The 61,065-nt window shown below is 35.4% G+C and overlaps 1 protein-coding gene across 4 annotated transcripts; it reads left to right on the top strand.

Moving 5' to 3' along the window:
• Positions 1 to 548: 548 nt before the first annotated feature.
• On the top strand, positions 549 to 27,759 carry LOC129270823 (ELAV-like protein 3). Of its 4 annotated transcripts, none has more exons than XM_054908153.2 (6): positions 549 to 746; positions 10,061 to 10,164; positions 17,984 to 18,137; positions 19,987 to 20,266; positions 22,704 to 22,766; positions 24,261 to 27,759. In XM_054908153.2, exons 1-6 carry the CDS (start codon positions 554 to 556, stop codon positions 24,586 to 24,588), a joined length of 1,122 nt encoding a protein of 373 aa, XP_054764128.1. In that variant the 5' UTR covers positions 549 to 553; the 3' UTR covers positions 24,589 to 27,759. The 4 variants fall into 4 exon arrangements, with proteins under 4 accessions (XP_054764128.1, XP_063962846.1, XP_054764130.1 ...); XM_064106776.1 differs by having other exon boundaries at positions 17,984 to 18,146; XM_054908155.2 differs by lacking the exon at positions 22,704 to 22,766.
• The last annotated feature ends 33,306 nt before the right edge of the window (positions 27,760 to 61,065 follow it).

Here is a 61,065-nt window from a genome sequence, read left to right as displayed (position 1 = left end):
CTTTTTCAATGTATTGTAATGTTTAGTAACTTATTTTTCAAAAAACTTGTTAATTTTGTTGGGTTCCCATATATTTAATGTGGAAATCCTGTCAGTAGTAAAGTTTTCATGTCCAACATTTACTTGGTAATGATATCATTCGGATGCGAAAAAGTATGATTTTTTTAAAACAACAAATAAATGAATTGAATCGCCCACGTTTAGGATTGCAGTTGCTTAGTTTTGCATTATTGATTGTTGACTTGATAAATTAATTCAGTTAATCAGCATCTGAGGTTCGTTTCATAAAGGATTTATGAATATGGTAACTATGCCATTACAGTGTCATGACAAAAGTGCTCATCAGCCAATCAAAATCAAGTTTTCCATATTATTTACAATTAAGGCAATTTTTTACCATTATTGTGGATCTTTATAAACCAGCCCCCCCCCCCCCACCCAGATCTTGTTTTTGCCCTTTTTCTTGATTTCCCTTTGTGATTGTAACCTGCATACAAAACCCCACATTGTTGCAATTCTGTTCTCTTTTTTCTTCGTAATTCTTACAGACAACATGGAGTCCCAGACTGTCCAGCCGGCCATGCAAAACGGTGGACTTATGAAGCCAGCCCCTTTGGACGAGGACAGCAAGACAAACCTCATCGTCAACTATCTACCACAGAACATGGCCCAGGATGAGATGAAAGCACTCTTTGTCAAGTTTGGAGAGATAGAATCGTGCAAATTGGTCAGAGACAAGCTCACAGGTGAGTTTTTATAAACACGGATGTCAATTCTCTTCATCACACTCACGATATTCTCGTTTGATTTAAAAAAAAAAACATTTGCAGTTAGGTCATTATCAACTTTTCTTGAATGACCTCTCCCATTTTTCATTATGATGAACACTAACACTTGAGTAATAAAGAAGTTGCACAAGCTTTTCTGACATAGCATCCCATGGTATTCAAATTCTAAGAAAGAAAGCAATGGCAAAGGCAGCCAGGGCCCCGTCGTAAAAAGAGTTACGATTGATCCAATCGATCGTAACTATGGAAATCCATCAGTGTCATAATTTTTTCTACAGGAAATTTGCACAATGTCCTTTGTAAACAAAGAGAAGCACAGTGAATTTTCAAGAAGACAATTAATGCATGAATATACATCATAGCTGGAAAATATATTGAACAAACATGCATAATAGATGTTGATGTTGCTGGCCATCCATAGTTGCGATTGATTGGACCAATCGCAACTCTTTGTAAGACGGGCCCCAGGCGTCTGTTTCATAAAGATTTACAACTATGGTAACTTTTGCCATTATGACAACTACATGTACATGTATGATCAAGCTCAGTAGCCAGTCACAATTTAGGTTTTCATGGTTACGATGGCAAAATTAAAATAGTTGTGAAGCAGGCCCCAGGTATAAAATAGGTCAGTGATCAAATTTGGAAATCATTTACTGTATTTTCCGCTTTTGGCATGTTGACTATAATCTGGGCTACTGACAATCCCAATGGTAAAGGACACTTTGTTAATCTACAGTGGATGTGATGAAAATATTAAAAAATAAATGTGAATAATCACCAAATCATTAATACTTTTCTTCTGATTTACCCTTTTCTGCTCATGCACAGTTACAACTGCGAAAATGATTGTTAAAAACTTAAAATAGTTATTGAACAAGTATCACGTTACAAAATTCAAATCATTGTATTAAAGATGTGTCACATGAGCCCCCCCCCCCCTTGCATAACAGTTACTTGAGTTAACTTGACATATCAATGGTAACTACCAAGGTAAAAAAAATACCCAACAGTCGATCAAAATCAAGGATTCCATACAGGTTACCATTGGATCATCAATAATTGAACTTATTGAAGACCTTCGGGTTATAGTTATTTACTTAAATCTGTTACCATTCCTGGCATCCATGTGACTCTCCTTATCCTATCATTTGTTTATGTTTCATTGTGCCGAATAAATAATGATAAGAGTAACTTTTATGCAACTTGGCTGTCCACAAATTTAGCCAACATGTGCCAACAAATATGGCAAGCCTTTCTATCATTTAATGCCATTTCTTGGTTATCAATTGAAATTTTGAGAAATCATATTGTATTAAAATATGACAATTTTATTACTTAATCAAGAAATAGGATTTGAAAATTAAAATGGCTTTCCTTATACACAATACATGAACATTCTAGAGATGCCTTGTTTAATGACCTTTTTTTTTTTTTACATTTTGGCCTAAGTTCAAAGATAATCTTTTTAAATTTAGACAGTCTAGACTGTATAGTGCTGTGTAAAGTTTAGGTGAAAAATTTTACAAATCTTAATTGGCTCGTTTACTAATGATTGCATATCTCTTCCTAGGAAATTAATGCAATAACAAGGTATTTCTTAACCTGTTAGCAAAATACTCTGAATCAAGTTGGCATACATTAGTGTTTGCTATGTCTGCATGCTTTTAGGTATTAAATCTTAAAGGTATGCATAATATTTCTGTGAATATAATGGTCTTTTGTTAAAAGTCATTTGACCCTTGTGCTTGATTCAAAAGGTATTTTGAAAAACACTCATCAATTACTATGTGATTCAAAGTGATGGATGTTTCTTTCTTTGAAACCTACATGCACCATGCGTCACACCTGCTATACGTAGCAATAGCTAGACAATACTTGGAATTTGGTTTGCATACAAATTGTTGCTATGTCTGGCACTCCTCTGGCAGGTTTTCAGGTCATCAAGAATAACCTTTGTTTGAAACTATGCATAAGATTTAAATTCAGAGTATCACTTGTTTTCATATTCACTCATTCTCCAGGTTTAAAATGGTTTGGAAAACAAAAGACTTTGCAACCAACAATCTTTGGGCAGGGAAAAATGTCAGGGTTTGGTAGATCAAACTTCTTTGTCAAGAAAAGAAAAAAATGTTGGAATGGGCAATATTTGTTTATAGACTTGTGTATTATAATAGACCAGTTCCTAGTTACTTCATGGACAATTTTGGTCAAATGACCTTTCATTTCTGTAGAATGTACACTTAACAAACTGTGAAATATCAGTCGTTCGTGGATGCATTGTTATTTTTTGTGGATGTAAATGAAAAACACAATTCAAAAGAATATATGAATAATCAAGACATCAAAGTTGGTGCTTATCTCATTAATACCTTGGTCACATTTGCTCTACGGCGGCCGTACGGCGAGTCTAAAACAGCCGTTTTATTAATTTTAATTTAAACCACCTACATGTATATGTAGTTGGACAAAAAAATGTTAAAACGGCTGTTTTCGACTCGCCGTACGGCCGCCGTAGAGCAAATGTGACCAAGGTATTAATTTTAAACCACCGTGTCACTAATAGTACCAATGAACTTCCTCTGATCATGCGCAGAGTGGAACTACGAACTGGCTTGTTGATATCACAAGATTTGTGGCCGTTTGAAAATCAAAATATTTCTCAACTCATAGTTGGATGAATGTTACATAGTTTTTTTAACTTGTAACTTTTACAAGGTCAAGCATTTTTTTTTTTGGGGGGTGTTAGTTTTGATATTTTAATTGAATGTTTGGTCATTTGCTTAACGGCTGTTATCTCAGTCGGTCATATCTCACATCCTTATGAGATCAATAAACAAGGAAGTTTCTTTAAAGTTCCTCTTTTCCTTCCTTCTAAAGTTGAATATAAATTAACCTTTAGGATATAAGACATAATGCAATTTTCAGGAGGGAAGAAAGCAGAGACCATTATGGAGATTGATCATAAATTCTCAGATTCTGCCATTCCATCATTTTTGAGTACGTGAGAAATGCACCGAAAAAAACCTGCTCCAACTTTCTCTCTTGTTTATTCCAAGTTGCCATGGTTTATAAGAGTCTCATTAGAAATCATGACAACGTGTGCCGCCGGCAATTTTCATCTTTTTGCGTCGTTGCTTGCTTTGGCTAGCTGGCTGCCTGCTACACACGACGACTTGTAATCTGTGACGGCCATCACCTACCTAGTGTGTGTAGTGTTGTTTGGTTGATGAACGAGGCATGCCAGCCTCTATGTCACGGTTCATAGGCAAGGCTCTACAGGAGATCACCATTTCACATCTGATGCACACTCCAATTAGATTAGCTCAGATACTTTGAATGACCTGCACAACCTTGGGAGCCAAAAGCAACCAGGGATCGATCTAGCAAAATCTTTGAAATTAACGAGTGTAACTGCTCGAATATCAATTTTATTCCCATCTCGATTTCCTCCCCATCTCGTGTTTTGGTAGGGGAAAAAATCCACACATAGAATCGATTGGATTCTCGGTGACCCGAAAAGCAGCTTTCCTTTGTATAAAACGTCATCCTGTCTTCTAATAAAAGAAAAAATGGAATATAGTTTATCATGAACTCATACTATAAACCTTGCATTAAAAAGAAATCTTTAACAGAACGGTTTTACTATGTGAATTCAATGAATGCAAATTTATTTATTGGTATCTTCATATGCAAATTATATATAATTGCTAAGGCAGATGTATTTGATCGAGAAGAAAGGGATGGTTTGATATTTAAAACAAATCCCATGAAAGTTTTAATGCATATAGCAGGCAAAAGCCATCAGAGCGATCAGCCCCTTTGAAGTGAATTATTAAATCTTATTTGGGAAGAAGACTGGGAAGGAAGTAATTTTACAGTGTGGGACCATCTTATTTTCTCCCTATTCAGTATTCATGACGAGGTCTAATCATTAAACTTAATGATCCTTCTTTGTGTGGATAGATTGAAATTATGCATGAGAAGAGGGGCAATGGATGTGCATGTAGGTGATCAATGCACATATTTGAAAGCCTGGGGTGCATAAATGCAGCGTGAGTGTCCATGTATATCATGCGTGCAGGGATTAAGCCGGAAAGCGAGTGCTTCTGTCTGAATCTAATGAATCCACGCGGCCAAAAAGGCATTTCTCTTCATGGTCTCTCTGTACTTGACTCCTCTTTTCATTTACTCTGACATCCGTATCTCTCCGTGTCATTCATTTCACAAATTTAGGAGCTGGCTCTTTTTCCATTTTGTACATTGTCAATTACATGATTTATGAAAATGCTCCAGCCCAGACCCGATGTTAGCTTTAGCTGCAGGAATGCTTGTACTCTTTCCATTCATAGGCATCTTCATTAGAAGCCAAATTGTTGGTGGTATATAAAAGTACATGCTGTAAAAGACACTGAAATATTTCATTGTATTATTTCAGGTTTCCTTATTTTAAGATATACATGTAGGCTTGTGCTAAGTACCCCTATAAGTTTTTATTCAAATTGAAACTTAACATTGCATCATATGCAAATGAATACCTTAGTGCAAGACAGTTTTTTAAACTAAAATTGAAATTATAAATAAAGAGCTGGATTTTAAAATAAACATGTGCAGACCAGGTGATGGCTATTCTAAAAATTGTAAATGTTACACTTTTGAAAATTTAGAAATTATTCAACAAAACATAATTGTAATTGTTATATTTTTGATAATACAGTACATGTGAGGTACATGTAGTAGCTGCATTTGACATATACATGTAAATGTAATCATAGCGTGACATTAATTGGTTTTTCCAACCATCGTCCCATAAACTAAAGCTTAATAATGATCATCAAACAATTCTGCATTGACTACTTTGTACATTCACTTGTAAATATCAAGCATACGATCAATCACTTTTCTTTGTTTTAACTGGGCCGAGGCAGTTGTTTTCTGCAGAAATGCACCAGGAAGTTAAAAAGGGAGATGAGGAAATAATAATTGCAGAAATTGGACCTAAAACGCTGGCACACTTGAGGAGTAAAACTGTCAATATTCCCCGGTTCAGATGGAATCGATCTCTGAATAGCTGCATCCCTCACGAGGATTTCTCCACCTGACAATCATTCTTATTTCCCTTTTTAAACATTTCACATTTAGGTCTATGTAAATCGGTGATCCAATCATAAGTGGATGCCACCTGCTGTATATGAAATTGCTTCTTATCTGATTGTAAAAAGATCATTTGATTACAGTTGAAGCTAGGTCAGTCAGGGCATATACACTGTACAGACCTTTTCAGACAAACGGCTACGTTGATCGTCCGACATGTAGGTTATATACGTATGTGGCAGTGGCGGTGATGGACGGTGATCATATATGTGTGTAGGTGTGTATACATACAGAAGATGGACGTTGCAAACGTACCTGTAAAACCATCATGTTTATACCTGTGTGATTGCATTGTAAATCATTTCTTGTTGAACGTTCATTCCTCATAAACAAACCTAGCAGACAATTGCTAGTTATCAGCAGAGATTAAACTAACACATCCCGACCCCTATTTTCTGTTGTATTCATTGGTCGCTCACCATGGACGACTTTCCTGTCAAAAACCCATTATCATAATTGATCTCCAAATAGAGTGCATGTATTCTTTATTGTAATGTACGTTTTGCATTCATTGCCACTGAGGAGAGTGTATATATTTATAACCTCGACTTCATGACCTTCTGCTAGTGGACTACCAGGGACTGGACGCTCTCCCGTTAATTAAAAAGGCAACTAAATTTTGCCAAGGCAAGCCTTGTTATACTGCAATATACTTATTTACCCAGCAAACAGAATTGCAATGACAATTACCACTACACATTAACTATGATTCGCCATCGAAAGCTCAATTAATCTACAAATAAACCTTTGGCCAGTGCTTGTGAATCAAATTAAATTTTCATGTTAATAATTTAACTTCTAAACCTAAATCATACTGAAAATTTTCTACATAGAATTCATGTGACTTTTCTGTAAATGAAAAACATTTCCCTAGCAAACTCCATTAAGAAATTAATCTTCAATTGATTTGCACTTAACCATATTACTAACACAATAATTAATTTTTTACAAGTTTCATATGGATATTATTTTCCATGGTACCAATTTAATTTATCGCATCCTCTGTAATTAGTCATAAAAATATGAGAAGTTAATTCCACTTCCTATTAAAAATTCATTCAAATGAGAACAGAAAATCAAAGTTGAAATATTAATGAAAGACTCCACACAAAGAGCGTTATAAATAAAAGCCTATATTACAATGCGCTGAACATGTATAATCAATGGGTCGTGTGTTTTCAAAAGCATTCGGGTCGTCCGGAGAGAGAAAAAATGGTGCAGCGGAGAGGAGGCTTATATTACAGAAGGCAGTGTCTTCTGCAAGTATTCCTTCCATACATATATACTTGCCGTGGGATGGCAGAGGCAAATGCAATGCTCCGTGCATAACTGATGCAGATGTAACTGTCTACCTATATTCTGTGGTTATCTCTCTTTTTCCAAATCTTGCTTTTAACATGATTGATGTTGGGCTTTGGCCAGGGGGAAAGGGGAAGCGAGGGAGAGCAAAAGAGAAAAAAAAGGGTGAAGTTCAAGGAAATATTGAAGAAGAAAGAGGAATGGGAGTGAGAGGACGAGGAGATAATGGCAAAGTGCAAGCATTACCGCATTAGAAAGCACAGATGTCACATTTCTGATGTAAATCGTTGTCTGTCGGTGGGACATCCCTTCTCTACTCCTCCTGGCCAAACTGTATTATGTGTGTGACTATACCTATACAACCTGTAGTGAATTAGAATTGACAATATCTAGAACATTGTTTTAGGGAGCACGCATGTAGTCCTCTATTCACCTCTACTTTAGATAGCGATGTAGTGTTAGAATTTGAATTTGGATTGTTTTGATGTGCTAACTGAAGGTGCATGTATTAGAAAGTTAAACATTTCACAACCGTTGCAATTTACATCTTTTGATTCAATTTGGAAATGCTAGTACATGTGGGGTTAATTTCTTCACACATCCATGTATTGGGTCTTGTTTGAGATGTATACTGAAAGGGTGTACATGGTGCAAGAAATTTATTGATCAGTTTTAAAAGCACTTGCAAATTAACAAGTGATAGCTAACATTTTATATTAACTACACTTGTCATTTAACTTTCAATTAAGGAGCAGACCAGCAATCGGTAGAAAGTGTGCAATTAATTCTAAGATTTATGATTAATCAGGGGACCTGGAATTCGCTTACAATCGATAGGAAGCGCTTTTTCAATGTCTGCTTTGTTAATGTAAACCTATACATGATTCTACGATGACTTTCGATATGACATCAACAAAGACTGATGATGTTGACATTCTTTATAATATATGCACTGAAATTCCTGATTATCTTCATTGGGAATTATTGCAAGTTCATAAGCAGCATTAATTTCGTCAAGCTAAAGCAAGCTAATGCATGGATGATACTGTCTTAACCGGAATATCATGACGCAAATAAGGGCATGCCATAATTTCATTTAGGGCGAGACAGACCTGAACTTCTGCCACCCATGTGCAGTGTAGGAATTACTGGCGCGCATATGGTTTTCCAATCTTTCCGGGCATGGGTGGTAATTGTGTCGTCTTTCAATGGCAATTCCATTGAAGAAAAAAATTGCGTTAAGTGATAAACAGTTATGATTGCTAGCTAGAAGGAAATAGACATGTGTGATTGTGGGTAGAGGGGAGGGGGGCGGTCTTTATTCAAAATAAGAATAATATTTGTTCCTTAATCCATGTGTTTACTACTCAAGCAGGTCAATTTTCAGTAAACAAGTTTGCTATGCACTCTAACCAGCCCATGACAATTAACATGTACAACCACTCTGTACTTGCAGATACATTTTGTAAGGTCAATTGCATTCAAGTAAAGTTTCACCAAAATCTAAATTGAGGTTTATTGTTATGGATGTACAGTGCATAATATTTTTATAATAATTTATTATAGCCTTTACCTGTGCATATATGATTTCCAAATTTGTTTGATAAGAAACTTCATGTACCATCAAGGATTACACAGCTTGACATGCAATCTATTTAGGCAATACTACATACATTGTATGATCATATTAGCCATCCACATTTAACAGTGGATACATGTAGGACATTTAACAGTGGATAGGACAGCATGTAAATCCATGCATTATAAAGACTATTAGACTTTACATGTAGCATCGATTTAGTGTTCCCTTTTATCTTTCACTTATGGCTTAATTTTCACCCCTATCTGAACAGGATATCCATGTCAGGCACTTTTAAACCTTCAATAGAGATTATTAAGACTGAGATATTGTAGAATAGGATGGTAGCTAGGTCTGGGCTTCATTGGAGGGTGTACTGGGACGCAGGTTGTTACCGATTAGCCACTTCCTTCCTTGACGCGTGTGTGGATGCTTGATAATGATCAGACAGTGAGAAAGACGGAGAGTAAGAGAGGGAGGGAGGGAGAAAATGGAGAGAAGTGAAATAAAAAATATAAAAGTAGGTGAAATAATAGGAAAAAATAGACAATTGTATACAGTTTGTAAAATTTGATACGATGTCTTAACACATGTACGTTGTGAATGTAGTTCTATGAAATGGTGTTTTCACACGTACATTGTCCATTTCCCAGAATATTTTATTTTTATTCTAATCACTTTCCTCAGAGCAGTTTGCACTCATATCTAGAGTTTTAAACCCATTGTTCACTTGATGATAAGATACCAGTGTAAAAATCTGAATCTATCCTTTTTCTGATCGTTGTGCCGCAAAAAGGTTATGAATGCACAAACTTACATGTATGTAAACCAATGTTTCATTTTTTGTTGTTGATAGAGTCTTGTGCAGTCATTGGGAGATACATACTGTACTTTAAGATTTGTTGATTATAATATCTTGTACATGTACATAACTCGTTCAATCATTTCCTGCTTTTAACTCTGATTTGCACATAACTTTATACATGTACATGTATGTATCACAATTTGTCTAGACTTTGAAACATCCTGTAATACCCATAATGGTACGGCATGGTATGATGGAATATGACATGTGAACCTATACTTAACATATTATTCTTTTGAAAACTAACAAACGCATTTTGAGACGACTTTCATTTTCATATTTGATATATAATTTGATCTTTTAAGTAGACCTTTTTAGCCCTATTTATTTATTATTTCTTTTCTTTTTCTTTGCATTTTATTTTGCATTTTACAGGCCAATCTCTTGGGTATGGGTTTGTGAATTATCTCAAACCCGCTGAAGCCCTAAAAGCCCTCAACACTCTAAATGGATTGCGTCTTCAATGTAAGACGATTAAGGTACAGCAAATTTCATATCATTTATTTGTTTGGTTTTGTCTTGCATGTCTGTGTATATTTTGTCTCGACCTATTATTTTTATGTATAATTTTGTTCAGTAACTTTTTACCTTCCAACAGCGTCAACTTTATTTCTTGTGCCTTTGAAGAAAAAAAAGTTCCAAAAAACATGGTTTTGAAATGTTCTTCTGCAATGGTGTGTAGTGTGGTCATGCTTGTAAAGATTTTATGCTTGCAGAATTGTATGTATTTGCTTTAACCAGTATGGTGTCTCAATAAGCTTTTTCTAACTTATGCATGACTTCAGGCACAACTGAAACATGTTCCTAGGTGCCAAGTCAGCTCCTCAGGGATATAATCATTTAGCACAGGAATATGCCACCAGGGTCCCGTAACACAAAGGTTAGCGATTAATCGTACGCTTGATTTTTACGATTGATTGTACATTGTAGTCTATGCAATCGATTGTAGAAAAATGTTCTACGATCATTGCTAAGCTTTGTGTTACGGGCCCCAGTTATGTGCAAAGTCATGCATAATTTACAAACACCTTTGGACACCACCCGGATTCTTCTAAAAATCTTGATCCTTATTAAGGGTTCTGTAATTAAGACTGCTTGGCAAAACTTTAATTCATGTAAATATTTATGCTGTAAAAGATTCAAAGTTGGTTACTGACCATTTGACTTTTGTTTTCTTAAACCAACTGAAAAGAGGGAAGTCTGCGTTCAATGGTCTACAGATATCTTAAAGTAATGTCCAATAACCCTTTCTTCATCATTCTGGGAGAATACTAAACCCCTGAATTCTAAATTTCCAGTCTTACTTTACATGCGTAAAACCAGTATAAAGAGTAAATGAAGAGGATAACTAGAACAAGCTTATGTTAAATTTCCCCTTCTAGACACCCATATCCTTTTAATTTGATCCAAGTATTAAAGACAGTGGACGGGGCACAAGCTTGAAGCATTGGGAGGTTAGGGGAGGTATATGATAAAATGTCTGAAAAAGTTGTATTACTCACCAAACCACATGGGAAGCAGCACTAGATTTAATTTCCTGCAGTCTCTCCAAATCTCTATTTCTTGAAATTTGCTTCAAGAACTTTCAGTTTCTTTGTGCTTATTGGTATGAAAGTAAATTCTCTCTTTATATCAAAGTCCTCACATGCAAGCATAAAATGAATTCAGAAAAGAAAGTGTTGTTGGATATTGGGATTACTAAAATGAGTATATTACAAACAATAAAATAAATGTGCTTAATACACATTGTTTCTAAGCTGTAGATATAGAAATTAAAGTTGAAGAGTTCAATTATAAGACTGCTATGAAATAAGGGACGGGGTTACAACAAAGCAACAAACAAACAAAACATCAAAGTGTTCTCCAAGATGTACCCCTATCCTCCAAAATCTATCTTTCTATACATTTAGAAATTGACTCCTTTACAAACAGGTACAATGATTATTTAAAAAAACTTCATTTAAAAAAGGACAATTGAAAGTTTGTCAATTAGTTTTCAAAAAGATGGATGAAGAACAAATATTTACAGATTTAAGGAACTACCAAATGGAATTCACTGTCGTTTTTGCTAATTTTAAAAAGAAAACCAACCCCTCCCCCCCAAAAAAAAATGCATTATAGCCTTTAAGCACTTGTTTTGTTGGATTGTTGCAAAACCCTTTTTTTCTCAGATGAGAAATATGTCAAAGACTTAAACTTTAGCCTGGAAATATATCATGAACCTTCTCTTAAAAACTGTACACATTTGTGAACATGTATATCTGAGTATGTTCATCTACCTTGACTACCTTGAGCCGTACAAAATGAAAGTGTGGACTGCATGTCCATCACATGATTGTAGTACTTCCCATAGGAGATAGGATATATATTCTCAGCAGTGTTGACTTCATGTTGCTAATTGCCTTCATTTATCTCCACAATCAAATGAGGAAGACTCCATTTATTCACAATGCAAATGGCATACATGGTGGAAGTCCCTATAGAGGCTGTGTGATCAAGTTCCTTAAACATACCAGCCAATATCTTATCTCTACACACAACGGTACTTATTTTAATATTTGTGAGGGTAAGAATGACTTCTTAAAATGGAAGATATGATGTGGGGGTGGGGTAGAGGGAAAGGGTTGGTGGTAAAGGTGATAAAAAAAGGTATTCTTAGAAGGTATGGGAGATCAGAGCCCCGAGCCCCGTCTTGCAAAGAGTTACGATCCAATCAATTGTAACTCTATGGAAATCTATCAGTGTCATAATTTTTTCTACATAAAATTTTCAAAATGTCCTTTGTAAACAAAGCAAACACACCAAATTGTCGAGAAAACAATGAATTAATGTAATTTACGTCATATCTAGAAAACATTTTGAATATTCATGCATTTTAGATGTTGACTTTGCTGGCCGTCCATAGTTGTGATTGATTGGATCAATCACAACTCTTTGTAAGACGGCCCAGAGGTCCATATCCTTCACTATAATCTGTTAAGTCTCTCCTGAAAATGATGGGTCATTGACTAAATGAGCACTTTGTTCATGGATTAATTGTGATACTTGGTATCCAGTTTGCATACATTATTAGTAGTTGCTATGTCTGGCAGGCTTTCAGGTTGTCAAGAGGAACCGATGTTTAAAAAGTTTGTATAAAAAATGAATATATTAGCCTGGGAAACATCTATTAAAGGGAAGGAATCAAGTCTATGTTGTTAGTCTGGAGGGGGCTAATAGGGGAAAACCTTACTCTGGTGGTAACTGCAGGAAGGGGGAGGGGGGTGGACAACAATTGGTAGGCCAGGGAGGAGTGAAGATATTGGATGAGCGATGTCTGCAGTGGGGTGGAAACCTTAATTGGAAGGGGGGCTGGGGGACGACTGGTGGTGTAGGAGGGGGTGGAGAACTCAATTGGAATGGGAGAAGACCGGGGGTGCAAGGGGGGGAGTAGAGAACTTAATTGGAATGGGAGAAGACCGGTGGTGCAGCTGTTTAGGTTTCTTGTCTACTCCCTATGGGTGATGACTGAGCATTTCTTTCCTAGTGTAATCCTAGATAAGGAGACACCGTGGCTACAAGTCTGAATAAAAATAGAAAATAAAAAGAAAAATATTGAGCAGACATGAGATTCACAAGGTGTTTTTGTTCGACACGCATAATGTTCTAAACTGTTGATGATGTAGGATTATTTGCATGCGTATTTGAAGAATATGCATGTATGTACACTCATTAAACAAAGTTATTTGAAAATTATATATAAAAAATTGTTCCATCAAGAACTTCTCATGATAAAGCTCATAGTTATTGCGTTAGAATAGCAAATGGTATTTTCACATGAAAACGGCCTATATATAGGCCCTGTGTTATACATATGTTAGTGACCTAGCTCAGGATAATGCCCTCATAAGTCTTCAAAAGCCAGATTATTTAGCTTTGATATGGAATTAAGTCCTAAAAGCAAAACCAGTCTGCATTCACAATTCAACTTTGGAAATATCAGGGTACCCCTTTGCTTTCATTTCCGACAAATATATCCCAAATACAACTCTTGCATCTATGTATTGCAGTAGAGGGAGAAGGAAGTAGATATATATTCATACCCTTGTCTTGCACATTGATCTTTACTCAAATTACTTTTCTGTTTATTCCATTAAGTGTAATATGTAGGAGACAAAGTTACATTTAAAAATCTGCTTTTGTTCCTCAAAATGGCAACGATCATTAATATTTGCTTCATTTTAATACATAGTGTGAAAAAATTAAATATGTCGAGTTAGAATGAACGATAACGTGTAATTTCATGAAAAATTACAAATTTAGAATGTGTAGTGATCACCTTTAATTATAATGATAATAATACATGTATAGGCATTTATATGGTGCTATCTATCTAGAAATATTCTATTCCAAGGCGCACAAGAAAACAAAGGAATAAGAGTTAGGATGATTGTTATTGCTAAAGAACAGATATTGTTGTACTACATTACACAATATACACTGGAATAGGTCTATTTTTTCAGTATATTTGTCTTTCTATATCTAATGATAATTCCCTGTGTGACTGCTTGCATTCAGAACAAAGAAAATCTGCTCAAGTGATTCCTTTAATATACCTCAATTTCACTCACAAAATCACTCTTTGGAGACAGGATTAATCCCCCTTTACCCTATGCATTGATTCACTCTCCCCTACCACCACTTGAATGAGTGCAGTATTCAAAGAAACCTTGATTTGGCATAAGAAGCTTGCCTGCCTGCATCAGTAGTGTTTTAGCATCTTCATGAGATAAAGCAGTAATTGGATAGCAAATCCTCCTAGCTGGGGCACAATAAATATGCTTTGACTTCAACCATGAATAAACTATGACCTCAGCTTACCCAGTCTCTTGTTGCTCTGTGTGTAGAGGTAGAGAGTATGTATCCACCATGACTGTTTATTTCAGGCTTGCTGTATATATATATATATATATCAATATGAAAAGGAAGGAAACAGACTGTCTTCCTGTACATGTAGATAGTGAGTGTGGTTTCTGTGTACATTATTCACCAGCTCCACGACTAGATTACTAGGGTTTATCATAAAGGAAATTGTGCTTTGTGTTTTTTTTTCTCTCTGAGTAATATCCTCTCCATCATGAAGGTGTGCATTGCCTCTATGGCATGAGGGTGAACTTTCAGAATACCTGCGAATTGTTTGTTTTATATATATCCCACTGGGAAGTGCTCTGAAATTTACCCAGAAAACAAATTATTGCCCCCCTCCGAATTACTCAGTATTAGTCAAAATATATGCATCAACTGTCTTTCATGACAATTATTATTCTACCCATACATGTATACTGGAGTCTCCACTCTCTGGACATTTACACATGAAGGTTATGCATACATAATATCAAATTCAATATCTCAAGTCTGTGTGTATAAAAATATAGTCTACAAGTGGGTGATATTTTCATCTTTCATATTTTTCAGTCAATAACACTTCCTTGTATTTTAGTATATACACTTACTGTGGAATAACGGGTTTTGAATTTAATTTTCATTATTGATTTCACAGCCTTTGGTGACCGAAAGAAAGGCAATCACACTAAACATAGCTTTATCCACAAATTATTATGATTTGATACATATACTGCAATATCTTGGTGGTGAATACAATGCTTTCCGACATCATATAAACATGGGGATTTAAGTGGTCACACAGACAGACTCGGCCAGCTATTATTTCAAGAAACAAATGGTCTTGAGAGGAACAAAGAAATTATCAAAATTGGAGTTGAATACCTCCAACATCCTTGGTATTAATTGAACCCATCTGGTAGATGAAATCTCTCATCACTTAGAGAGAGGCAATTTATTTTTCACTCCTCCACCCCTTAACCCAAGTGTTGTGTGTAGAGAATGAGAGAATTCAGTTTGGCCGTGCATTTAAAGTGGATGGAGAGGACGAACCAAGGCTGCATCTAGAGAGCTCCGAAAGAGCAATATGCATGGGATTTAGGGGAGGCAGGGTTGACTGTGATACGTGTTGATGTATTGGAATTGAGGGCAGGACGAATGCCTCTTTCTTTTCTTTTCTTTTCTTCCCCTCCGTCTGCTTGCATCTGTTCAAATAAACTGTCACTCCGAACCGACCCTTTCAATCAACTCTGCTACATAGACTAGGGATTTACCTCAAAGCTGAACAAGTTGACTTGCGATTATTAGTGCATTTTTTTTGTTTCACAATCAATCATCGGGGGGGGGGGATAAAATTTCATTATTCTCACTGTTGATTACCATTTCTAATCGCCCCACCTTTTCATCCCCCCCCCTCAAATGCTCCCATCTGTATATAGAGTAATTTTGTCCCTTTTTCCTGTAGAGGAGTTAAGACTAAAGAGTTGGTATAAAAGCACACTTTGAATTGGGAAACATCTTCATGATAAATAATGAAAAAAAAGTATAAATAAACATGTTTTTCTGTACACATGTTTGTGCATAAATAGTGTTAATTATTAAAGTAGCAAGCTTTGAAACCCTTTTTGAAGTGACATAGATAACGAAACACCTTGCCTCTGCCTGAAAATGTTTTAACCTAAAATATGGAATCATTACAAGATTGAGAACCTAGCCCCATCCCAGCTTAAATAGAAAAAAGCACATCCCTTCCCCCATGGATTGACACAATATTTGTGCCAATCAAAATATCTAAAGCATTTTTGCTAATATGGATCATATGTTTCACCACACATGATGCTATTCCTTGTGGGTCTTTGATTGTAAAGGAAACAATTATCCTATCAGGAAACTGCTTATTACTTGATGACTTTGCACAAACAAATTATAATTCGTCTTGGTGCACCAACCTGTAATACATAGATAACGGTCATTCCAACAGTCCCAATGCACAGAAGTGGCGGTCCATTAGTTTTGATTTGAACTTGTTATACATGTATGTATGTCTGTACTATAGCATTGCAGTGTGAAGACCAAATACTGTATGATAAACATTTTGTACAAATATATTTAAAGATAAATTCCAGTTTTGGTAACGATCTAAAAATGACGTTTTACAGAATCTAATATAATGACCACCCAAGTGTCTGTTTGTATGAATAAAAAATATGTGCCAAAGGATTCTGGAAGAAATTGTGTAATTGCTGAGAAATAAGCAAAATAAGCGCGGATTCGGTCACTTCCGTCGGGTCTTTATTTTAGCAATAATAATACACTGTCCCACGTGTGCCTATCTGTGTTGGTGATCTTCAGTGTGAACACTTTTCAGCGTAGATTTCAAGATTTCACAAAGTTCAGTTTATGTAACTGTACCAGATCTGGATCCTTGATGATATACTGACAATTAAGCCTTGTTTTACAGACTTTCTCATGAAATCAGTGTTTACTGCAAATACTGGAATTTCTCTTTAACTCTTACTGATTGCTGATGTGTGTTTGAAATATGTTCAGGGAATCAATTTTGGTTTATACCAAATCTGATAGGTGTTTCTGGTCATGAGAGAGAAGCTATAAACTAAATTATGTACAGTCTTATGTAAAAGTCGCTACACAAGACATTTTTGTGTGTACAGATGTAGCAGTATATCCAATATGTAGAGCAAATACCTGGAATGTTATTCCCTGAAAGACCAAATACTGTATGATTTATGATCCTGCCAACACCATTTTGTACAAGTATATAAATATATTTAACTCTTACTATAAATGTGTTTAATGTTTATCACTATTCCCTGATCTTGTCTGTAAAATACCTCAGTATCAGCGAATTACAGTAAAGGTCGTTTCGTAATTGTCTCCTTTTTATGGGACTAGGTGTCTGTTTTTATTTTATAGTATGTTTGATCACAATGATAGTAATTGAACAAAAAATTGATATGTCTAATGTTTACTTTTCTCTATTTACTACACTGCCTATAAAATAGTGAGTTATGTACCAGAAGTCATTAGTATTAAATGATTTGTTTGCTTTTCTCTATTCAATGTATCTGTTACCTTATGTCAGCTTTTCTTTCATTAACAATGATACAAAAATTCATTGGTATTTGATATCTAAATGTTTACCTTTCTCTATTGTAAATGTACTAAAAGTCAATAGTAACAAAAATCCAATAGTATTTGATATCTAATGTTTACTATGCTCTATTGTAAATGTACTAAAAGTCAATAGTAAAAAAAAAATCAATAGTATTTGATATCTAATGTTTGCTAATTCTGTTTATTACACATCACTTTATCAAAATGATCGTTCATGTACTAAAAGTCGATAGTATTAAATATCTAATGTTTGCTTCTCTCTTTTGATTGGACTATTTTCAGGTGTCTTTTGCCCGTCCGTCTAGCCAAGCGATCAAAGATGCCAACCTGTACATCAGTGGAATTCCAAAGCACTACGGCCAGTGTGACTTGGACAATCTCTTTAACGCATTCGGTCGTATCATCTGCTCTAGACTCCTTCTCGACCACGAATGCGGTGAGTCCGGTAATAGAAAAACAAATATTTCTCTTTTCAGTAGAATAGTTGCATTTAAACTATATATAATTTTGAAGGGAAAAAATAATAACCAAGAAATATAAAGCCCTGTCTTTCACACAGTTGCCATCAATTCAGATCAATCGCATCTTAATTTTGACATCAAATGAGTATCCTACTCGGTGAACAGCCTGGGGTTGAGATCAATCTGAATAGTTGCGTTTGATCTGAATTGATCACAACTCTTTGTGAGAAGGGGCCATGCATGCAGCTTTACTAACAAGGCAAAGCTTCCCAACCCCCCCCCCCCCTCTTTGTAAACCCTTTGCCTACTGGAACTGGACTGTCCCTGTTCAAAGCCAGTGGATATTACAGAATTCCTTAGTCAACAAGTTAATGGAAATCTCAAATACTCCAATGACATTAACATATTTGTTGTCATAATGGACTTGCCTCCATGTACCATTGTAGGTAATCATCCGACATTCAAATTTTATGCATGCTTTTGGAACAAATGCTCTTGACAATTTGACAATATAAAAGACTACCAGGCATAGCAATTGCCATTGTAAACAGGATTCCAACATTTAAATTTTTGCATGCTTTTGGAACAGTGGTTCTTGGGAAATATACTTGCCAGACAAAGCAACAACCATTGTATACATACACTGGATTCCAAGTATTGTAGTTTACTTACCGATGAAGTGAAAGGAATGGTGTCTGAGGAAAGAAATGCATAAATTTGCATTTAGTTAACAAGATTGCTGAGAAACATCTGTGATTTTTTTCAGAACATACTCCCATAGAAACTTGGCCTGGATGTTGCTGTTTGGGGGCAAGACTACTTTTTCTGCAGGGCACAGTTTAATAGTACAACATGAAGGGGAAAATTAAAAGGGCACAGCAAATCTCCCAGCACAATTGAGGGAGGGGGGGGGGGGGGGGGCTAAGAGGGCAGGCAGTCCATCGGGTATCCACAGCCATGATCTCAAATGAAATTAAGCCTAAAAACTAGTAAATATTAAAACTAATGATGAATGTTCCCATCAGTAAAATGCTTTTTTTTTCAAATAAAAATGATTGCTTTCGAAGTTGGAATTTCAACTCTACTAACATCAGATTCAAAGCAACTCCTGTTGTGAAGCTTCATTAACATGCATGCTACTTTATTTTACTGTGCACCTGTTTCATTGATTTCTGTTGGATTTTTATGAATAAGGTGTTGATACTGACAAAAGTTTTGCTTTTACAAATCAGTTTAAAGCATGTTTATTTTTATTGGTGAACCCCAAAATATAAATAAATTATATAAATAATGAAAATGAAATATCTAAAGTAATGAGATCAATGAATAAATATAGAATGCAGTTTTTTAAATGGCATTGATTTCTTAATCCTTTTGTTTATTTCAAAGATGGAGGTAAAATCTAAAATGGCTTGCTGTATAGCAGCAAGTGATTTATTAGATTTAAACCCTGTTAATATTTGATCTTTGAAAATTCAACCTTGGAAATTTGTTTGCTACAGAATATAATATTTCTCAGTTCATTTTTTCTTTTTAAAAATACTAATCCTTCATCACAGAACTAACCATAGAATTTTCAAATAAAATTATTAAGAAAAAAGCAAACCAATCTAGTACTACAGAGAAATGTTAAAAACCGAATCTATTCTTGATTGGCATTTAATACCGACATCTTATCAAAATATTGTGACAGACGAATGGAAGTAAGATAATGACAGAAATTGTGGCATGAAAAACAGCAGTGCTTTGGTATGCCCAGCTCTCTTTGGTGCTTATGCGTTTCCGTACATTATCTATCCCTCTGTACTTTATTCATTTGAACAGGGCGCCCTCGCGGTGTTGGATTTGTGCGATATGACAGACGCTGTGAGGCCGAGAAGGCCATCGAAGGGCTGAACGGTACCATCCCTCACGGTGGAAAGGACCCACTGATTGTCAAATTTGCCAACAACCCCGGTCAGCACTACCAGAAATGTTTGCAGCAGATGTACCAACAAATGCCCATCATCTCACCCACCCTTTCCCCTAGGCGCGTCGGAGGACCGGTGTCCGCTGGCTCCCAGAACTTCATCGGACCAATGCGACACATGGCTCACTGCTTTCGGTAAGAAACGAACGGGTTTTCTATCCCTTCCAACCCTCACACTTCATTCATTTATCCGTAGCATCCTCAACATGAGAACCTGGTGGCAGCCATTTTGTTTAAATGTCTCTTTTCGTCTCTCCGGACATAGTCTGGCGTGACTCAATCTAAATACATTGCCACAGTTGATCAGTACTGTTCGGCATTGCGTGCTAGCTCCTCTCACCGTTCGCTACAGGGAATACCAATCAGATTTACTGAATACAATGGCAAACAATATGCCTTAAGTGGTGTGATTGAAATGTAGTCATAGTTTGAAGAAATTGAAGTAATTCAATACCGGTGTTGTCTGAATAATACCGAATATCATACAAAGACTATGGGATTGATCATAAAGGGGGGGGGGGAGTGGGGTCGGAATTAGCTGCCAGACAGGTATGTGTCATCACCCGTGCGAAGTAAAATTTGATTTCATCTCTCACTTTGCCGTGTCATATCCTAATATCACATTCTGTGATATCATCTTTTAACTATGGATTTGTGGACCGAGCATTGATTTATATTAGTGTACACAATCAATGAATGATCCGTGCCTATCTACTCGTCAAGCCCCCATTCAGACAATACATTTAACCAAAGGAACTAAGAAAAAACCCTATAGGCATGACTTAAAAAAAAAAAAAGCTCCATTGGCATAATTAAATGAGATGGTGTGCGTCATATTTCTGCATTTATGCTTCCCAAATTTCTGACTACACAATGAATGAGGACCATTCTTGTATTTGAAATATTTTAGTCTGCAAGTATTGTCTCTTTTTATAATTTTACATGCAATCAGCTTAAATACTTGTGTTTTTGTTGCTATACCATGTTCTTTCCAAATGGGGCTCTGGTATCTCCAAAGAAACAGAGTTGATTCTGGGAGTAATGGTTTAAAAACAGGAACTAAGGCGACTCGTGATGGTTTTTTAGTTCCTGTTTACCGTAATTTAAAGGTGCTCTTCGATGGATACCCAACTTCATACATCCATGTACATAATTGCATTAATTTTATACAAATATATGCGATTCTTTGTAATGTGTATAAGGTTATACATGTATTCTTGTTGATTTGGTTGGAATTAAAAAATTATGGCTTGAAGATATTTTGAATCAAAAGCAAAAATTGGATATACAGTAACTGTTTGATTCAATTTTTTTAAGAATAGCAATTACATCCTTTTAATTATTACTTTCTTCAGAAATTTACATGTATGTATTATGAAGTACTTTATGCATCTGATAAAAAAAATGTATATTAAACTTTGACCCATCATACAGATTCTGATTTTCAAAATGTTTTATTTTATTAAATCATTCCCTCACTCAATATATCTGCATTTGAAAATCTATCACACACAAAACTCTGTGATAACAGGACGGAAATTTAACCTATTAAATATTATAAACAAACCTGCATGTTAAGAGGATGTGTAGAACAGCTATGACACATAACAAGCAAAGATGACACATAACACGAGACATGAAGATTTTTATTTTGAAAGATGACAGCCCATCACCAAAAGATTTGTAAAGACTCAAGTAAATATGACCGATCATAGTCATTGTAAATCAGGATTGCTCTTTCAAGCTTGCAATTGAGTGCAAACATTTTGGTTTAAACAAGGAGCCATGCCAATGTCATTCAAATGCAAAATATATGTGAACCAAAGAAACAACCATAAATCTCATTCCAACCCCCCCCCCTTTAAAAAAAAATGAATTTGCCATTTGTACCTTTAACTCTATGGTTTATGTTTTGGGTATTTTTTTTTCAGAGGAATAATTTCCTCCTGTAAAATAACATTTTGTGGGGGTAATAACTTTGAAACCATTAGTGACGGTACTTAAGATTTATCAAAGTCATTACACCATTATCGTAATTATCCAATGCAAGTGTTGAGAATGATTGACACTTATTATTATTATGTAGATTTGTCTGTCTGAAGCTAGAGAAGGCATTGACTCATGAACTTTCACTCAGATTTTGAATGCCCATTTCCCGCTTCATGCAGACAATGCTCACAATGCTGTAATGACATTTTCAGCATGGCTTACTAATCAGTGAAATCATGAAGGCAGTTAGTAACAAATATCCTTTCACCACCAGAAAAAAAAATATGAGAGAAAAAAAAAGATCACCTTCCTTTTTATACCCTTGGCGTGTTTGTGTATATCCTTTACTGTTTGGTTTATGTGTATGGATAATTTTCTCTGATCGGAGAGATGCGCTCCCTGATTTAATAGATAGTGAGGTGTGCCGAGGTGTTTCTGCTTGTTAATTATATATTCATAGAATGATGCGTGATTAATCAATATTTCTGAATAAGAGGAAAGACGTGAACGGAAGTTGACGTTTATTTTAGTTGGCAAGTGTTATTGTGAAAAGGAATTCCCGACTCCTATACTTTGTATTTAGGTGGCAACACATGGGGTCAAAGATGCAGGGCTTGATTGGTAAACTATTGCCAAAGAATTTCATGTGAGTACAAATTGCCATTGAAAACAACAACAAAATCTTGTTTCAACGTTCGTTGAGTTCCTTTTAGTTGAGTTCGTTTTTTACAGCCCTGTTAACCGTTGGCTGGTGTGTTATGTGCATGTTCACTTTTACAGATGACAAACTGCCCTTTATATATATATCATTTTTTTAATGCTTTTTTTTTTATTGGTTAATTTTCTTGAGCCATGCTGTTTCTCCTTTACTGATATCCATTGTTTTTTCTGTTACCTTTTGGTTTTATAACATTCTGCTCCATCCAGTTTGTTGTATAACAAAATAAAAATGCCTTTCCAAGTCTCTTCCATGTCATACATCTCGATGACTATTCTTGGTGTGAAAATTGTGATACTAACACCTAGTCCATCAGTAAATGTGTTCATATGACTCATAATGGTATGTTTGGAATTAAACGTCAAAACGCCTTCTCGGCATTCATACTCTATCTTAGTGCTTCATGCAACACCATAAATATGCATCGATCTGACATTTTACTGTTAACAAACAGAAATGCCTTAATTAAATGGGGAAGTGTGCCGATAACAATGAATTTTCAATTAAAAAAAACCCAGAAAATTAGCCCTTGTTAACATTTAAAATGTATTTTGTGTGAGCATCCATATTTTTTTTTCTTTCTGTTTTGTGTTGTTGACTGCCTTGTACACTCTACCTGGTTAGGTGAAAGGATATTTTTAATTAGTTACCTGATTTTTTACATACATTTGTTATCCCACCTTCATTGTATATATTTATACTTTTTACATTTGTATTTTTTTGTTTCCAAGCCACACATTGTTCAAAAGATGTTTCTAATTTGGTTTTCCTGTTTTCAATGTTATGGTTATTTTCTTTACAGCATCGATGTGATCAATTATTAAACAGATGTATTTTTTTCTTTTGTTTCAGGAGTAATTATTGTCATTTGTTCTGATGTTATAAGATTTGTTTTTTTTTCCTTGTTTGAATTGTGTTCTGTCTTTCTTGCCTGATAATTGAGTTACAGTTTTATTGATATCCATTCAGGATACGTGCAAAATAATAGATATGAATATCATTGCCAGTTGCAATGCATGGGTTGCAATGTTGGCTTCCATTTTACTTCTTGAAAAAGAGCAAATATAAACATATTTTGCCAACAGTACAGATATGTTTTGCATTCCAAAAAATACCCTGCTCAAATATTTATCATGCATTATATTAATAGGCATAAAAAACATAACATAAAGCTATTTGTTTCAACATTATCAACCATTTTACTATAAAAGAAAATGCTATAAACATTTAAATTTCACGTGAAGATGTGTTTTTTTTTCTATTTAAAAAAGCGGCAATTGATCTTGAGTTCTCACTTAATAAAGGATGTGTTTTAAAACTTTTTTATTTCGTTAGTGAATGAGGGATCATATTTCTTTTTTGTGTGTGTGAATGAGGGATATAGATAGTGAACTAATTCTGTCTTCATTTCATGTTAACCAGGTTCAACCCTATGACCAGTTCAGACGTGATTTCCCATATGAACATGCAAGCGATGACCAACAATGGACAAGGATGGTGCATCTTTGTGTACAACCTACCCGCTGACTGCGAGGACGGCCTACTCTGGCAGCTGTTTGGACCTTACGGAGCAGTGACCAACGTCAAGGTGGTCAGGGACCAACCAAACCAGAGATGCAAGGGATACGGATTTGTGAACATGCTCAACTACGACGAAGCCCTCAGCGCCATCAACACGCTCAATGGATACCAGTTGAATGGAAAGCGTACGCTGCAAGTAAGCTTCAAGAGCAGTAAGCAAAAATCATAAGATGACCACCGTCCGAGGATTCCACAGAGGAGAGGCGTCTGGTGTAATTGTTTTATGAAGCAGCCTAAAAAGAACTAGAGGCACATTGCAAAGACACGTCAGTTTTTATCAGAGAACAAGCTGCAAGATAGAATTTTTTCCCTTTTTTTTTGTTTCTTCTTTTTAAAAATCCTGTCATTGGATGTATGTGATGAGACGGCGGGTCGAGTCGAGTTGTAAACTCTGATTTCACTGATATGAATTGCTTTTATGTACCAGTATTTGATGATAGATTTCTTGACAATCTCGAAGGAGATTGCAATGTTTCAAATTATTGACATAGTTTGCATCAGTTGTTTCTAGATTAGCTACCATCTAGACCATTTATTGATGTTTTATTCTTTTAAATCATTATTGGTGTTTGCATGTTTTTTAAACACATCAAATTGTTGCGTTTATTATCACAAGAAAGTAGAATTTATAGCTTGTTAGCAAGTCTATTTAAAGACATATTCAAAATTTGATATTATTACACTTTTGATTTAAGATATAAAGAATGAATTATTATTCATTTGTAGTGTAAGTTGGTTTTAAGTGCAAGGTGAAATATTTTCAACCTTGAGAATTTTAACATTGATTTAAATTTCTTTGTGAATTTTGTGAATTTTGTTGCATATGTATTGTTTTCTTTTTTCTTTCTCTCAGAAAATCATTCCATTATATGAAATTAGCAGAGGCAGGGTATGCCACAATATGCTTCAATTATTGAATAGAAAATATTATGTCTATTAATATATTGACATTAAATTTTGTGCAATGATAGACATTGCAAGAAAAAAAACTTATTGATTGTAGAATAATGAAGAGTGATCGAGAAAGTCGGATTGTATAGAGATATAACATTTTGCTATATAATAGCCAAATGAGCTGAGGAAATTTCATAGATTCTTATCGTGCTGACAGAAAAAATACATCTCTTCCTTTTCTTCCTTCACAACTAGATTCAAAGAATTTTTCAAAATTGACAATATTCAATTGAGCTTTCAATTGTTGATCTGGTATGGACACTTCACTAATTTGTATATTTATGGTCCCAGCAAAATCGAAATTGTGAATGTAAATAGAATATAATCCAACTTGACAGTTGTGTGTGACTATTGTGGACTTAATAGTAAATGTTCATTGGCATACGTTTCAAAAGACAAAAACTTTTTGTTATGAGTGGGGGTGACATTTTGAATTTTTAGTTTTCTTAATTTGGAATATTTTCTTTTCACAATCTAAATGAATTTGGCTAGCAGGAAAAAAAAATGTTGAACAAAAACCAAAAAGGCTGATTTTGGATGTATTTCATTAATTTTGACATTTGTGTTTGATATGTTTTGTGATGTTTGTGGTTCCACAAGCAGTGTTTAGAAGTTTACTGTTGCAATATGTAGTAAACAGGTGCTACAACAAGTTACTGGTAGTACATCTTTTTGTTTTAATTTAAAGAAATAAATGCAAATCTGTGGTGCAGTATCTTTCAATGTTGCTTTCTTCAAAAAACGGCAAAAGAAATATGTACATTGTTGTAAGCAAGTTAGAATACAAAAAAAGTTACTTTTAGAAAAGCTAGTATTTGTAGCACCTAGAGAGGTTATTCTTTGTTAAGCAGAATGCTGAAAAGGGGAGATTGTTTTATGCAAAGAAAGTGCACATTATTTCAAATTTCGTGTCTACATTTGTTTTTTTGAATTCCAGTTAAATACACACCAGTTTTTTGAAATAAAGAAAAACCATTATGTTGGATTTCATAACAAGCAGCAGTTGAAGAAGTAAAGTTGTGTAAAAGTATATGTGATCAATTCATATTCCGAAATGCCTGCAGAATTGTATAAGAGTGTTTTGTCTAATATCCACTTTCCAAAGGTGCATTTTTTATAAGGCTTACTATAAAAAACAGATGACTGGCGAGTTCTTTTGACCGCCGCTGTGGTTTGTAAACGTGTACAATACAATTAGGAAAACTGTTTGACTAGTGTCCGTCTTGCCGGGTTTTTAAAAGATGCAAGACTTTTGTTGTTCAGTTCATTTCTACATTATCCCACTATGCAACATACATGGCACATACCTGCTGCTTCTATTCAATGAAGTCTCCCCAAATTTTTCTTCTTCTTGGAGGTCACTTTCTATTGACCATCAGAGACCAATGCCTTGACATTTCATTGTACAGAAAAAAATAGACAAAGATGTATGAAATCTTGTATAAATAACTTAGAAAACCATCTATTGAACAATTTTTCTAAGAAAATTAATAAGAGACCGAGAAGGTACTTAAACTAAGAAAACCTATTCCCTGAAATGCAGCTTTTTGGAGAGCTTTTGATCTACTAAATATTTGTATGTGAAGTATTTTGTACAAAAGATTTGTACATAAGATATTAAAGAAGAAGATAAACATTGGTTTCTACTACTTTTACCGCTAAATTCAAAGTTAGAGTAGATTTAACGAAGGAAATAATTCCAGTTTGATCCAATGTAGTCGTTCAGGGGAAAGCATGTTTGTATAGCTTCCATTACATCGAAGGTTAAACCTTCTTTATAGATCTCTTAAAACTCCCCTGAATATTTTAAGTTTAACATTTTTAAAGTTATTTCAAAGAAAGGTTGCACTAGGTCAAATAGAATGGCACAGAAATAGATGCCATCTGACACAAATTTTCCTTGTTTTTTTTATTAATTCTTTCATTAAACCTTTGTAACTTAAAAGTGGAAAGATTTTAATACCACATAGGCACTGCAACCTTTTTTTAATTGAGTTTAATTATTGGCTCTGAAAAAGCCTGCTGTATCACAAAAGGTGTGTTTTAGCTGGAGCAGTCGGGCAGAATTTTGCAAAAAAAGAAAGTCCACAAAGCTTGAGGACAATCGAAGGATGGGATATCTGCAAAAAAAAATCAAAAAAGAAAAAAAGTAACAAGATCAGAAGAGCGAATTTTTTCATTTCTTGGTTTTCTTTCTAGAAAGATTTTTGGTTGAGTATGGTATGTTGAGAGTTTGCAACAATGAGTACATGTTTGTCTGAAAGACATCAAAAGGTTTTGATAAAAAGAGAAAAGGAAAAGTAACTTATATAACGCTACATTCATCGCTTGTTTGTGTAGCTAAAATTTTACATGTTGAATATTAAAATAAACATTAAAAAATAAATGCCAGCATTCCTGTTTTCATTGAAGGGTTTTCAGAAGTGTGTTTGCATTTTTCGAAGTAGGTTTCTAGTCGTCTCCAGAATGAATATTACATAACCTTGTCAATTTTTCTTACCCTTTATAAATTTGGTATAAACCTGGTGCCTGTATCATTAAGAAATTATGATTATGGTAACTTTGCCATTATGGTAAACTACCATGGCAACAGGGCTCAACAGTCAATCAGAATACTAGTTTTCATGGAAAATGAAATGGGCACCAGTACCCCTCGATGCAAAGATTTATAATCAGTTGCATAATAACAACGGCCAATCGGCATTCTTGGTTGCATGTTTATTCCAGAGACGACTAATAACCATAGTTTTTGTTTAAATTTACAGTTGATTGCGAACCTTTGTGTTTGTTTGATAGTGCTCAGGTTGGCGTTTCATAAAGCTGTTTAGGAGTTAGAACAGTCTGAGTCTGGTGATCCTTTCTTTGGAAATAAATCACCATCAATGAAAATGCAAGGTACATCATTTACCACAAGAAAGGGTCACCAGTTGTGCATAACGTCATTCATAACTTACTAACACTTGTACCTTGGTCACATTTGCTAAACGGAGAGTCGAAAACGGCCGTTTTATTCATTTTTAATCAAACCCCCTATGTAGCTGGTACAAAAAATTTTAAAACGGCCGTTTTCGACTCGCCGTAGAGCAACTGTGACCGAGGTATTAGTTAACAGCTTTATGAAACGGACACTGGACCCACATTGGGTTAATAATGATGTGGTAAGTTATTGTTTGAATGCTAGCTTTATATATTACAGTCGCACCAACGAAGCAGACTCCAAACTTACCAACATAATAGATTGGGTCGGTCTGCAGTCTGAATTCGCTGGTATGAATGTGGTATACGTGAAGTTTCATGAATGCATGTGTGCCGGTACGGTATGGTTGCTGTTGACTATGCTAATGAAACGCAAAATAGCTTTAAGTTAACGTAATAGAAATCCAATTAATGCAATGATATAAATAAACAACCACACTCAATGCACACCATTCCTTTTCTGTTCCACCCATTCACAATTATGGTTAACACAAGCTGCGTCAAAAACAGAGTACCTCGATAGTCACGTGTGGTTTCAGTATAACATGATTTATGCCAGCAAGAGGGGAGGGGAAGGGGGCTGCCAAAACACAGGCAGATATTTGCAAGGAGTTGGTTATTTCAAATGAGTTTAAATGACTCTTTCCTGCTTTGGCATTCAATTTGAATGATTCAAACCCCTTGTAAATCATCAACATCCAAGAAATACAGCACCAAAACCATACAGGACTTTGTATCATAAAGCTTAGTGATTGATTGTAGGGCCAATTCCTACAAAGGATTGTATTGAGTACTGTGTATGATCAAACATAAATATCAGCCTCATCAATCGCATCCCTGGTCTTGTTATGGGACCCTGGTCAGTATAGCTGATTTCAGTTGTGTGTTTGGTGAGATATCGTTAGTGTTATGAATGTATTTGTCTTTGCCCGACGTGGCAACAGGTGCGTATGCTGTTGGTGCATGATATGCTTTGCAGAAGAGAATGAACGTTTGTGATTACAAAACACTTAGATGATTGCTACTTTTCTGCTGTATCATGTAACCGTCTCCACATCATTGATATTTCTTTTAATATTAACACAAATGACGGATCACTCCGATTTCAATTAGCGAAGAGGGGCCGGGGAAAGATTAAGATTTCCTATATTTATTATCTAACACACCACAGGTACTATCATCCATCACCTATAGGCTTTACAGGAAATAGGTAGTCTTTATTATGCGCAATATCAAAAGCACAGTGGCTTGTAACATGTACGGCACATACCGCAAACAAAAGCCAGACATAGCATACCATACCAGACAACATTATATATCACGCTACATTACATAGGCCAACATGGGCAGACGAAAGTGAAGATATACACCTCGATCCCCTGTATGGTGCAGAGAGATCGAGGGAGAGCACCCGTGCTCCACGCCGGACACGATAATAAGCTGCGTCCTGTTCTCGTCATGTGATGTTATGACCAAACTTCCTGTTGCCGTGGATAACCGGGCAGAGAGCCTTCTGCGTAATGCAATACCCTGCCACCTTACAGCGTATGCCTTCAAGACAAAGAGGGCAGGGAGATGCAGAAAGGACGAACATGAACTTGAGTATATAGGGATGGAGAAATAAAGATGGGGGGAGAGATAGAGATGGGGGAGGGGGAGAGGGAGAGATGGAGGGAAAAGGAGAGAGAGAAGGGAGGTGGTGATGGAGAGATATACAAAGAGATGGACAGAAAGAGATAGACATCGCGATTGAAAAAAGACAGGGAGAGAGAGAAACAAACAGACAAAAAAGAGATAGGAGATAAACATAGAGACTGAGAAAGACAGACAATAAGACTGAGAAAGATAGAGAGAGGGAGACAGACAAAAAGATAAATGTACTTTGGAAAGGAGGGGGTCATAGAGAGATACAGAGATTTAGGATATGCATGGGCAGACAGGGAGGATGAGAAAAGAGACAGAGGGGAGGGGAGGAGAAGATGTCGAGAGAGAGAACTACAAGAAAGACAGTAAAGATTTAGAAAGATTAATTAATAAAACAAGACCAGAAAGAGAGAGAGAGAGAGGGGGGGAGGTGACAAGAAAGCAAAGACTTCAAATGTGGAAGATGTTCAAGTGAAACAAAATTTGAAGAAAAAAATGAAGTGGAAACTAGGAGGAATGAAAAAAAAAGAAAAGAAATAGAGACAAGGAAAATAAACCTAAAACTGAATAAAGCCAGAAAAAGCAGCGTGTGAAGTGTGCTGAATGATAATTGCCGAATTCATTCAATCAAGTGAGAAAAGAGGAGACGGGAGATAATAGAAAAGCATCTATTATAGTACAGACCAATGTAAGGCTAATAGTACAATTAAACAAGAATACAATTCAAAATTCATAATAAAAGGGGCTTTAAAGCAAAGAATAGCTTCAAGAAACACAAACAACAGACATAGTCTCATAGAAAAAGGTAATATCGCTTGAGAAAGTTAAAGAAATGGGACAAAGAGACAAAGCCAAGACTGAAATACTAGAGCTCAGAATACTGTCTAGCAGTAACCTTTTCTACCTTTTCCTATTTTCGCTTTCTTCCCCTTCGCTAAGCCTCATATAAAATCCCTCCAGTTATTTTTCTTTCCTGCCAAATCTCCAACACCAACGGCTACGAAAGAGCAATGCACTACATCTGATTAGGAGGTTCGCCTGTTTTCTTGATACAAAACCCCATTTCTTGAGGAGCGAGCATTCTTTCTCTTCCCTTCCTATTTTAATAAAAAGCATGATAATTGTAAATTACCAACAGAAAAAATTATGCCTCTGTCAGAAATAAAAAATCTTAAATCTAACTTGATATTCTGTAAGTCATATTATACTGACAGCAACTGATGTAAACTTGTTATTACCAATGGAGACAAGCTACTACTCTATCTTCTTATTTTGTCAATTATATTTTTCTCTTTGTATTTCCTTTGTTTTATTTTGTTTTTCTCATTAAACAAAATCTCTTCTGTCTTTTTTCATCAATTTCAACTCATATCTCAGGTAAAGAAAGGCTTTTTTTCATTTTTTACACTTAGTAGGTGTAACAGTTAAATAGAATAGTAATCTAGCAACCTAAGTCTGAAACCAAGTTAGTGTCAGAGTGCCATTTGGTAAGTCCAGAATATCACCATTTTGAAGAATGAAATACACATTTGAAGAATGTCTTTGTAATGAATAAAGGCACTTTCATTAAAAAGATGAATAATAGAATAATAGAAGAAAGTACCAAAAATTAGAAAGAGAAATGTAGTAGAGAAAAGTAGTAAAAAATGACAGTGGAGTGAGACAAAGAAGGAGAAAATGAAGAAAAGGTGTAGAAAAGTACAAGGAACAGAATAAAAGAGTGGAAGAGGAGGAAAATGAGAAATAGAACAGAAAGACGAAAAACAGGGGCAGCGAAACGGTTTTCAAAGTGGGGAGGGGGTGACGGTGAGCCAAAAGTGGGGGAGGGGGCTGACCATGCAAAAAATCACATTCAAATGGTCATTTTTATGTTTTTGTACACGGTTTTGGGAAAAAAAACAGCCCCCGCCATTGTCGCGGCCCCTGAAAAAGTAGTTAGACAGGGGTAGAAAGGAAAAGGAAGATGAAAGAGGGATAGGAGGAAAGAAGAAGGAGAGAGTGGAGAACTGCACAGAGACCTGAGTATTGGCCCTTTCCTGTTTGAAAAATCAGCTACCTACCTTGCTCCCAATTCAGTTTACGTTTTGCAATATAGACTGACATCATGGAGGTATACTTCCAGGGTAACAGGTGGTTTTCACACATCCGCATAGAACAATTCAAAGAACACAGTAAATGTATTCAAAAGCAAGTCAAATGACAATGAACAGCTGGGAGGTCTTTGTTAAAAAGTGGTGAACTCGAAGAGCAGTTTCGTCCTAAGATTCGTAGCTGATGAAAAATATATCGTTAGTCCAGAGTCCAGGACAAAACTGCTGCTTTGATTCACCAATTTCTTGACAAAGACTTCTTGGTTGCTCTTTGTCCTGAAGGGCATTTGACAATACATTTTCTATGTTCTTGGAAGTGTTCCATATCGCCATGTGAAAACTCCCCATTATTTTCTGAAACAAACTTCATAGAGGTCTGAAGTATTGATGACTCATTAGCACCTTGCGCTATAATTGTTTAATTAGGTTACATAATTGAATCTTTGACCCTCCCTTTTCGCACCATACACCGATTGATGGTCACTTATTACCGAACCTGCCCAGGGTCTGGTCACTTCATCCCACTCATCATCACAAGACTGACCAGCCAGACGGACCTCTCACAATTGTCAATTTTCAGTGTTAACTAAGAAAGGATGAACTTAAATCACATGATCTAACCACCTCAAAAGATCTTTGAAAGTATTAGGTGTATTATGTACATGATTATCAGCACAGGATCGATCGTCTGTATTATATCAAGTGAACCATTGATGTTTAGAATAATGGAATCTGATTTTAAAAGTAGATTCACCATAAATCATAAATCAAATGTAAAACACACACAACATCTCAGTTCACTTTACAAAGAGCTGTCACTGATTACAAATCTCAATCATTTGAGATTAATTTCAAATTGTATACTTAAAAGATATGACTTTAAATCTTTCTCGAGTTGAATTTGATTTGAACCAGCTTTTGATAAAGTATACATACAGGTATACAGGTCTATATATATCTTATAAAATAATTTCTTCTTAGTTCTGACTTGATCACCATTGCCCTGCTGGGAAGAACACAATATTTCACACTGTGTTCACAGTGTGGATCACTTATTTCACATGGTCCACTATGTGAACACACTGTGTGACACTTGAGTTATTTCCAGCATGGTGCTATGTGAGGCAATGACCAGAAAATACAGATATATTCTTTGGGCAAGGTATAGACTCATCCCTCACCACTGAGCTACCATGTCCGGTTTTATCATCTACATTTGTGCTCGAAAGTTAGTAAACCCCACCAGAAAACGCACTCCTTTATGCCGAGTGTTGAATGTAGACAACAACGCTACAATATTCGGTGAGCCCAGAGAAACAAAATTTATTGAATGTGATATTTTATCACCTGACTTCACAATTAAATATCTAAAACATGGCAGAACCTGAACACTTGAAATATGTTCATTTTCTGGAGCGGTTCACTAACTCTTTAGGGCCACTGTATATGTCTGTGTTATCATCTATGAGAGTAGAGAATGCTAATAAGGAATGATTTAAAGATAAATTCCAGTTGTGGGGACGATCTCAAAATGACAATTTTACAGAATTTAATATAATGATCACCAAAGTGTCTGTTTGTATGAATAAAAAATATGTGCCAAAGGATTCTGGAAGAAATTGTGTAATTGTTGAGAAATAAGCAAAATAAGCGCGGATTCTGTCACTTTCGTTGGGTCTTTATTCCAGCAATAATAATACACTGTCCCACGTGTGCCTATCTGTGTTGGCGATCTTCAGTGTGATCGTTTTTTAGCTTAGATAATATGGTTTCACAAAGTTCAGTTTATGTAACTGTACCAGATCTAGGTCCACGATGATATAGTAATACTTAACCTTGGTTTTACAGACTTTCTCACGAAATCAATATTTTACTGCAACTACTGTCATTTAGCTTTAAATGAAGAAACACAAAAAAGCTACTCAATCATTATATTCCTTATTGATTTTTTTCATTGTTCTGAGCCCTAATTTAAAAAAAGAGAGAAAGGGAAATGGTATTAGTCCTTTGTTATCATGTTTCACTTACAGCAATGTCATCAAATTCAACACTGTAGATTAATTGATACAGCTTTATAGCTTTCAAACTAACATATTCTGTTTGTGTGATCTAAAGAGATCTTTCTTCTGATTTGGGTAATAATTTGGAACTACAGACATGATATAAAACCTCCATATAATGACAACACTTTGTTGATTGTACATTAGTCATTTTATTTCATTTATAAACAAAAAAAGTCTTCTCTATTCATCACCATACATCGATCTTGCCCTCTAAATAACATACAAGTCATCATATATGCTATCAAAGAGCTGAGTGATGTGATATTGGCTAAATTACATGACAACAGCATAATCAAGGCTTTTTAGCCTTAGCAACCGGCACAATCCATTTCTTGTCACCCGAGAGCAACGGTAGCCATTTTGCATGATCACAATATCTCCTAAGACGGTAAACAAAGCTATTGTTTGAGCGCAACGTCTTGAGTGATTTCAAGATTTTATTGCACCGGTAAATGTATTGCTTCCACGCCGTAAAAAAATGTGCTTAGGCAATGAAAATGGTAAGAAAGACATGCATGCATAAATATTTGAACATCATCTGCAGAGGCAGGCATATCATTTGTCACAGATGATCTATAATATGATCAGGTAAAAAGGGATGTTATCAATTTCTTCTTCGATGTCGTTTCTATTTTGTTTTGTTTCATTTCGAGATCCGACAAATACATCATTTTGTTTAGTTCATCATGAAGTTAAACATAAAACACCCACCGGGGACTGGTTGATTATGTTATAAAAACACATTTTCCATAAACTCCACTCAGCAGGCTCAGCCCTCAACTGGTTAAAAATATAATAAGATACGATGACGAATATATTGACGCACATCAAGATGAAATTACAAGAATCCCTCTCTGTCAAAATTTGTAATAGGAAACTTTAATCAACAATTTGATTGTCTTTGAAGTAAGAAGTATTGTCGAATGACAATATAACATTATATTTCAAGAGAAGTTTACAATCAATGTTTGGTTTTAATGGAAACATAAAAATGCAAAGACATAAAAATGAAGGTCATTGATAATTCCTGGCATTTCATTGTATACAAAACAAAAAAACTTTCAATTTTGTTATAGATTCTTCAAACACAAATTGGCAACATTCCAAAACATTTCATAAAGTTTGTTACCATTTCTTATGAAAAATTTCTGGAAATGTCACTCATATCTGTCATCTAAAATTTGTTTAGGAACCCTATTTTTGTTAATATTTGAAATTGCCGTCCTTTTTCTTATTACAAAACCTTTTTTTTTGACAGGTTGCATAAAAATAGTGTTACTTGTTATCAAATAGTTTGTTATGGTGGGCAATTCCCTTGACCGAAATTAACTTTACTGTTACAGTAATGAGCACAAAGGAACAAGATTGAAACATAAAATAACATAAGTTGCCATTTTGACTTTCTATTGATCACAAGCAAAGTTAAGCAAATGAACAACAACAAAACTTTCTTATTGCTATAAATCAAAATCTGCTCAGTTTGGACTGCCCATCCCCTTTTGTGCATTATGTTCCTACTAAAGAATATTTTGGAGTTGTACTTCCCATTTGAATATTATTGTTAGAGTTAGACCCTGTGCCGTTTGTAACAGGTGAAATATTATTCTGTTAGGGGGGAAGAGAGTTTTCCGAACTAGTTACATGAATGGCCTTTGCTCCTTTCTTTTTCCTGTAGGGAGTGATCTTAGAGATAAAAGCGGAAATAAATGTCTGTACCTCTTTTATTACTGATCTATTTAAAGGTATACATGATGTAAATCTATATATCTGCACGTTGGCAGGTTATATACTGGTAGTACTAATTACAACGCACCATCGTTAAAGACACTGATGAAAGTACAATTACTTGCACTGTGTTGATATTTGTTACTTGGTTTTTAATGGTTTTCAAAGAAAAAAGAGATGTTAATAGCTTTGGTACCGTGCATGCTTGAACGTAGTAGTTGTTCTGCCTATTGCATTGTGTACAAGGTTGGTAGTGTTTTAGATGGACTAATCTGTTTCCTTTCAACTACGGTTTAGTGTGAAACTATGCTTGTTTATTCAACTCATTCACGTTCTACTTCTAATACTGCTTCTAGTAATTCTACTACTACTACTACTACTACTACTACTACTACTACTACTGCTACTACTACTACTACTACTACTACTACTACTACTACCACTACCACTACCACTACCACTACTTCTACTACTTCTACTACTACTACTTCTACTACTACTACTACTACCACCACTACCACTACCACTACTACTACTACTACTACTGCTACTACTACTACGTCTACTTCTACTACTTCTACTACTACTACTACCACTACTACCACTACCACTACTACCACTACTACCACTACCACTACTACTACTACTACTACTACTACTTCTACCTCTACTACTACTTCTACAGAATTACTCAAACTTAAAACCCAATCACATAGTCAAGGCCTACAAAATTCCACAGATAAATTATTGTTCCAGATCCCCTTTCAAAAAACACAAGTCACACTTGGTGATCGTGCATTTGCACTTGCTGCCCCCAAACTATGGAAAAGGGTGCCAATTGACATAAGAAGCTCTTCGTTACTGACTATCTTCAAATCAAATTGAAAATATTTCTTATAGTTTAAAAAATTTGCTGTGTAGAATTAAGTAAAGAGAGCTCTGAACAAGCACAGCTGAATATATTCATATAAAAGCTGCGCTATACAAAGTAATGTTATACAACTATAACTACTACTACTACTACTACTACTACTACTATACTATTACTACTACTACTCCTACTACTACTACTACTACTACTACTACTACTACTACTACTTCTAATACTTCTACTACTTCTACTACTTCTACTACCACTACTACTACTACCACCACTACTACCACTACTACCACTACTACCACTACCACTACCACTACCACTACTACTACTACTACTACTACTACTACTACTACTACTACTACTACTACTACTACTTCTACTTCTACTTCTACTTCTACTTCTACTACTACTACTACTACTGCTACTACTGCTACTACTGCTACTACTGCTACTACTGCTACTACTACTACTACTACTACTACTACTACTACTACTACTACTACTACTACTACCACTACCACTACTACTACTACTCCTGCTAATACTACTGCTACTAATTACTACTACTACTCTTATTTTTGGTACTGCTATTTCTACATCTACTACGTCTACGTCTACTGCTTCCTTTACTTCTGCTACTTCTGCTTCTCTTAATACCATTTTTACCTGTTCTATCTCTATCACTTCATTTTCTACACCTTTACAGCCTATGCATTGAGAGCTCAAATCCAAACAACACTTTATATTGACTTTGAGGCATCGATCTAAACTGGCCACTCTCTATCCAAGTGTAAATGTGTATCTCATATTTTCTTGAATGCAGGGTTCATGGAAGAGCTCCGAAGAAGACGATCATTGTTTTAGTTGTGAAACAAATCATGTTATGTGTTGATAGTAAATGCACATTTTATACATTCTGTAACATACTCTGGGGGTGTTTCACAAAGATTTAAGTATGACTTATGGGGTGTTGCAAGAAACTTGCGATCAATTGCAAGTCTATTTTTGGTCCCAGAATCAATCATATATCTTGTAGTTAATTGCAAATTAGTGATTGATTGCTAATCTGCTCTTTGAAACAAAGAGTGTAATCTATTTGCTACAACTAAAATTGATCTATCAATTGTAAAATTGCAACAGAATATTTGCTATTGATTGCAAATATTTTCGTGCAACACCCCCTTAGAGTCGCACTTAAATGCCTGGTTGCTTGTGTTATAAATAGCATGACCGCATTGGTCAGATCATGCCAAGAGGACGCGCACTTCTGCGTATTGATCAATGAAATTGCGCGTTGCATATCATGTACGCGTCGACATTTAACAGGGGTGTGAGTGGTCACAAATAAAAAAATCTGAAAAAAACTGAAGAGTGTTGAAAAAGTCTGAAATAGAAAGAGCTCCCATACTTTTTGTACAGAGGAAGGCAAAAAATAAGCTGAAATTAAGCTGAAAATCAAAACAAAAAAAATCTGAAATCAGCTAAAATCTGAACTCTCACACCCCTGATTTAAGAACGACTCTAAGTCATACTTAAATCTTTGCGAAACACCCCTCAGGTCTTCTTACAATGAAAATGACACCATCACATCTGTGCTTCTAAAGAGTATATTGGTCAAAACACTAATCAAGCATACATGTGCTGGGCAATAGAAAATATTCATTTATAATGGGGCAACAATATGAGGATTTGGAATGGCTCTGTTCAAGGAGAGAATTAAGAAAACAGAGAGTTCTGAAAATGCTAAAGGGCAGGGGAAATTGCCCCCTATTTTGTATGCTTATGATAATGCACAATCATATCATTCATAAATCCCACCTGAGTTTAAAGGTCAAAGGTTACATGATTCCTCTTCCGTGAATCTTAAAGGAAATCCCTGGATACCCAGTACCTAGATGCAAAGAATAAAAACAATGGAAGATGAGAATGATTACTTGACATAAAACTGACACTTGTGGGTGTTCAAAAGAGATAAGCCATGTAATGAAAATATCATAGTTGTCAGTTCGTTATAACATTAAACCTGTAATCTCAGTGGCAGAATCCTGATTATGAACATCCACTCAGTATTATTGATTGATTGATTGCATTTATTCTTTTTTTTTATTCCAAAATTTAACAAAAGTTACAATGTATAGCAAAACACAAAAATATAATATACAGAAATGAAAAAAGGGAGCCCACTGGAAAGCAAAGCTTGTTAGTATGGGTTCCCTGCAATAAATAGTTAATTAAAGTATGATCAATGAAATTCAATTCGTAAATTAAAAAAATTGTTTGTACAATGAAAAAGAATACTAGTGGGGTCAAGCTTTTTATGCCTACTCACTATGTTAAAATTAACAAAAATATATTATATTATACCCCTGCTGTGTAAAAAAACCCTGAGTTCTTTATTAAAATTATTATCATTATTAAAATGATACTATAATTATTTTTTACACAATATTTTTTTTACACAAGATTCTCGATCATGCTTGCACGGCATCTATAGTAAATTTGAATTTAAAACAGAACAAATTATATTTGACTCTTTCTGATATAGCCCCAGATTGTGATACATGAAATATACTGACTTAACTTGGAAATTATAAAACAAACAAGAAGTAATGTAAGCAGCAAAATCCATGTTGATGAATATCATATAATCCGAACTGATCATTGTTTATAGAATGAACTTGGTGTCTTTAATACACATTTTGAGAAAAAAAAATGTCACAACAGAGATGACGAATGACAACTTTCATTTTACAAATTCAACAATACAAAATATGAAATCAGTTACTGAATGTTTTAAGTTGAGAAAGTCTAAGTAAAAATATATACCATAGGCTTATTAGTGTACATAAACAATATCTTTTTACTGTGTAAACATTTTGAGAAGAGTTTCCTTGTGTTTAATTTTATATTTAATGACAATGTCCTGAAACCAGAGATGTGTGACCTAAAGAATATGGTCACTATCAACATCTACTGGTAGTATGGCGGGGCGGACCTGGTAATAACGGCAAAGGATGAAAATATCAAAATATGAACTGTCTAAGCAGTCGTTGATCTAGGTAGGGGCACATGATGCAGTCCGTGCCCCCCCCCCCCCCCCTTTGAGAGCCATAACAAATATTTGTTAGGGGAATATGTCGTGCATTCGCAAATGAGGACCTTTTTTGGAGGGGGTTCTTGTTAATTTTTTCTTTAAAAAAATGCCCCCCCCCCCCTTTCTTTTGGACAATCTGATTCTGCCCTTGTGTCTAAGTATTGGTTCTCTCTGTATTACAGATGCTCACTCTTATGACCTCCATCCCCATTTCTTCTACTCTCACTCACATTATAGTCTAGCCATTCTGGCGGGTGTTACATAAAGCTGTTCGTAAAGTTACGAACGACTTTAAGCACAACTGGATGCACGACTGGGCCCCATTGCATAAAAGTTACCATTATGGTAGCTTTGCCATCCAATGGTATCTTGCATGGAATCCTTGATTGTGATTGGCTTTTGATCAGCATGACCATGGTAGTTACCACTGGATGGCAAAGTTACAATAATAGTATCTTTTATGCAACGGGCCATAGTGACCCTTTCTTATGCTGAATGATATCTCCCTGTACATAGCTTACTTATTGCCTAAGAACATGTTCCAGTCGTGTGTAAAGTTGTGCGTAACTTTATGAACAGCTTTACGAAAACACCCATCTGGGGCTGTTTCACAAAGCTGTTCGTAAGTTAACAATGACTTTGAGAACGACTGGTGATCCTTTCTTGTAGTATATGATATTGAATGTTCATTGATGATTATTAAGCGTGTGAGAAAGGTTCACCAGTCATTTTTAAAGTCACTCTTAACTTACGAACAGCTTTATGAAACACCTGTGTACTTCTGGAAGGGGAGGGGTCATATAAAAAGCAATTAGGGAATTTATAGCGGACAGGTTAGCCCCCATATCCCCCTGGATCTCTGATGGTATAAACTCCCAACCATAAAGTACCTCTTTATAAAATATACAACCCTCAACAAGCATCAAATCACTACACAAGGCACCAACTTTGGGAGGTTTGCAGGGAAATTAGTTTGTAACCGTATCATGGGCAAAGACCTTAATATGAAAATAATATCTGGTCCTTGGAGTACTAAAAAATCTGTAATACAGGAACAAAAACACTCATCAAATATTCAAAACCTGGACGGATTGAGAGGGACCTATCATTTCCCTGTTGATGTCAAATAGAGAATGATTGATGGTCTTCATTCATATTTTTTTCTTCTCTTTCAATATATTTTACCTTTTACTCCTTTCATCTTCCAAACGTGTCAGAGTTTCAAAAAATTGTTTTCTTCCGAACCTTCCATTCCCGTTTTCTCACCAGGTTTTTTTATAGATGAGTTGATAGTTTGGGCTGTAAATCTGAACCCGTCTTGATTTGTGAGCTCTGATTGAAAAGACCACCATCCTGAAAAAGATAGAAAATATAAATATACTGAATAAATAAATATCTAAAAAAAGATAAATAAAATAAATGTAGATTAAAAAGTAAGTCCCCAAACTACACTTCATTCCTCTTTCATTCAATAATTACTCTACGTCTAAAAATACACACAAAATTTCAATTTTCTCTACATTCCTAAATATGATTATTGGAAATATAATATACACACTCCTCTTCTGCCATTACTAAACAATAATAAATAATGAATACAAAATTTCACATACAGAGTCATAAGCTACTTCGTAAATAATCCCCTTTTGTTTGCCGGAATGAGATAATTTGCATTTTTAAAACTTGGTGAACTATCGCACACCCATTTTGTTGTGAGATCCTAAATAAAAGGAAAAGGATTGATTAAAGGGATTGATCTCCATTTTTTTTGGGGGGGAGGGGTGGGATAGAGGTAAAATATATGCTTTATAATATACCTTATGAATCTTGTCTGTAACGAAATGAACACTAATATCTTCATGTGTGAAATGATTATTGCCTTGAAGAACATGAAACTCTTCACCACAAAGCCGGCTCATGTTCCTGACCACAGAATATCATTTTTTATTTGAGATGAAACATTAACAATTTAGGAGAATGATTATAGGTAGTTGTAATCAAGCAGTGGATAGTGGTTTGATATAGCCCTAGATGGCAGGCGATAGTGGTCGGATATAGCCCTGGAAGGCAGGCGATAGTGGTTGATATATACTGCATGTAGCCCCTTGAAGGCAATCTGTAATTGAGCCAGTTTAGAGGGACTTGTAATTTCCCTGGGACCCAATAAATTTACTCTTCTTTCTCTCCCTTCTCACTTAAACTCTCTCTTCCTTCTCTTTCTCTCTCTCTCTCCATCCTCCCCGATAATTACAGATTTCTGATTTCTCACACTGTAAGGCATAAAACACTTGAACATGCGCTCATGTTAGAATCAATGCATGTTTGCAACATGGATAGATATTTGATCGTCGCGGGCAGTGTCATTCTGAAGTTCTCTTTCTCTCTTCTTTGTCTTTATGTGGGAGGAAGGAGATAAGGTAAGAAAAAGTTCACTGGCCAACTTGACATTTCATAAGTCAGCTATAACTCCTGTGATGAGGATGGTAATCTCTGATGCATTACAGTTGGGGGTGGGGTCTGCCCCCCTCCCCTCCTTGCTCTCATCTCCTTCCTGAAGAAAAAAACATTAAAATGGATAAAAAAAACTCACTACCAACTCTATCTCTTTATATCAAAGACTAATGTTTTTAAAAGGCTGCTCTCACTTAACTTTTATCTTTGGTCGCCAGCTAGGCAACCAATAGTATACTACTAATATAGTAGGGTAACGTGGAGCGCTTTGGCCCAGTGGATTAGTCTCCGGACTTTGAAACAGAGGGTCGTGGGTTCAGATCCCAGCCATGGCGTAGTTTCCTTCAGCAAGTAATTCATCCACATTGTGCTGCACTCAACCCAGGTGAGGTGAATGGGTACCTGGCAGGAATTTATTCCTTGAAATGCGTGTGCGCTGTAATTACGGCTGCCAAGCTACAGCTGGGGTAATAATATCCAAGTCCTTTGGAAGCGCATAGAGACATTATTCATAACGTGATATGCGCTATACAAGAACTGTATATTATTATTATCATAGGTTACCTGGCTGGCAACCAAAGAAAAAATTGAAGCAAGACCCCTGGTGCCATCTTACCAATAGAGCCCAACTTCCTTAAGACAATGAAGGTATAAAACTTGCCAGAAAATATTCCACTTGTTAGGGCAAATCTTGCACAAATATGTCAATAGCGCCATATTCCCTTACTCATGGAATATTTCTGGTATCCCATTATGAGCCATCAAAGCCTCCTTATTGCATCTTTATCTAAACTTTAGATAAGCTTTAAAATAGAACTTAGATGTAGAAGAAAAAAATTCAGGGGGCTTGGGGCGACTTTGTCCCCAAAAGGCTCAAAAGAGCCATAGGAAATAAAAAAGGGAACCCAGGAAAATCTCAATTCTAGACTACTTTTCAATTTTGGCAAATAATTTAAGATGTTTAAATTATAAAGTTATTAGATTTGTTTATACATTGTATGGTATGAAAAAATATGAATTAATCTGAAAGTTGTGTTGAGATTTGGGAGGATGAATATGAACATGAATGCCATGACTCTAAAAAAATTAAGAGTTCAAAATTCAATTCTTTTTTGGAAATTAAATACCATGTCATGCCTAAAGCATTTTACAATAAAATAATCATTTGAATATCATTTACTCTCCAATTACACTCATCTTTCAAAGTGGGGCAAATACAGAATTTTTAAAACTTCTACATTTTACCCTCAGATTGGAACAAAGAAGGTGAAATATCTAAGTTGCTGAAATGACAAGTTCTTTCAGATAGGAAATAAGGTTCGACATCGCAGGTCAAGCCTTATTTTACAAGGAAATAATATTGTGAGTCATCAGAATTCTCAACAAGTTAACTCACAATCCCATCATATCATATGTCTTTTATGATCCATGTATTTCAACTGTGTAAATTTAGGCACAATATTGAGAAAGAATGATTTGGGTAAATATGGGAGCTAATTATAGGTGATATTGTCCTACGGTTCTTGTTCATCTTGCAACTTAAATACAAAACAGTGTGCCACATCCCTGTTGAAAAGAACAAAATGTCACACAGTGCGTTTACATAGTGTACTATATGAATATGTACTTCTCACTGTTGAAATTCTCAAATTGAATGGTATGGAGACAATTTCACACTGTGGACACAGCTACAATGTTAGTGTTCACAGTATTCTCACATAGCAGACTATAATGAGATGTGATTCACACTGTTGAAATGTACAAAATGTAACAGTGTGGTGATTATATCTAACTGTGGACACTTCTAAAGTATCAGTGTTCACAGTGTGTTCAAAATGTGGACATTGTAAATATGTGGTTCACACTGTTGAAATGCTCCAATTTGACTGTGTGGACATAATTTCACACTATGGACACCTCTACACCTCTATTCACATATTGTACTATTTGATCTATACTTTTAAAATGCTCACAATGTTAACAGTGTAGAGATGAAGCAGACTGCGGACACATTTACTGTGCATTTACAGTCTGTACACATAGTGGAGTATGTGAAAATGCTATTCACACTGTAAAAATGCTCAAATTGAACAATGTGGATACTTCTACAATGTCAGAGTTCATAGTGTATTAACATAGTAGACTATAATGAGATGTGATTCACAGTGTTAAAATGCTCAAATTTAACAGTGTGGAGATTATATCGAACTGTGGACACTTCTACAGTATCAGTGTTCACAGTGTGTTTACATGTGGACGTTGTAAATGTGTAATTCACTGTTGAAATGCTCAAATATAACAATGTGGAGATATTTCACACTGTGGTCATCTCTACACTGTCAGAGTTCACAGTGTGTTCACATGTGGACTTTGTACATGTGTGCTTCACAGTGTTAAAATACTAAGTTGAATAATTCCCCATTGTGGACATCTCTTCAGTTTGAGTGTTCACAGTGTTTTTGCAAAGTATTGACTATGTGAAGATGTTATTCACACTGTTAAAATGCTCAAAGCTTACACTGTGGAGATGATTCTAAACTTGAGTATTTATAGTCTGTTCACATAGTGGATTTTGTGAAGATATGTTTCACACTGTTAAAATGCTCAAATTCAAGTGTGGAGAAAATTTCACACTGCAGACACCTCTACACTGAGAGTGTTCACATAGTAGACTACTAGTATGTGAAGATGTAATTTATACTGTTAAAATGCTCTAATTTAACAGTGTGGGGATAATTTCACACTGTGGACACCACTACACTGAGAGTATTTACAGTATGTTCACATAGCGGATTTTGTAAAGATATGTTTCACACTGCTTAATTGCTAAAATTGAACAGTATGGAGATATTTCACACTGTGGACACCTCTGCAGCGTACATGTTCACAGTATATTCATATAGTGTGAACAAATTTCTCATTGTGGACATTTCTAAAGTTTGAGAGCTCACAGTATGTTCATATAGTGTACTATGTGAAAATGTGATGAATCACACTGTTAGAAACATGAAAATGCTAAAAATGAATAGTGTCAAGGGGATTTCACATCGTGTTCCACTTCCACACTGTGAAAAACTGCTTATTCTCCATCAGGGAAAATAGTATCTGTAATATTTCATTGTCTAGAATAGAGTGACCTATAATGTGCTTAAATCATAAGCACAACCGAGATGTGTTATTTTATTACAGTTAAACAACTAACCAGTCTTTTGAAAATCCAAATAATGCTATAAAAAAAGGGGAAGGAATCAAAATAAAACAGTCATGTCAAAAAGTGATGATAGCAAATAAAAATATCGAATATCAAAATGAGATATAAAGGGAACGAAAAGTCATAATGATCATCAATGTCTGACTTGCATTTTGGATATTATTCCCACAGTTTATATTTCACTGTGTTAAATATATCAAACCCATATCTTTTACACCAGCCTTTGTACAATATATGGATATAATGCAAATACAAGGAAGTAGAATAATAAGAGTCTGTCATATCAAGTACTCACTTGAAAAATAAGGAATTACCTTTCCCAGTATATCATTTCTAAGTGAGAGATATTAACCCATTACATCCCATGAGCTAGTGTGTGTTATGAAATTCAGTGATAATTCATAACCAGGTGGTTATAAGGGTTAAGATATAGAGCTTCTGAAAGTGAAATTAGTTGTTCTCAACAAAAGAAGTGCAATTAATAGGAAAAGTAGTTTTGATTTCTACGTGAGTTTGTGGTATTAATCACCGATATCATCTGGGTCTTGTGACACAAAGGTTAGCAATTAATCGTATGTGCGATTTTCACGATTGACTATGCATTGTAGTCAATGCAATCAATCTCAGAAGATGTTCTATGATTGATTACTAAGCTTTGTGTTATAGGCCCCTGGCTGTGTACACATGTTAAAGGGATAGAATAGTAGTGGAAATATTGAATAAATCCTGCTGAACGCAGTATCCTATTACTCCAGGTGAAAAATTAATAAAATACTTTCTGGGGAAACATTTTGTGCTCACCAGCCAAATTTGCTATGCTGTATTACAGTTTTCGTGGGACCCTAAGGGAATTTTAGGGGTAATTTTCAGGGCTCTTGGAAGCATTTGGGGGCAAATTAACCCTGAATCCCCATGTAATTTCCCCTATATTACTCTGCATGTATAAAAAGATATTTATGTGAAATTGTGTGACATTTCTTCCATGAATTCTGGCAAATTTAGTGTTTGGTGTCCGAAAGGAATGCAATCCTCAAAACTCAAGCTCAATGATAGGGTCAGATGCCTCTACCCTACTAGGAATATATAAATACATAAATATGGAAATTTGTCTGGTTTTGTTGTAGACTGATAATTGGTGCTCCTTAAGTTATATTTTTGTATTAATCATTATCTTTATTATAATCACACTTAATTTCAAGGAATACAATAGATATGAGTGTAGCTAGGAAACAGGTAGACGGAGGTAGTGAACCTCTTGGATAATGACTGGGTTACCTAATATGAAGAGGTGGATAAAGCTGCTCTGTATCCCACAGAGTAAGTGTTTCATGTAGTATCTTATAACTGACTTTCACTCACAAATTCCCTTCCGGCCAATCAGATGCAAGGATTTCAGTAGCTTATCACAGCAGTCAGTGAAAAAAAAAAATCACTGGCCGCTATGCACTCCATGAAATGCGGCGATCACCCGCAGGTAAGAACTAGATTTTGGAATTTAAATGTAGCGAGAGAGCACGGCAGGGGTCGCTGTCAGCGTGCGGCGGAGAGATGATGAAGGACGGACAGACAACCGGGGTTTGCTATTTTAAGGTTGGCAGTGCCATCTAGGACACAGACAGGGAGAATGGCGGGAAGGAGTACTTAATGGCCTTCTGCACCATCCAGACATTAACCTTTACCAATGGACAGCTTTCTAATAATAAAAACACCCTCCTCTTTTGTCCTTTCATATACTGTTATCCTTTCTCCTAATGTGTAATAATAATACTCGGCCGGCATTATTGAACCACCACGTCACTGTGTGCACAAAGAATAGGCCCCTAGTGTTGTCTTCTTCAGATTGCATTTTGATGTTTGAGAAATGATTAAATTCTATCCATTATAATGCATGCAAGATCAAAATATACATAGAGTATGATATAAAAACATGACATGAAAATTAAACTTTAGTGTAATCATGTTTTTTTTTAGTTCATTGAAAAATGATAATGTAAATAAGAACATACAAATAAAATAAAAATAAAAATGAAATGGAGCAACCTGATACAGAAAAGCAGGAATATTTTGTTCCTAGCCAAAATCTCTATCTCCTGAACCTTGGAACTCTTATGTTCCAGCTATCAAAAAACGAATTACCCACCGCAATTACTTCACTCTTTACCAAAAACACTGACATCCATACATACCCCACAAGACAAGCTATACAACATCAATATCACCCCCCTCTGACTAGAACCACACTCGCACAAAAAACCATCATTTACACAGGTCCCAAATACTGGAATGGTATTCACCAAAGCCTTAAACAATATAGAAATATAAACACCTTAAAAAAACACCTAAAACTCTCATTCCTTAATGAGTACAATGTATGAAACACATGAACTGCTTTATCTTTTCCACGATACTTGCCTCTCGACCCTATTTCTCTTTCTCCTCCCCTTTCCTTTTCTGCTGGGCACATAATCGTTTCTTTTTGTTTAGTTTTTTTCCCCCCAGTTATTTAATATTCCCTTATCCCTCTAACCTATGTAGTTACTGCCCCCCCCCTTCTTTCCTTGTTATTCAAACCTATTTTGCCGTTCTTCATAAGGTGGTTTCAGACCGCCTCGAAGTTCGCCAGTTCCAGGTATTCTCTGATCGGGAAATTTACCCCGATCAGAAAATACCAGGTATTTTGGCGGTCTGAAAGCAAACTACGCGTAATATCCCCGAAAGAAAATACCCGATAAATAGTAGGTACTTGGCGAAATTACGAGAACTTTCGCGGGGATTTTTCCAAGGTCGTGGGTATTTTGGCGGTCTGAAAGCAAATTACGGGAACTTTTAGCCCAGCGTGTCGTTGGGTGCGGCGCCGTGCATGGGTTGCTGCTGGGCTAGTGATTTTGAATTTCGCGCCTTGCTGCTTATCAGACCATACTGCGCATGCTCGTAACTTCAGGTACTTATCCCGAAGGGTATGTTTCAGGGCGGTGTGAATGCAGGAATAATTAATGGGTATTTTTCAGCCTAAAAAAGTTCTCGTAATTTAACGGGGATTCTTGTGATCGAGGCGGTTTGAAACCACCTATATATGGTCTAGATTGTCTTACTTTACTTTTAATTACATACGATTAAGATTATTACAAATTTATCCTAAGGGGCTTACAATTACAAGCTTCGCTTTTTAATAAGTCCCTCATTTTCATTTTTACATGCTAACTGTAATCTATAATTTGTCTAATCATCAAAATGTATCTTGAACAAAAATTGTATACATTTCATCTATTTCCTACGAATTTGTTAATTGATTATTGAAGTATTCTTATGACACTTATTCTGTTTTGTACATTTATACATATGTATATATATGTTTGTTATGTTTATTATCAGAAAATGGAAGTGAAATAAACTAAACTGAAACTGAAACTGAAAATAAAATCTCAGGGTTCTATCATGTAAAATGTTTCTATATATGGTAAACTTTTTTAAGCTTGTAATTGATAGAGATCGATAGACATACAAAAATCTAATGAACAATGAAAAGGTAAAATTTTATGAAAATTTTTTTTATTATACTGGCCACTGACCTAAAATGTTATAAACATACACTCTAAATTCAAAGGATTTAAAATAAATCCAAATTGGCTGTGAATAGTGACCAGCCGAATATTAGATTTAGTTTTAATCCTTGTTGATTTAAATATAAATCTAAAAGATTTGAATTTAAATCTTTTGAGATTTAGAAGTTAATCCTTAAGATTTAAAATAAATGGTCACTATTTACAGTCCATCTGGAATTATTTTAAATCCTTGGAATTTAGAGTGTAACAAAAACTAACCCTATACCCTTGCATGATTTTATTGGAAATACCTACTTTCTCTGTGAGGTTTCTGGCTTTCATCACTCTTCATTTATAATTGACTTCATAACAATCTATATGCATGGCTTCATTACATAATAATGGCCCATCAGATTAACAAGAGTGGATTATTAGGGGTGTCATAATCCATGGTAGGATCAGTAACAAGGATCAATACAAGGGATGTTCATAATCTATTCTTAATTAATCCCAGACGGTGTGTGGGAGAAGGTTATTACAGCTTATATAGTCTATTCTGAAGTCTGGTCTAACTTAGGCCATGGTCTAAGTCTGTGATGAAATTATGGAAAGCTATGAGTGTCAAGACTTTGTTTACACTGTAATGCTTCTTGTGTTTACTCGGATCATTCCCATGGTTTAATGTTGAAGAAAACTATTTTATTCGTCATTTCAAGAGTTTGATTGGAATTCCAAATGTGAAAATAAATTGCCCCTTAAATTGTCGATGAACGGAGCAGCAAGTAGGAGGGCACCAGCCCCGGCCCACCAGGATGTAGCTAGGAATTCTGTTTTTTTTTAGAATTATGCACCCGGTTGTATTTAAGGTATCTTTGTTGACTTCGTTTGCGCATTTATATTTTTTATATTTAGACGTTAAGTCGAAGGTAGAGGGCATTAAGGCGCATTGTGAACATTGAAAAAAGACGTTGTGTGCGCTCAATAAGATATCACAATTATTATTATTTATTAAATTGATCCCTTAATTTTGGGGATTGATGCCACATTCGGCTTCCCATAGTTAGACCACAATGTTGAAGTTAAACCAGAGTTCAGAATACAGGCCAGTATGGTTGGCTGTTAGAGCCTTGCATCTCAAAATTTAAAAACTTGGAAGACAGGTCAGAAAAAGCTGTACTTTAGAATCATGGCAAGACCATAACGTCTGAAAACACTCTTCTAACATGGCATTTTAGCAATCACTTTGCAGATGCTTTATATAATGCTGATAATCTTTTGTCAAAAGCCTTTCATAACAAAGCAGCCCTTGTTGAAAATCTGTGAATCAAAACAGCAGTGTCGTATTGGACTTGACAACTTTCGACAATGACCTCTAATCTGTCCAGTGCATTAATTAACAGGCATTTTCAATAGATTCTCCATGTTCCAAAAAGCGGATGCTAACAAACGCTAATATCTGTAGAGGAATATTTATGGGTAAAGGAATGTTTCCACTTACATATATGAGCCTGAACTGTCCTAAAATAAAAGGGTTTAGCAGCCCACCAGAAATAAGCTCTATAGGTCTTTTCTTGCCCAACCAATGTGATAATGTAAAGTGAAACCCTATTTATTGATCATCTAACTTTCTAATATGACATCCATAATTAGAGGGTGTGAATAATTATGTAAGCTGGTTAATGAGATTTAAATGAAGCCTTTGTTTCATTCAATCCCATTAAAAACCATGATTGGAGTTGTTTACAGATTGAAGCCATATTGCTCTGTAAATAATCATATCTTATTAGCGTAGCTCATGAGTTTGTGTCCAGTTTGAAGCCATATTACTTTCTACTCAATAATAATACCTTATTAGCAAAGCTCATTATAAAACATGATTAAAGTTTGTTTCCATATTGAAGCCATACTACTTTCCACTAGGTAAATAATCCTATCTTTTAGCAAAGCTCATCATAACACATTATTAGAGTTTGTTTCCAGATTGAAGCCATACTACTTTCCAATCAGTAAACAATCCTATCTCATGAGCAAATAACAATGATCACACTTAATTAACAAGAATAATGGGATTAAAGCCTGTTTTAAGCTTAGGTAAATGGTACTAATATTAATAATACTCACGCATTGATATCATTCCAATGTTACAGAAGTATAGAGACCAATTAAAAGCAAAATTTATCCAATAAACACATTTTAATTTTACATGCTCCATATAATGGTCAATTTAGGGCATATAATCTAATAATTATTTTAAATAGGGACATGCACTAAGGAGAATTTACCAAAACAAGCCATTGCATTAATGAATATTATCATTTTTGGAGGAACTATACTGAATACCAAAGAAGAATCAATTAAATACTTCCAGCCAGTTCTGCCCAAATTCTTAAGAACATTTAGACCTCATGGAAGATCTGAGCTGTCAGGTTAACTGCTTTACAATTTGGGCATTCCCACTGTTTTATTGTTCTACCATTATTGTAATATTTTATTATATTTTCATTTAAAAAGGATCAAAATGTTGCTTGATCATACAGGGCTTGATAAAAGTTGCCCATGTTTTAACAATCTAAATATTTATCTTGATTCTACACCAAACCTTTCAAATCCAGGTCATTAACCTTAGATTTTCAACAACTTAACTCCTACAACAAAAATAACAACAATAATAAGGGAAACATGCCATGGCTGGTGATCGAACCCACGTCCCTCAGATTGAAAGACGAGAGTCATAACCACTAGACCATGATGCCCCTATCACCGTGGCAACACTTACCCCAAACATATACCATCAGATAAACAGATACAAAATGTTACACCATCGCAAGAGTAAATGTCACGGAGTCTATCTCAAAAACATCTCTGCAGGCATGGGAAATGTAGTAAACGATTACAACATTGTGTAATACGTATCAGAGCCCACGGTTTCTTCGAAGAAAAGTTTAATGGGCGAAATAATGCCTCGTTCATGCTGTACATTAACCACAAACCACAGTGGCATTTTAAAGATGACGAATTTTCCTTCCCCGGCCATACTTGTTGATTCTTAAGAGGGTGGCATTAGCCAGTGTGGTGTGACAGAGAGAATACAATACATCATTTTCTTTTGATTCTGACATACATTTCTTTCTCTTAATCTTCCAAAGGCAAATACAGTCTGCTACGATGATGTACATTATCACATTAAACAAATACAACCTGTTGCTTCACATAATATCTACCAGTTTTTTGTAGAACGATCCGTCATCCTTTTACAAGCAATTTTGTTTGAACCAACATTTGGTGTAGATCTTTGGTGTATCATAGAAAATCTCATATGACTATTTCTTAGTCTTAAACTTTATGTTATCACGTTTATAATCACATAATCTATACATTAGTTCAAATTTATTTATGAGTAGCATCTTACTTTTTATTTAGTCCAATTTCATGGATTTACAATATATATATATATATTACAACATAGAGTAGTGATTTTCTGTATCATGTACATTTTCTTTCTAAATGTCTTTCTTACAATTTATATTTGTTATCATTATTTCATATTGCTCAATTATAAGAAGATTCTTCTGATTAATTCTGAGATTGGGAAGTGTTACAGCAGCATGTCTTCATGTTAGCTCTCTGGATGATAAGAGTTATCTCGCCCGAGAATTCCCTGAGCAACAAGTAGCAAATGAATCCTATTGACGTCTACTTAAACATTTTAAACCAATACCAGATGATGCTAAAGAGTTTTATCATTTGCAAATTAAAAAACCCAACAAGATCATGAATCTTCACTGATTTGTTTTTGGAAAAAAGCAATGACTGCTCCGTGCAATGGAAAAGGGATTTGGGGGAAGACGCCTGTGATTGCGTATTGATCAGGAATGAACATTATGCATTCAGGGTCAACCAGAATACAGCTCAACTACAGCTCCAGAAAAATAAAATCTATACGAGATATGATTATAGATTTATTTCTGTCCAATCTGGCATGAAGGATTAATTGGATAGCAACTCATTTCAGGCACTTCTTGCATATTCTGGAAATGTCAGGAGGGATTTGTTGAGATGAAATGAATATTAGATGATATAGGTCATTACAGGACAAGGAGAAGTCTTGGATTGCTTATGTTGAGCGTTCGGGCAACTTTGTTTTATCGCCCTTATCCTGCTTTAAGATGCACTGAAAATTATGTTCACAATACACTAACATCCCCAGGCATTTGGAGTAATTACCATCTTTGTTTTGATGGGTCATTAAGGGGTCATTGCAACTGATCAGAAAGAAGAAATAACAAGATGATTATCATCTTGATGCTAGAAGGATCTTAGATTATTGTGAGTTAATACCTGGCATTGTGCTCTACAGGAAACAATGGCTATGTGTTTATTTGAATCTAGCTGTCTTTATGAGGGTGTTTCTGTTTCTGTAGACAGTGGTAGTTAGGGCTATAATAAATGATCTCCTTATGTTTAAGACTCACATGGGCATTATTATTAACTTATGCCCTTTAGTGCAATATGAATTATATCAGATCGATTAGCATCATCATTAGGGAATTGTTGCTGAGAAAATGCCATGAGCATCGTTGGACGGAATTTGCGCTCTGCAAATCTACGCTACTATTATTATCATTATTCTCTATATGACAGGAAAATCATTTTTTCAGTATTGTTACATTCATAGTTTTGTAGGATCATAAGCTAACATTTGAAACACCTCTGGATATCAACATGCTGTGAGTTCCTTTAAGAAACCACAATAATTAATTCTTCATCGTAATAATGATGGTGACGACAATGGGCCATCCAAACAAGCCTGATGAGCTTTCATTTGGTCCACCACTATTTTAAAATGTACTTGTATATTGCTTTGTATATATTTTAATTTTGTGGAAATAAATGAAATGAAATGAAATGAAAATAGCGAATAGGCATGAGTGCGATGGTGCGAGATTTCGCATGAGGTGAAAGAAAGATGCTCCATTCAACGAGGCGTTAGTTGAGTTGAATAGAGCGTCTCTTTCTTTCACCGAATGCGAAATCTCGCACCATTGCACGAATAAGAATATTCCCAATTTGTGTTGTACAACGCCTCGGAATTTAGCGAAAATATGAAAAAACAAGAGTTTATCCCTGTAGTAATCTATGAAAAGGGAGCAAATATACTGAAAGCGGAAAGCAAAATCCCACAAGCGCACATGACCTTGGGCAGCATTGCGCATTTAGCCAGCAGGCTTATACGCGTATTGCACCTTCATTTTTACTGAGCGCAATGAATTAAATCGTATTGTGACGTCACCTCCTAAAGCCGTGCAACGGTACATTTTGGATGGTACGTCTTTTGTGCAACGGTACGAATGTTTGACATTCAGCCTACCATTTGCTCGCATACAACAAGCTAAGTAGGCGTTGTACAATAATAATTAAAATAATGTGAACAGTGGGAACTAAATAAAAAAGAAAAGCAGCAAAAAAAACAAAAAAAAAACATCACAATAACAACATATGAATAACAAAGCAACAACAGTAATTATGCTGTTTGGGTAACAAGGCCTAATCTCAGATACTGATATCTATCAGATATTTATCCACATTATGCTGCACTCAACCAAGGGAAGGTGAATGGGTGGGTACCTGTCAAGATTATTTCCTTGAATGCACTAAGTGCTGTTAAAAAGTGGTAGCTCGAGCTTAAGCCGGGGTTATAATAGTAGCAATTTGTATCTTCAGGCAACTGAGAATAAATACTTAACTCACTGAAAGATTATATTTTAATCTAATGTTAAATGAAAATTGTAATAAAGAAAAATATACAGTCATGCTTGAGAAAGTTTTTTGGCTGTCATGGTATAGTCAATGTAAGAGAACAGATCTTTGGCAAGTGATGTTCCCTGTGCTACAAGGATAGCATAAAGTAACATATCCTAGACGAGTACACCCTTTGGTATTTGGTGTTGCCCTCAACATCTTGAAACCCGATACTTTGTTTATGTTGAAAGCAATGTGTAAACTTTTGGAAATGCGTTGTCACATTCATGTGCATCATTACACAGTTCCTAACACATCTCGGACAAAGACACCTCATCGTTGGTTGATGTTTGACGGCAAACACGAGAGCGAAGAAAGTTGTTCTACATTATGGCCGGTGGTAGGCAAGAAGATGGTGCTATGCTATTCTAACGCTATATTCTGCTTAATTTGATTAGTGTAGTGCTTAGGCCAAGGATTTGTTTGCGTTTGGCTGTGTCAACATGCATGGGGGAAATTCTCCGGGATTTCTCCTAAGAAATATTGGTAAGATAGGTAAGAATGGAGTGGGTGGAGATGGAGGGAAGGCAAGATGGGAGGATTCAGAAGAGAGTTGTACAACTTAATGGAAGAGAAATTATAGATGGGGTATGCATAGAATATGGTGTCGCGAGGGGAGGGAAGGGGCATTGGCGGATCCAGGGGGAGGCATTTCCCATTTGAGAGTCAGTCAATATTCTTAATGTAAATATATTGTTCTTACACAAGTGTGCCCCCCCCCCCCCCTTTGAAAATCACAGCAAATATTTTAAATAGGAATATGCTATACACATGTGAGGACCTTTTGTTATTTTGCTTGTCAAATTTTCCTTGGGAAAATGTGCCCCCCCCTCTGGAAAATCATGGATCCATCCCTGGGAAGGGGGGGGGGAAGAGAGGGGAGGGAGTAGGGGTGGGGTGGGAGAGGCAGAATCTTACAGGCGTCTGGTAAGCCTATTGGGAAGGGGTATTACTATGTACAGACAAATCGTAGAATAATACAAGAACAATATGATCTCATGGGGTTGGGTAAGGAAGTAAAGGGAAGTTCGCTCTAAGGTCAAATTAAATTTTAAGAAAGCAGAATCATAAAAGAAATACATCATAAGTGGTTGATTTGATTAAATTGCATCAAAGAATAACTGAGTTATGAATATTCAAAGATTTAATGTTATGATGTCACAGGCGAGCAGCTCCCCCATTTGTTATTACATTCCATGAAATACCATTTTAATAAAAATCAAATAAATAAATAAATGACTATATCTGCCCAATCACCTTATCATCAGGCACATTGAACTCAGATCATACACTGCAATAACGCCGGTGTTGATTTAACACCGAGAAGTGTTAAACTACACCAGTTTGGTTTCGGTCTAACACCAGATAGGTGTTTATACAACACCAATTAGTATTAAAACAGCATGGATTCGGTTCCAAACTGGTGTTGTTTCAATACTTCTCTGGTGTGGACATATATAGATTCCCGGCTGGTGTTAAATCAACACCGGAGTTTTTGCAGTGTACAGGTATATTTTAAAGAAAAATATATTACCCGTCATCTTGAACCAATAAAATCTTCGATTTTATGAAATCTATATTACATGATGTATGGGACAGTTTAGTGTTCGCAAATAACTTCACGAAATAAAAAAATAAAAAATTTGCAACTTTTTAAAAATTTGATAAATGTTCATCAAACATTCTTTGATATGTTCCTCCAATTTCTCTGCACTTATTAAATCCATTGTGATGTCACGGTGGACTTCCCGACCTTCACATAAATGTCAGGCATGTCAATACATATTCCATTTCACATTGAAGAGAAATTGTCATGATTGTCACTGTCATAATCACTGGTTTAAAGCTCTTCTCAAAATACAGGAAATAAATCTTATCAATGTAAACACAGAATATTGTGAATGAGGAAGTAAATCACTGAATAATGATTTTGAATCCAGGCCAGATGTCTTTTGTTTCTAAGCATATAGCTCTTGGGATATATAGTATAAGGGATTCCACCATCAAAAATACCAATAATCCAATGTTTGATATGAACTCATTTTCACCTTGATTAATGGTGACCATGATGAATCTTGTTCAGTCAAGTAGCACATCATGCTTCAGCTTTTGTTCACCGGGAAAATTGGTCAACATCTTCATCCTCCAGATCCTGCCAAGCAAAACAATCCAAAAAATAACAAAATAGTCCTTAGTGGAGCATTTTGTAAACAGTCTTGCCACTTGTCAGAATACCCAATACTATATTTTAAGAAAAGTAATTTTCACAAAACTCTATTCCTCATTCCATTCAAGGAACTTGAATAATGAACAAAAATATCACATGCCAAAACATCAATAACACATTGTATGTCATTGGCTGGATACACAATAAAAACACAATCAGGCAGCCAATTCAATATTCAATTCAACATGATATTATTCCATTCAATATAAAAAATGTCATAATCAGGTAATGCTTTCCCTGTGTATACATGGAAAGCATTACAAAAAAAAAAATGTTATACAAGCTTACAAAACAATTTAGCAAACCTTACGGATTGATCGAGAGACCCAAACCACAATCTCGCATTTAAATATCACAATTCAAAGCAGAGGATTTACATGAACACAGATTCCATGTGCGCTGAATATCACAATGATTGATTTAAAAAATCTTGATTTGAATTTCTTTGTCTAAAATACCATGTACCCAATTTATATTCCAAAGGTTATCATTTCCTCATTACAAGTAGAAAGTTCTCTAAACTGCATTATGACTAGCAAATGATCTATGTCATCTTAACAGGTTTACTACAAACTAGACTTACTTCCAATTGATAATGCATCCCCTGGCAGTCAAAGGCTTAAGGATATTCCTTCAAGGAAACCCAGATAAGAGAGATATACCAGTATTTCTTCTGTTATTGCATTCTGAAAGGTAAAACCAAGGTTTAAAAAAATAACAGCATTTAAAGAAACTTGATATGAAGAAAAAGGTTTGTAATACATACATGCTATGGAGAGAATGAAAATATAGACACAAAGCTCAGAAGAAAAATGAAACAATTATTACAAATAGGCTAGTGAGAAGGGGAGGGGTTGACAGGTTAAAACAAGGGGATGGGAGAGTGAGGGTGTATAGGGGTGGGGTGTATGAGATGAAATGTCTGAATGAATAGGAACACTGACATAGAGCAAAAGAGAGATAAAGAAAGAGATACAGAGAGGGAGGGGTGTTAGTAGAAACCACTAGATACCTACATTAACCTTGTTATTTCAATGTTTTAATTGATTTTGATATTGATACCCTGAATGGCTCTGTATTTTGCTTAGTCAGATTTTTCTGTCCCTGTGCAAAAATGGATAAACCCAATTTCTGTCTGCTTTATCATATAAAGCAATAAATATTTTGTTACCTCATTAGTTTTTGTCAGTCTCTCTTTCCTCTCCTAAGGAATTAAAAATTCACCCCCCCCCCCCGGTCTTATTCTCGTTCTATGTGATGTGACTTGCTATTTATCAGCTTTAATTGATTGGTTTAATGTTTGACCTTTTGTGTCATTTCTCATGGATAAACATGTCTTTTGAAAATCTATTTTGTACATCAGTACTTTCATTAGTCTTTGGACAGTCTGTCTTTGTTTTGTTATCATTGTTTCATTTGAATAAACATGAATTTACACATATATAGTGCCCTGCAAGAAAAACTCCATACACACTCTCTACAGGACCCCCATCACTCTATTCATACTGTACGCGTCGTAAGGTGTAGAATTGATGGCGTACGAATCTCGCTATCACAGGGATATAAGCCTCAATATCCCAGGCAGCATCCCAGACCAAGATGTTGATAGAACAAGAAGAGTTTGTTCCAAATTGAAGATGATGGGGAGGATTGGTCGAAGGAGAGATCGTCAATTGATGGTAAACGGGGAAAGCGCGCTGGCTTGACGCTCCCTCCATTGTATTCTTATTAGCCCTCATATACTCCTCACACAGACTCACGTTCGCCCATCATTGCTGGTGGCGCCAACCAAATATCGACGGTAATATCACAAAAGCGTCAGCCCCATCAGCCCTCCAGGACATATCTTACACCTATGGCAGTGACAAATTTACCCAACAAAAAAGAAAAAAAAAAAAATAATCAACCCCAACAGAATTCTCTCCCCAAAAATTCACTGCCTCGCCTCCGATTGTTTCATACTCTGTGATATAATTCCAATTTTAGAGCCTATATAGGTGAGTTAATTGGTTGTATATTGGGATGTAGATAAGATGGGTAGATGTGATTTATTAGCTAGGTCACGGGGAGAAGTCGGAAAAGCGAATGATGAGGCAAAGCCTCAGAGATATACCAACAGCCTTGAGATATAGGAAACCAGCTACTGCATCTAAGTGATTCAGAAATTAGGTTAGGCTCTAGGGACCAACACTTTGATAAACCAATCCATTCCTCATTTCTCAGCTATAATTCAAATGCATCCAATAAACAAATAATGGCGAGCAGAGACAAAGCTTCCTTGCAGTCAGAAAAAAAGTGATAATCGGATAATGCCAAGAGCAATATCCTTGTGATAATATTCTGATTTTGTAAAAACCAGTAATCAGTAATATTTGAGAAAATAGACTTCTGTATTCTATCATAGGCCTAAGCTAAAAATCACAATATACTATTTAATAATATATAGCACTTGAATAGGACCATTTATCCAGTTGCCTATATTCAAAGATGCCCTATACATTCATCCTGGTAGTAGCTCCAGTTGTTGTTCGAACCACTCAGTGTATTCAGGGAATAAATCCTGCTGGATACCCATTTACCTCACCTGGGTTGAGTGCAGCAAAATTTGGATAAATAGTGGCTGATATAAATACAAATAAAATATGAATAAGAACCCATAGGTTCTCCCTTGCTTTGAATCAAGATAAGAATTATAGGTTTAATGTCCAGGTTTATAACCTATTTTTTTTAAATAATAACCAAGTATTGTTATATTGAACATTTAACAATGATGAGATGTGGAGGCTTAGTGCACTTTGAGAAAGTATATTATTATTGTTATTATATCATCATTATTCATAAGAAGAAAACAACTTAATTGAATCGTGAATCATTTTGGAAATCCTACGAAAATACATAGATAAGAAAGCATTCATTTAAAAAACAGAAAAGATAATGAAAATCAGTATGCCATCTTTTCAAGAATGCATGAATGAATGGAAGCTAGTGAAATATATTATAACATAACTATTGAAAGTGTTGAACCATACTGCAATATATCTAAAGTAAAAGCTGATAACAGGTATACCTGAAAATAATGATACATTTCTAACTGACAGTACATGTATGATATAAACAATGAGTTACTTGGGTTACATAAGATTTAAATATTAATCATATTATGAAATACATAAGTAACTTTGAATCCATTAATTCATTTATTGGTTTATATATAATTACTTATCAAGAAGAAACCGAAAGAATCAGTAGTGTTATGACCCAGTGTTTTGGTCTCCTAACTTTAAAACGGAGGGTCATGGGTTCGAATCCCAGCCATGGCATGTTTTCCTTCAGCAAGAAATTGATCCACATTGTGATGCACTCAACCCAGGTGAGGTAAATGAGAAATTGAGATTCTGCACTGTAAAAGGAAATGAGATTTCCATACCTGTGGATAAAATTATTGTGTGCACATTCTATTCACAAGTTTCGGTTTCTGCAAGGATAACTGAAGCATAGACTTTGACCGTTGATATCTGAAATTTGAATTATTTTACTAAAAAGTCATCAGATACATGAGTTGGACGTCAAATAAAGTTTCACAGGAATGGTTTCAAAGATTTTGACAATATGGGACCACATTCAATCATTCTATACCAATTATAATCATGACTGCCACTACTTGTCATAACCTTTAACTATAAAGATGATCAATTTTTAAGTGGCATGTAGCGGGGTGGTGAGAGAGTCGGAGCTGGGGTCATGGAGTTATAATGAAAAAATACAGGACAAAAACTAAATTAAAATGCATTTCTTTATAGTCAGTCACCATTAATGTGCATCTCTCTCTCTTTCTGCAAATTAAAGAATCCATTTCATATCCCCCCTTTTCCATTTTATGGTGAAATTAATTAGAGTGCACATCGATTGTCATACTCCTTATTAGTCCACCATCATTAAAGTAATGGTAAAGTAGAGAGATGATCATTAAAACCAAACTCCCCTTCCCCA

The sequence above is a fragment of the Lytechinus pictus genome, chromosome 11 (assembly GCF_037042905.1).
Source record: "Lytechinus pictus isolate F3 Inbred chromosome 11, Lp3.0, whole genome shotgun sequence".
Taxonomy (NCBI): domain Eukaryota; kingdom Metazoa; phylum Echinodermata; class Echinoidea; order Temnopleuroida; family Toxopneustidae; genus Lytechinus; species Lytechinus pictus.
Note: the sequence above shows the minus strand (reverse complement) of the source record. Positions and strands in the feature narration are given on the sequence as shown.

What these genes read in the sequence shown, in the direction of transcription:
- LOC129270823 (XM_064106776.1), top strand. Translation starts at nt 554, where the DNA reads ATGGAGTCCCAGACTGTCCAGCCGGCCATGCAAAACGGTGGACTTATG. An exon ending in TTCAATGTAAGACGATTAAG is followed by an intron (nt 10,165 to 17,983) that starts GTACAGCAAATT and finishes GACTATTTTCAG; the next exon opens with GTGTCTTTTGCCCGTCCGTC. An exon ending in CTATTGCCAAAGAATTTCAT is followed by an intron (nt 22,767 to 24,260) that starts GTGAGTACAAAT and finishes CATGTTAACCAG; the next exon opens with GTTCAACCCTATGACCAGTT.